Here is a 72,089-nt window from a genome sequence, read left to right as displayed (position 1 = left end):
ATTCCTAATTATTTTAAATATGATATTTTAATATCATATGATTATATATAGTACTTATATTTATTTTTCGTCGCTTATTTGTTATCTCTCCGAATATTTAATCGCGTAATAGCGTTTTCGCGTTTCGGGCTTCGATCGGGCGTTCGGGCCACAAGTAACTTCACATTACATCAAAATGGGCCATGAGAGCCCACCCTTGGGCAAGTTTTGGCCTAAATCCCCTAGTGGGAGGGGTGAACTTGTTATTTTGCAAACCTAATTATCTTAAACCTAACTTCCACATTACTCTTTTCATTTTAGACCAAAAAACACTTTCTCCTTCTTTTTCCTTCCTCCTTGGCCGTCCCATACATCACAAACATCATCATTTTGTTCAACATTTTTGCTTTGAAGATTTGGGGCTTTTGTTGTTTCCGGATTCTACGCTTCGCTCTCTCTACGCGATTACATCTTTTGTCCTTCGATTTGGGTATACCTATGAACCCTAATTTTTTCAATTATTATTCATTTCTACTGATTATGTTGGTATTTGATGTTATTATGATAGTATAGCACTTGTGTATTGTTGTATTGATGATAGTATGCGTAGAATTGCTCGATTATACATGTTTTCGGTTTGATTGAATTGGGACAGCAGCATATTCGTTCATTTCTGGTTATGTAACAGTTATAAAGTGAAATTTAAGTATCTAGATGAGTTCCTCTCATCAAGTAATTAATTTTAGACTCCGGATTCATGTCATTTCGATTCCCGGAGCTCTGGTTATTATTAAAATGGTGTTTTGTTGAAATTGAAAGGTGAAAATGAATTGGTACAGCTATGGTCTGACTTTGTGATCATATTTGGAGTCTTTAGGGTGTACTAGTGTGTTAGGATTGATGATGAGATGAACTTTCATGTTCGGGTCATCGAAATCCGAGCCACGGATCACCCGTTATGACTAAAACACGTTTTTAAGCGGATTAAAGATCCAAACTGATTAGTGGCTGTAAGTCACGACTTTTTTGCTGTTATTGGGGTTTTCTTGAGCACACTAATGTGTCGGGTGGGTTGGTTAGGCGAAAATATATATAAGACTCGCAGAAAACTGATTCCCGGGGCTCAAGTTATGACCCGATGAACTTTTAATTAAAACTTATGGTTATTAATTATAACTTATGATATAAATAATGATTTTCATTATTAATAAATTACTTATGACATAAAAAGTAATTAATTTAATTTAAGACTTATGATATATATTTATTATATCATTTATTAAATTACTTATGATTTAATTAAACATTTAATTAAACTTATGATTAATAATACTTTTATTATTAATGAAAAATACTTATGGTAAGTATTAAACTTATATTATGAGATTATTGTAATAAGACTTATAATAAGGATTAATAAATTCTTTAATTATTATAAGGCTTAGTTATTATTTAATTATAATTTAATTATTAAATACTTATGATTTAATAATTATAATTAGAAACTTATGATATGATTAATAATTCATTATTAATTAATAATACTTATGATATGATTCAAAATCTATTATTAATTAATAATACTTATATTATGACTAATATTTAATTAATTAATTAAATACTTATGTTATATTAATTATGTCATTTAAACTTGTGTTAACTTTAATAATTCAATTTAATTTAATTAAACTTATGTTATGATATAATTATACATTTAACTTTAATTAACATTATAACTTATATTATTATTACAACTTATACTTTTAAAATTAATGTTGACTATGTTTGACTAAGGTTGACTTTTGAGTTAACTTTCGGTTGACTTTGACTTTTAGTTGACTTTTGTTGACTTTCAAAATAAGGAAACTTTCCTAACTTAAAACTTTCTAAAAATAGAAACTTTCCAAAAATAGAAACTTTTCAAAAATAGAAACTTTCCAAAAATAGAAACATTCCAAAAATGGAAACCTACTAAAAATAGAAACTTTCTAAAAATAGAAAGTGTGTGTCCGTACGTTGTTTCGATCAAACCGATGCATGTTGAGTATTGTTCTATGTCTACTTGCAACATGTACAATAGCTATCATACTAAGACTTGACCTAAGTTAGTTATTTATATCGACCTGCTTTATTTATAGGTCGGCGTTGTGATCATTCTTGATCAATTTACTTCGATTGCTGTTCGCTTATTTGTATGGTTACTTCGTTTGCTATTAAGGTGAGTTATAGTCCCATTTTTCTATTTTAAATCTTTTGGGATGAGAATACATGCAATTTATTTTATATTTTTGGACACATGTGGAAGTTGGTTTAAATTATTCATTGTGAGTTGAACAAAAATATTCCCTAGTCTGGTAACTGTAATCACTGGTTTCTACTGGTGAACGCAAATCCTACGGATAGATCTATCGGGTTTGACAACCCCATTTCGAGCTAGTCGCGCTAGCAATTTATAATCGGAATGTTTAGTACTTCGTATTTTGTTGTAGATACACTTGTTCGGTGTATATTATTTATTGTGTTTGGCAAGGGTAAATAAATGGTTAAGTGGTTACTATGTGGTTCACGGAAAATGGAATAATGTTTTTTTATGTTTTCTAGCATATAATTTTGTGGTCCAAAAAGGAGTTTTTATGTTTTCAAACATAAATTTTTATGGTTTTTATTAAATATTGTTTGCAATATTAAACCTATAATTCACCCAACATTTTTGTTGACAGTTACTCGCATGTTATATTCTCAGGTTCATGATTGATTGCTTCCGCTGTGCTTAGAGAGTCTGCATATTTATGATGGCAGCTTTTGCTAAACAATAACATGCATTCTATTTTGATACATTTAATAGTGGATGCTGTTGACTTTGTTTTGGTCAACTTTTGGTTAAGTAATATTGTATAGTTTTTCTAAACTTACATATTTTGATAGGTTTCTTTTATAGGGAATCATTTTTAAATAAAAAATGCAAGGTTATTTATTAAATTCATATAGAGTTATGATCAAGCTGTGGGACCAAGATAACGATGGTCATCAAGTGTACTTTGACGGGTCGTTAAAGTTGGTATCAGAGCGTTGCTTGTAGGGAATTAGGCTGCATTGATGTCGTTACCCGAGTCAATAGGGTGCATTAGTGAGTCTAGTCTACAGCCCGACCCATAATATATTATTATATGTGATTATTTGTATCGTATTGGTATGTATATTGTTATCATACATACATCTCTATTATGTTCTGAATCCGGGAGGAACTCCCATTCCGATTTAAACATATTCTCTGACTCATGCGAGTTCATCTTTTATAAGAACACCTCGGATAGTGAAACCGAGGGATGTCATTCTGGACTTTTGAAATTTCCGACATTTCTATGTCATCTATTATGGTTATGTATATGACGTTTGAGTTATATTACGCAAGATGTCATTCTTGACTTCTAAAGGCTCGACATTTCAATGTCAGCTATTATGTTTAGGTATATAACATTCTTGTTATATTACATGCCTTTGTGCCGTTGTGCCTATGTGCTTTGGTTTTTGAACCGAAAAACGTCATTCTTGACTTTTAGAGATTCTTAGTACTTCGAAGACATTTCTATGTCATCGTTACTGCTATTCATCACCTTGGATGTTTTGTCTCTTGTGCTATCCTTAGCACATTGTTTAAGAAATCGTTTTAGAGAAATTGTGTGAAAATTCAAGGTTGATCGCGTGTTCTGACCTCATGTAGTGCTATTGGAATGGAACTATGAATTAGTGAAATATAATGGCGTCAGGCCAACTTGATTATATTACGTTAATTCATAAAGAAGTCCCAATATTGTGACATGAGGAATAGAAAGCGAGTCAAAGAAAATTTTTACACTACTCATTTAGAAATTCCGATGTATTACATGGGTAGGGAAGATATTCATTATCTTATTTGTTGATATACGAGAAGCTCATTTTAACCAGATTATCTATCTCATGCCCAATCCTCCATAACTCGCTTGTTTGCAACTGCTTCGCTCGGGAACAGTTTTAGCCCAAGGACTTCTGTCCTGATAATAGTCAAAATAACATTTAACTCATTGTTTTTATGACCTCGTAACATTTGTTGGTCAAATGTCGCATGACGATACAAGTCATTTACTCGATCTTTCACGATCTTACTTCAACTTGTAACCTCTGAAATACAGATACTCTGTTTATCATCGGGAGTTTTACACATTTGTTTAATTGGGCGGTTCTCACGGTATTTATGGGTGAATAGAAGTAATGAAATATTTTGTCATGTATACAATTTATAAAAATCATATATGTATATATGGATTCAAATGAATAAATTTACCCTTACCTATTTTGGCTAGTATATACTAAATTATACCTACAAAATATGGGTCCAATGTCTTTGTTTTCAGTAAGCCGAGATGTGGCAGCTAACAAGATGGGTCCAATGTCTTTGTTTCTCGATTATTTAGTTATTTTTTTTTTTAACTTTACTATGAACTATGTTTTCTACTTATTTAGTTTAATGGAGTATTGATTTTAGTACTTTCAACACATTATATATCAATAATGAAAGGTTTTTGACATTGTTATGGTATCATAGAGATGCTCAATATCAATACTAGCGATTTCAAATACTACATTTTATAGCTGTCGTGCATCGCATGAGCTCTAATTCTTGTGATAATGTCTTTATCATATCGTTAATTGATATAACATTTTACGATTCAAGTTTGTTTGTTGAAGAGTACCCGTGCAACACACGAGCTCTTAAATCTAGTATGATATATATGATATTAAGGAATGAAGGATTATAGAAAAATCTAAATACCGCTTTCATTTATTTCCACATCTATTGTGAGTATAGTATACTTCTAAGAGCACAGGGAGTCGTTCGGTGTTAAATCTCAGTGTTAAATTTAACACTGGATTTAACACTGAGGCCAAAACAAGGGAAATGGTTCAGTGTTAAATCTCAGTGTTAATTCATTATTTAATTATTAAATTTTAATTTTAATTATTTATTTTAATGAATATATGTAACAGACTCGTCCCACATCGGTGGGAGAGGAAAACAAAGCACTCCTTATAAGGGTGTGGGTACCTCTTCTGGTATGACGCGTTTTGAGGGTGTTTACCCGAGAAGCAAATCCGTGAGGTAGAAGTGCGATCCGGGGTTGTACTCGAGCGCGGGTAGCCCGTCGGTGATCGGCTTGTGTCCAAAGCGGACAATATCATACTACGGGCCGATGGTGATGTTACTTATGGTATCAGAGCTGGGGCCCGCATCGATGTGCACTGCGGGGACGCAGTGTCCCGAAGGGAGGGAGAGTTGTAACAGACTCGTTCCACATCGGTGGGAGAGGAAAACAAAGCACTCCTTATAAGGGTGTGGATACCTCTTCTGGTATGACGCGTTTTGAGGGTGTTTACCCGAGAAGTAAATCCGTGAGGTAGAAGTGCGATCCGGGGTTGTACACGTGCGCGGGTAGCCCGTCGGTGATCGGCTTGTGTCCAAAGCGGACAATATCATACTACGGGCTGATGGTTATGTTACTTAAGTTGTAACAGACTCGTCCCATGTAACATCCCGCATTTTTCCGTTAAAATATTTTAACGCCCGTCTTTTTATTTTAATAATATCTTCCGTATATAGATTTGTATCCTTCATTAGCTAACGTTCTTAATATTTTCGTTATTTAATTATAACAACTCCCGTTTACTCTTGCATATTTAAAATATTCGTTCGGTTAAATCACATACCCGCTTTTAAACTCGAGGGACTAAAATTGACACGGGGCAAACTAGTTGACTAGGTCAACTAGTCCACCCCAATCACCACCATTCAATCATCTCCATCTCTCTCTCTTTCTCTCTAGCAAGAACACACACACATTTACCAAATTCATTCAATCATCATCTAAATTCGATCTAGGAGGCTTACAACAAAACAAATTACATATTTAGAATCCTCTCTTCATCCTCTACGTTTTGATACTAATTTCATCTCGATTGGGTAACTTTCTAAAAACTCTAAATTTCATAATCTTAGTGTTCTTGAGTTAAAAGTGTGTTAATTAGTGTCTATGGCTCATTGTGATGTCGTATATGTAATTTGTATGCTCGATCTTGTGATTTGACATAACTAGCATGAACTTGAAAAAGTGTTTGTTAAATCTTTGATTTTGGATGATGAAATGTGTTTAGATATTAATGTTTGTATGTTCAAAGTGTTAGTTACTTCATTAGCTTCATTTTGGTATGTTGATTGACATGAAAACCTTACATTAACATGATTATTGGTTTTGAGATTTTGGTTAGGGTTTGATAGGCTTAATATGAACTTTTGATGCATCAAATGCTATGAAATGTTGTTGATAAGTGTTTAGTTACAATGTGTGTTTGATTACCTTCAAAACGGCATATTATATGTGTGAATTGGTTTCCCGAAACTTAAAATGCATTTGATGAACTTGAAACATTGATTTTGAACGTTTAACGATCATTCGACGAGGTTTTTGTTGTCTTAAATGATGAATTTGATTTAGGAAATGTATCTAGTTGTGTTCCTTGTCAAAAGAGCTTTTCGATGATATAAGATACATGTCTTGATTGTTTGCGGATCATAAACTAGGATTGATTGAAGTTTGGTTCGTGCACTTGTGTTTTCTGCAAACGGGGTCTGAGTACCAATTGGGACACCGTCCCAAACCTTGGACACCGTCCAAAACTTAATTTTGGACACCGTCCCAAACCTTGGACACCATCCAAAACTTAATTCTGGACGCCGTCCAGCCATTTTGGACGCCGTCCAGATGGCATATCAGGTGATGTCCAATTTGGTCGTTTTTCGTTTAATTCTAACTATGCTACGCACCTCCGATTGACATGAAACTTGACCAACATGCTCATATATGATTATAAAACTTAGAAAAATTGTTGGGTACCCGACCCGACCCCGTTGACTTTGACTTTGACCAAGTTTGACTTTTAGTCAAACTTAACCAAACGTTTATGCAATCGTTTTAACATGCCTTTATACTTGATTCTTGTATGAAACTTGACAACATGATTCACATGCTACTTAATCGAGTCGTAATGAGCCATAGGACTAATTGAACATCCTTGACCAATCGCGTTTACCATTATTGATACAACTTACTTATTTAGGTCAAGACTAGCATTGTTCTTTGCACACGTTTACTTGTTGAAGTATTTTCACTCGTGCACTCAAGGTGAGATCATAGTCCCACTTTTAGTCTTTTTGAACTTACATTTGGGATGAGAAAACATAAACGTTCTTTTTACTAAGTGAACACAAGTACAGGAAAACAAACATTCTACATACGAGTTTGAACAAAAATCCTCAATTCGATTATCATTAGTTACACTTGCCGGGTGTAAGCGAGAACTTATGTTATATGGCCATATGGGTTTGACAAACCCTCATTCAAACGGTTCGCTACCGTTTTCGAATGGAATATATTTTCGAGAAACAGTGTATGTTCTAACACTATTGTGATGGGGTTCTATGGAAGGAAAGTTAAGCATTGATAATTGGGTGCTCGTGAAACAAAATTTTGGAATGTATTACTATTATATCAATGTTATAAATCTTGTGGTTCACTTGTACTTACTTACTTAAACCTATGATTTCACCAACGTTTTCGTTGACAGATTTCTATGTTTTTCTCAGAGCTTTGAACGATATGTGAAACATGCTTCCGCTCATTAATTGATACTTGCATTGGATGTCGAGTATATATGCATAACTTGGAGCGTCTTTTGACTTTCTTTAAAACTGTGGCTCATAGGTTTCACTTGTACTTATAACTTTGTAACGTAACTTTTGGATGAACAAATCTTGTAAACTTTGAAACAATCTTTACTTTGAAAGGAATGCGACATAACTTGGTCAAACGTTATTTATTTAAAGACCTATGACCACGCAATGGGACCTAAGTAGTCGACGCCGTCAATGACAATTTGTCGGGCTCGCTACAAGTGGTATCAGAGCATTGGTTGTAGAGATTTAGAGTTCATTTGTGTCCACCCCGAGTCATAGGGTACATAGGTGAATCTAGACTACAACCGGCATATAGACTGAAGTAGGAATTACTTGACTATTTGTGCATTTATACTCGAACTCTTCTAACATATCTAACTCGTATTCGATCTTGATCTTACGTTGATAAATTTTGTTGACGCGCCACCTTGACTTTATGAAGTAATGTTAAATGCACATGTGAATCAGGGTAATATAATTTCCGGGATTATATTACGGTGATTCACATGGACGTTCTGACATTATGACATAAAGAATTTAAGGCGAGTCAAGGAAAATTTTCTCCATATCCTTATTCCATATCACGGTTAGTATTGTTGAGAATACTAATCAACGATATTCTTGTGTCATGAAGGAACAATGGCTCACAAAGGTCAACACAATACTCCTTTCGAAACTCTAGAACAAGCTCTTCAACGAATGATAGCAACCGCCATGGGTGTGGCCGTAGCCGATCACTTTTCCAACAACAACAATCATGGAGCCGAAATTCAAGCGAAGGTTGCTCCTACAAAAACTTCATGAAGTACAATCTTCCCACTTTCGATGGAACCGGGGGACCGGTTACTCTCACCCGATGGTTCTAACAAACGGATGCCATTTTTAACATAAGCGGTTGTCAGGACCAAGATAAGGTCAAGTTTTCCACCCTCACCCTTACCGGTAGTGCTCTCTCATGGTGGAACACGTATGTACAATCAGTGGGTATCGATGAAGCCCTTACACTCTCTTGGACTGAATTAAGAGAAATAATGATCATCGAATACTTTCCGTGCGAAGATACTCAAAGGCTTGAACAGGGGCCAAACAATTTAAAAATAGCCCGAAATGACCTCGAGGCTTATAATCAACGGTTTGCCGAACTAACCTCAATTTGTCCAAACCTCAGGGCTCCCGGGCCCCGAGGAGTTGAGTTTTACATGGATGGCCTCCCTAAGAGCATTCCACACGTGGTAATGCCATCAAGACCCGCCGACCTACAAGAAGCTGTGATGATAGCCCGCCGCTTTATAAAAACGGTGGACGAAATTGAAGCGCCGGCACCAATGGCCGAGGACCAACCGAGTAACAACAAAAGAAAATGGGGAGCCTCTCCATCAAGTAACCACAACAATAACAACATCTCCAAGAAGCCTTTCACCCCCAGTGGCAAGAAGGGGTATGCCGGAAACCTACCATATTGTAACAAGTGTCACAAACATCATTTGGGTGAATGTGGCAACCCATTTTGCAGTGAATATGGCAACCCATTTTGCATCAAGTGTCAAAGAAGTGGCTATGTGGCCCATGTTTGTAAGAGTACCGTTACCGTCACCCGAAAGGTGCCCAACGCGCACAGGATGGGTGCTTGTTTCGAATGTGGCCAACTGGGTCATTTTAGGAATGCGTGTCCAACGAAGAAATCAACCCCAACGCACGCGATTGAACTTTCAACATCGACACCTAGGATGCCCGAGACGACGATGGACTAGTCACTGGTACGTTCCTTCACAACAACCCGTATATTTCATACTTATTCGATTCGGTTACCGTTAGACGTTTTATAACCAAGGCTTTGACTCATGCTCTTTGCACTCCACTTTTTCCCCTAGATACTACTTAGGCCATTCAAGTGACCAACGGAATAATATTGTGTACCTATAAATTTTATCGGAGGATGTACGTTAAACTTATTGGGTGGATAATTTGAATTTTGACTTGACACCTATAGAACTAAGGAGCTCAAAACCTATTCGTAAAGGAGAAATGTTTCCCTATCATATTGTATAGATTATTGTGAACTAAATAATTTCCAGTTGAGAACCGATATTCTTTTTCCCCGTATCAATGACCTCTTGATCAAGTACGAGGATCTCATGTGTATACCCAACCAATCTCCATCCTTGTTATCATCAATTGCGGGTTGAGGGAGACGATGTCTCCTAAACCATTTTCCGAACTCGCTACGATAGTTGTAAATCTCTCTTAGTACCGTTCAGTTAATCTGAGGCTCCGTCTGTAATCATAGATCTCCTGAACCGCGTATGCAAACTTATCTAGACAATCCATCATCGTATTTACAAATGATGTCTAAACCTATTCAGATAAAGAAGAAAACGAACAACATCACCATCTTACGCTCGAACTTTTGAGAAAAGAGCAACTCTATACCAAATTCTCCGAGTGAGAGTTTTTGTTGAACGAAGTCCAATTTTCTAGACCATGTTGTTGATGGTCAAGATATTACAATAAAATCTCGCAATCGAAGCCACACATAATCGAGAAACCCTCACGACTCTGACTTGTACTCGTAAAATCTTAGACCTCGCCGGTTATTGCCGAAGATTCATTTTCGACTTTTTCTCGTGATGCTCGTTCTTTAACCTCGTTAACTCATTAAGGGAGAAATTTAAAACCTCTCCGTGTCCGAACTTTGAACGTGATTATTCACACCAACCTCACTAGCTAAATTGGTGTAGCACAAAATGAAACTCAAATACGAAAATATTTCTACTTGAACTCCTGAAAGGCATACCTTCTCAACTCGAAATTCAAGGAAACTGAAATTCGTTATTTTTGCACGAAAAATTTAAATACTTAATCATGGATCCGATCGACCTTCTCGTCATCACGCGCCACGTTACATAACTCAGTTACTTTGCCGTTATTGCTGGAACTTAAGGTAACACACAATCCAAGGATACCCCTTTCTTCCTTGACTTATCGTCCTTATGCTTATGATATACGGCCAGCTACTACACAACTCGGAACTATACAACTACGTGTACTAACTCGTTTCCCACCAAGTCTCAACTTTTGGCCACTAGATGCGCGATATGGCTACCTCAAGGTATAAACTCATCCTATTCTAAGTTCTCATTTCACTCCTATCTTTTCGCTCGCACTTTCGTATAAAACCTTCGTATATTTGCTCAATGGAGAGTGAGACTCTTCACGTATTACTAGTATTCGCCACGAGGGTGACTAGCCCTGATGAACGTTTTTCGGTAGCCGATAAGAAACTTGTACCAACAAACGCTTTCGAGCCCTAACTAACTTGTTCAAGCATATCTTAAGAAATTCTATTCCAACACGGTGTACCATTGTCAATTATCCCGGATCGAAATACTCGTTACACATCTTGTTTACAAGAAGCCTTAGGAACACGTTTAGACATGAGTACCGCGTATCTTCCACAAACAGACGAGCCAAGCAAACGAACGATTTACATCTTGGAAAGACATGTTACAAACTTGTATTGTCATCTTTAGTTGATCCCTCTTACAACAGTAGTTACCACTCGCGTGTTAACGCGCACTTTTCCAAACTTTATATAACCGCAAATGTTGTTCTCCTATTCGTTGGACTGAAGTAGGTGACAAGAAAATCATCAGACCCGAAATCATTCAAGAAATAACCGTTGAGATAGTTCAAGTCCGAGAAGGGCTCAAGACGGCCCGTGGTCGCCAAAGAATTTACACCAATGATAGATGAAAATCTCTCAAATTCAAAGTCAGTAACCGTGTAATATTGAAAAATCTCACCTTGGAAAGGTGTAATCCGTTTCGGGAAATCGAGGAAAGTTATATCCGCAATATTGATCCTTTTGAGATCTTGGGGCGTATTGGAACCGCTTCCTACCGTTTAGGTCTCCTGACTCAATTAAGTTTCCGTTTACCTTACGTTCCATGTAACAAACTTAGAGACGTGTCCTGCGGAACAGGAACGTGCTATTCTTCGAGATAAACTTACTATTGATGATAAACTCCCCTTCATAGGAAAATCGGTTGAAATTGTGGATCGCAAAACCAAGTCTTAATACAACGTAAAATCCCGAATGTTAAAGTTCATGAGAATGCCCAAGGACGTATCTTCACTTATTCATAGCATTGATAACGCAAAGTCTCGAGGGAGAGACATCGACTATTACTTCCAACTAAATTTCGGGACGAAATTTCTTTTAAGGTGTGGGTAATGTAACATCCCGCATTTTTTCGTTAAAATATTTTAACGCCCGTCTTTTTATTTTAATAATATCTTCCGTATATAGATTCGTATCCTTCATTAGCTAACGTTCTTAATATTTTCATTATTTAATTATAACAACTCCCGTTTACTCTTGCATATTTAAAATATTCGTTCGATTAAATCACATACCCGCTTTTAAACTCGAGGGACTAAAATTGACACGGGGCAAACTAGTTGACTAGGTCAACTAGTCCACCCCAATCACCACCATTCAATCATCTCCATCTCTCTCTCTTTCTCTCTAGCAAGAACACACACACATTTACCAAATTCATTCAATCATCATCTAAATTCGATCTAGGAGGCTTACAACAAAACAAATTACATATTTAGAATCCTCTCTTCATCCTCTACGTTTTGATACTAATTTCATCTCGATTGGGTAACTTTCTAAAAACTCTAAATTTCATAATCTTAGTGTTCTTGACTTAAAAGTGTGTTAATTAGTGTCTATGGCTCATTGTGATGTCGTATATGTAATTTGTATGCTCGATCTTGTGATTTGACATAACTAGCATGAACTTGAAAAAGTGTTTGTTAAATCTTTGATTTTGGATGATGAAATGTGTTTAGATATTAATGTTTGTATGTTCAAAGTGTTAGTTACTTCATTAGCTTCGTTTTGGTGTGTTGATTGACATGAAAACCTTACATTAACATGATTATTGGTTTTGAGATTTTGGTTAGGGTTTGATAGGCTTAATATGAACTTTTGATGCATCAAATGCTATGAAATGTTGTTGATAAGTGTTTAGTTGCAATGTGTGTTTGATTACCTTCAAAACGGCATATCATATGTGTGAATTAGTTTCCCGAAACTTAAAATGCATTTGATGAACTTGAAACATTGATTTTGAACGTTTAACGATCATTCGACGAGGTTTTTGTTGTCTTAAATGATGAACTTGATTTAGGAAATGTATCTAGTTGTGTTCCTTGTCAAAAGAGCTTTCCGATGATATAAGATACATGTCTTGATTGTTTGCGGATCATAAACTAGGATTGATTGAAGTTTGGTTCGTGCACTTGTGTTTTCTGCAAACAGGGTCTGAGTACCAATTGGGACACCGTCCCAAACCTTGGACACCGTCCAAAACTTAATTCTGGACACCGTCCCAAACCTTGGACACCGTCCAAAACTTAATTCTGGACGCCGTCCAGCCATTTTGGACGCCGTCCAGATGGCATATCAGGTGCTGTCCAATTTGGTCGTTTTTCGTTTAATTCTAACTATGCTACGCACCTCTGATTGACATGAAACTTGACCAACATGCTCATATATGATTATAAAACTTAGAAAAATTGTCGGGTACCCGACCCGACCCCGTTGACTTTGACTTTGACCAAGTTTGACTTTTAGTCAAACTTAACCAAACGTTTATGCAATCGTTTTAACATGCCTTTATACTTGATTCTTGTATGAAACTTGACAACGTGATTCACATGCTACTTAATCGAGTCGTAACGAGCCATAGGACTAATTGAACATCCTTGACCAATCGCGTTTACCATTATTGATACAACTTACTTGTTTAGGTCAAGACTAGCATTGTTCTTTGCACACGTTTACTTGTTGAAGTATTTTCACTCGTGCACTCAAGGTGAGATCATAGTCCCACTTTTACTCTTTTTGAACTTACATTTGGGATGAGAAAACATAAACGTTCTTTTTACTAAGTGAACACAAGTACAGGAAAACAAACATTCTACATACGAGTTTGAACAAAAATCCTCAATTCGATTATCATTAGTTACACTTGCCGGGTGTAAGCGAGAACTTATGTTATATGGCCATATGGGTTTGACAAACCCTCATTCAAACGGTTCGCTACCGTTTACGAATGGAATATATTTTCGAGAAACAGTGTATGTTCTAACACTATTGTGATGGGGTTCTATGGAAGGAAAGTTAAGCATTGATAATTGGGTGCTCGTGAAACAAACTTTTGGAATGTATTACTATTATATCAATGTTACAAATCTTGTGGTTCACTTGTACTTACTTACTTAAACCTATGATTTCACCAACGTTTTCGTTGACAGATTTCTATGTTTTTCTCAAATCTTTGAACGATATGTGAAACATGCTTCCGCTCATTAATTGATACTTGCATTGGATGTCGAGTATATATGCATAACTTGGAGCGTCTTTTGACTTTCTTTAAAACTGTGTCGCATAGGTTTCACTTGTACTTATAACTTTGTAACGTAACTTTTGGATGAACAAATCTTGTAAACTTTGAAACAATCTTTACTTTGAAAGGAATGCGACATAACTTGGTCAAACGTTATTTATTTAAAGACCTATGACCACGCAATGGGACCTAAGTAGTCGACGCCGTCAATGACGATTTGTCGAGGTCGCTACATCCCACATCGGTGGGAGAGGAAAACAAAGCACTCCTTATAAGGGTGTGGATACCTCTTCTGGTATGACGCGTTTTGAGGGTGTTTACCCGAGAAGCAAATCCGTGAGGTATAAGTGCGATACGGGGTTGTACTCGTGCGCGGGTAGCCCGTCGGTGATCGGCTTGTGTCCAAAGCGGACAATATCATACTACGGGCTGATGGTGATGTTACTTATGGTATCAGAGCTGGGGCCTGCATCGATGTGCACTGCGGGGACGCAGTGTCCCGAAGGGGGGAGAGTTGTAACAGACTCGTCCCACGTCGGTGGGAGAGGAAAACAAAGCACTCCTTATAAGGGTGTGGATACCTCTTCTGGTATGACGCGTTTTGAGGGTGTTTACCCGAGAAGCAAATCCGTGAGGTATAAGTGCGATCCGGGGTTGTACTCGTGCGCGAGTAGCCCCTCGGTGATCGGCTTGTGTCCAAAGCGGACAATATCATACTACGGGCTGATGGTGATGTTACTTATGGTATCAGAGCTGGGGCCCGCATCGATGTGCACTTCGGGGATGCAGTGTCCCGAAAGGGGGGAGAGTTGTAACAGACTCGTCCCACATCGGTGGGAGAGGAAAACAAAGCACTCCTTATAAGGGTGTGGATACCTCTTCTGGTATGACGCGTTTTGAGGGTGTTTACCCGAGAAGCAAATCCGTGAGGTAGAAGTACGATCCGGGATTGTACTCGTGCGCGGGTAGCCCGTCGGTGATCGGCTTGTGTCCAAAGCGGACAATATCATACTACGGGCTGATGGTGATGTTACTATATATATTTTATTTAATATAAAACAAATATTATAAAACCATAAAATAAAAACTAAAATTCATTACATTAATTTAAAAACAATACAATAAAAAACTAAATTGAACTTATTGAAATAAAAAAACAAACAACTAGATTATCCATCGTCTACTCCGATTCGTTGCCTTCGTCGTCATTTGCACCCGGTCCCGATTGTAAATCCCTACGAGCATCGCGTCAAATTTGCTCCCTAAGGTCAGAAATTAGTTCCATGTCGGCTTCAGTTGGAGCAATGTTTAAAATCCTTAAACGCATTTCAAGTTGCTTATCTTGATAATACTTCTTTTTAAGATCGGCCGTTTTTTCAAAATTTTCCTTAACCGATACACATAAAGACTCACGAGAAGATTAGGATGAAGGGTTGGAATCGGACGGCTTTTCCCTCGATTTTCTTGGCTTTCCTTTTGGACGTTTCAATTGATCGGGACCATACATCCCCGCATTCGGATTTTCTTCAACACTTGCACTTGCAACTTCTTCGTTCAAATTAATTACGGGCTCACCAACATCTTCAATAACTACGGGCTCACGTCGTTTGTTTCTCGTACCGATAACAACGGGATTGGGATTTAGCCACTTTGACTTGTCCTTCAAAAAATTCCACGCTTGATAACTAGAAAACTTCTTTCCCATGTTCTCGTCGATATATTGTTGATCACACCGCACACGAAAATCTAGGTCGTTATCTCCGCTTCGCCAATCGTTCTTCAAACGACTAACAATCCCATTATACTTTTGACATTCGCCATTCATTTTCGTCCACTTAGACGACAACGCATCCTTAGATCGAGGAAATGGTGGATTTCGTCCGTTGTATTCGTCCGTAACCAAATACCAAAATGACGCACCTACAAAATATATAACGAATTATAATATAAGTATAATATATATAATTCATTTAGATATTTATAATTAAAAATTTAATAAATATATAAATTTAATATATATATATATATATATATATATATATATATATATATATATATATATATATATATATATATATATATATATATATATATACATATGTTAACGGTATATGTGTATATTTATATATAAAGTATAAATATAATATATATTTATATATACATATTTAACTCAAAAATATATAAAATAAATATATACCGGTTTGGTCGTTTCCTTTGAGTGAATCTTCGGATGTATGAACCCAAGCTTTCGCCAAACGTAACTCATCTACCTCGGACCACGGGTTCATCACGACTCCAGTTCGTCTTGCCCTCGTTTTTTTGGTCGGTTCTTCATCAACCATCTTTTCTTTTCCTTTACCGCGAACACGTTGAGACGTTGGTGTTGTTGTTGGGACCACCTCGTCTTGAACCGATTGCGTGTTCGATTCGCTAAGTTGTTGACTAGACTTCCAAGCCATAAATTGTCCCATGTCTTCGGGACTCATCAAGGGGGTTTGTGGGACTTGAGTTTGTGGAACTTGTGTTTGATGAGCGTAATATTGAAACGTGTTTGGTACGTTGTGAAAGGGTGTAAACGGATTCCATTGACTAGAGTATGGGTTCATGGGATCGTTTAGATTATTTGGATGGTTTGCGGGATAGTTAGGACCACCTCGGTTGAAAAGATTCGGATTAATTTGGTTGGGAAAGTTGGAATTTCCTTGATTGCTAGACATTTTTTAAGATTAAATTTATGAGTGTATAGAATTGTAGAGAAAAAGAGTGATAGATGTGTGAAAAAATGATAAGAATTGGAGAGTATTTATAGAATATAAATTAAATAAATAAATAAATAAAGGAATTCGACCGTTGCCAACGGTCAAACCCCACAACGGCTCAAAAACCCAACGTTGCCCAGCTAACGGTGGCCGACGTTAAGCACCTTTAACGGTGGTTTAACGCCGGCGGGGAGTGGGTGGCACCACCGTCCCCACAGTTAAAATGCTTTAACGCCGAAAAAAATACCGACTCCTAGTGCTCTAATTGTTCACACATATGTATTTGTAGAAAATTTATTCACGGTTGATCCATTTTATTGTTTCCTACGAAGATGAGTAGCTAATTTACGCTTACTGATGATTGGCTTCTACGATTTCACACGGATTGTTTTTACGATTACGATTTTCACAAAATCTGATATTCTCATTCCTCTCATTTATTTTGTTTAATGTGCAGATCAAAGAAGTTTAATTAGTGATCTCCGGCTTCAATTTTGAGATCTTCGATTTCACGATTTTCACAAATATCTTTGTTACCTTTCAAAAATATGTTATTCGGTTAATTAACAATTGAATAAGACATTTATAAAAAGAACATGAAATTCTGAATGTGATGCTTTCTCAGAGGAAGATCAATAGATAAATTGGAGAAGATGAAATTTTAATTCGTAACATAAGAGGATAGTCTTGGAAAATTAGTGTAAAAAACAACTACATGTAGAGGACAATGGTATTTTAACTCTCCAATAATCTCTCGTTGAACCAAAAAGTCCCAAACAAAGAGAATAAATGATTGATCAAACGTAAAACTAACGGAATAAGTTTGAGTGTATATTTTGGGAGAAAAGTGGTTGATAGATTGTTCTAACTCCGGTAATCGTGCAAACCCGATTGAAATTTGAATTCACAAGAACATAAAACAATCAATCTGATTAATCTATTCAATTAGATTGCGCATATTAATATCTTAAGGGGATTGAATTGCGATGATGATCTCAACCGGAATGTAAGTGACCGCAATGTATGTAATGATTTTGACAAAGTAATAGTGTATTGATTGTGTTATGGTAATGAAGAACTCATGGGGTGTATTTATAGGTGCCAAAAGTTTGATATAGGGAATGGTGATGTGACACATGTCTTTTTCATGGTTGTAACAAACTATCGTAACAAACTTTCCTGAATATACGGGCTGATGTGGCATAGACGCTCCACTCATATGTGGCCCAGATATTTTGGTGTCCGTGTGCAGGCTACCGAGTAGCCTACACACCTGACCAAATAGAAGGGCTTACGTGTAAACATAGCCTCAGAATCATTAAGTGTTTACTAAACCTTAATGACAGAATAAGGTTTCTAGGACAAACAGCCCATTAAGGCTTTAGTAAGAATAGACATACATAGTGATCTATACATTTAACTTGCTTGCTTTCACTTACCCTTTCTAACCCTAAAATTTCAAAACCGAATATTTTCAAATTAGTTCACTTATTAATTACGAGCTTCATTTTTCACAAGTCTTGTTTAATTTTGAAGACTAGACAATATACATGGTATAGTGTTAAAGAGTATATTAAGGGGTTTCGTCTTCTGGAACACAGTATGCAAGTTGTGTGTTTGTTTATTACAGAGTATTATTTTTTTAAACGACAACTATTTTTATTTTTATAAAAAAAAACCACTACTAAATAACCCAGTGGTTGAGGTCCTGAGTTCCTTGCAAGAGGCCTTAGGTTCGAGTCCAATTTAGAACGAATATTTAGTGATGGTCAGTAATGAGTGGAAAACTGGGAAACAGCTAGAGAGTAATATTGTTGGGCTGTGTACATTAGAATATTGATTGAATTACTCGCTTTCTCGAATAGCCGGAACAAGAATAGGAACATGAAATAACTTCTACCTTCCTTTTAAACTATGTGTGTTCATATGTGTTTGTGTATGTGTTTCTGTATCGGTAATAATAGAGAGAGTTGAGTCTCAGTTAATTTTTCATTTTCATTCTTAATGTTAAATGTTAATGTGATAACAATATTTAATAACTAAGAGGTTTAATCATGTCAATTAATATTCGAAATGCAAATCATATGATGCCTTTTGTAGACACCTTTCTTTTTCGTTGTTGACATATGTAAAAAAAGATTCACTTCATTGCAAATGATGCCATTTTTTTAATAATATTCAATGTTATCACTAATCACTAAGAAATATAAATGAAAAATATATCTAAAAGTAAACGAATATGGTGGTCCCACAATCTTACCGTCCAGAACATCTCAACGTCCAATTTGAAAAGAATTAATTAATCTCAACCGTTGATTTACTAGTAATAATCAATCATCTCTCAGGTGGGTTCCACTTACCTTCTCATCACTTTCCCAATCAAATTCCACCACGTGTACGTCAACCACGTCGGCTGTTGACCGGTTCGAAATAAACAACGGGTCGGCTCGGGATCCATACCTCAGGTACGGACCCCTGTTTCTATTTTGACCTATAAATACACGTATATCTGTGCATACCTTGGCACTTTATCTGATCACCCGAGCCAAAAGCTCCGAACCTTCAATTTGCTTTTTAGATATTTTTTCACTCAATTGATCACCATCGTAGGTATAATTCACTTCAATTTTGCTTAACTGTATATACTCGATCTTTAGTTTTAAGTTTATATGTTTCGATTGATATGTTTATCATCCGATTTCATGTTCGTTGTTTATGCTTTGAGATACCGTTGACTAATTGACTTTGATGATCTTTAAAATTACGTGAGCTTTCTAATAATTTATGCCTGATTTTGAGCTGAGTTAATGATTAATTTTGATCTGATTTGTTACCTGTCATGCAATTTTAATTAAGTTACGTATGTATATGTATTTATATAAGCTGAATCATGATATATTAATGAAACGTGTGATCGATTTTCTGATTTTCGATTATATATTGTTCATAAAAAATAAAGATAATGATTTTGAATTGAGTGGCATGACAAGTGTTGATCTAAGAAATTTGAAACCATTGTACAACTTGTGATGATAATACTTGTTGGAAATGGTTGTTCTACACTTAAACTAATGATGATTTTGTTCATGTTATGTAGTTTTGATTTACTGCACAGAAAGATGACATTAGTTTCTGCACAGAGGCCTTCTACGCTTAATCCAAACGCCCCATTGTTTGTACCTGCTGCTGTGCGCCAAGTTGAAGATTTTTCCCCACAATGGTGGGACCTGGTCACAAAATCCACTTGGTTTCATGACTACTGGCTTAGCCAACAACAAGGTGCAGGCGGTTTCTTTGAAAACGCAGAAGACGAATTCGATTTCACCGATGTTGCTGATCTGCTTCCTGATTCTATTGATGCTGATGAAGAAACCTTAGTTATGGAATCACAGTATGAACAGTTCCTCCTTTCGTCTGAATTGGAAAGGCGAAACGCTCATACTCCAAATGCTTTCAAGCAAGTTCGCAAATTTGGTATGTTAGTAAGTTAGTAATCATTTGTAGTAAACATTGTTTTACATTTGTTCTGACTTGAATTTTGTATGTGTTATGATTAGGTTTGGAATTGGATGTGAAACCAATGAGGGAAAGGGGGCCAAAGTCACCATTGGAGATTGCTAGGTATTGGGAGAAACCTGCAAAACCAGTTAGCCCAAAGTCACGCACACAACGCATTCAGCAACCTCGTTAAGTGCTGTTGGTTTATACAGTAATGATTTCTCTGGTCTAAATCAGCTTTCAGTTTAGTAAAATCCAGTGTTGAACAACACGAGTAGTATCTATTGTTTGTTGTAAGTTTATGTATAGAGCAAGGTCTCAGCTTTCGTCGTTGTATTTAGCCTTGTTCGTTTTCTGACACCGTTCATTTCGACTAGCCAGGGAAATGTAAAGATAATTGTAAAAAAAAAAAAAAAAAATAGAAATTTAAAAAGCACGTTGGTCTGTTTATGTGACTTTTTCCGTGTTCTGCGATTTTTCACATAATTCAACTGCAACCAAACACCATTTCAATATCTTTATATTATATTATACACTATAAAATTAGGACTGGAATTTCAGTTATTGGCAAAATTTATGTATATTCACTCCGGTGCATTTAGGTGTTTTACCATTTCAATATCATGTTGTAAGGTGTTATGATGGTTAATGAAATAAAGTTAGTTAACTGATTTTATAAATGTGCTCACATGTAACCAATTTTAATTACATTTATGTAGATGTTTCGTTACTATCACTAACAGTATGTATATATATGTGATGTGAGACCATCACAGTATCAGTAATGTATATGTATGTGATATGAGCATCATACTTTGTAACATTTAACCTATTTTTCACAGATTTGTTCCAACGCTTTGAATAATACCGATTTGCGAAAAAGGTTGCACAAGCTAATCTGGAATTTGTATATTGAGCCAACTGAATTTGAACTTAATGGAAGTCTCTGATCACTGATTTCAACCTCCAAGGCTATAAGACAATAGATAGCTGTGGAGAAGCAGAGATATACATAGCGATAGCGATTTCTTGAACCACGAGACGACAACTACTACAAATTTCATAACTCAAATTAGTCTCGAGGCTCATGTGTCTAATGTTTACACACATTCAATATGTTTAAAGGTTCAAAAAATAGTCGCAATTGTATGTGTCTTCAGACGATGGTAATGAAGTTTCAACTATCAATCAAATCAAACATACATATAAAGGGAGGTCTATTATGATTGATGAATTTCAGGTACGTTAGAAGCCAACATCCTTTTTATATTCATAGGGCCGGTTTTGAAGATACTACCAAAGTTCCAATCGGTAAAAGAATTCCAACACCAAGGGCCATGGTACTTGATCTCTTTCCCATTTCGGGTCCAACCAAATTCTAGGCTAATTTTTCTTCTATGTGGAGGTATGTGACAAAGTTGGATGCTTAAAAGACATATAAGAAGTATATGTCATAAGCCAGAATTTTAGAATCAATTCTCACGGGGCCACATTTTAAGATACAAAAAGGATTGACTAATTGGCTACTGGTTGGCTAAGACAAGCTTAACAGAAACATCAAAAACAACATAGAGGTTCAAACTCATATAAAACAACATACTTCTAATGAAATTCACTTGTCTAAAATGCCGAAAACGTCATCCATACTTATAACCATAACGACAAAAAAAAGACCACTTCAGTACCTACAAGGTGTGTAAATAACATATAAAATAAAAGATAAGAATCATAGCAACAAAAAAAGTACAACGTATATGTTTGTTTCGTTGGACTCTTGACATATCACTCATCTCATAAGTACCAACAAAAAGTTTAAGCAAGAGAGTCAAGTAAGCTCAAGTGACTTTTTTAAGCCCCATAAGCACATATCATCATTTGAATACTCAACAATTATTTCTATCGATCCTGACGCACATGGGGAGTTTAGCAGAAGTCTTGATAACTCTGACACATCATCATACTCAAGCGTATATATGCTTACCTTCTTCAGCATGGGAGACTTGGCTAATATTAGTTGCACAAACTCCAAATGATGCCTGATGTTACAGTGTCCATATATTTTCAATTCACTCAGGTTTTTCAACCAAATATTTGAGCAGTTCGTGAGTGTAATCGGTGTTTCAGGAACAAGAAAATCACAAATCTACCACAAATAAAAGTATTTCATTCGTCAATATATTTTGGCATGAATTTGAAAACATAGGATAAAAGATGGACTTTAGTGACTTACATGTAGACTGAGTGTCTCCAGATTCGGGGAGCTTCGGATCAAATGGAAAAGCATAGGTATCTCGATGGGATAAAAGGAATACATGTCATCTATATGCATGTACTTCAGGTGGACTAAAGAGTTTAGATGCTCTTGTGGAAGCAAGTGAAAGGAAAAACACTGTAACCATTAGCCAAAACAATCAGTAATTAGGCAGTCTTTATTTAACAAGTACATCAACTATATATATATATATATATATATATATATATATATATATATATACATGGGCAGGATCAATGGGGAAGTAACAAATCGGGGGAAATGGGGGAAGCAAAAAAAAAAAAATTCGTTTTTTTGGAATTTTTTTTTCCGACATCAAGATCACACGAAAATATGAACATTTGATGAATGTTATTATTTAGGCGGGAAAACGATCGACAAAAATAACATTCAAGATAATATTGTTCGTGAAGAATGTGAACGTTTTTTTTCTTCATGTTTTGTGAATTAAAATTTAGCCCGATTTAGAGTTTAGGGTTTAGGGTTTAGGGTTTGGTGTTTTGGGTTTATTCCATAAACCCAAAACACAAAACCCTAAACCCTAAACTCTAAACCGTTCGTGTTAAAAACTCAATCTAAATCCTAAATCTAAACCCTAAATCTAAACCCTAAACCCCAAATTTCTAAACCCTAATATCTAAACCCTCTAAACCCTAATATCTAAACCCTAATAGCTAAAACCTCAACATACGCTCGAAAAACACGATAATTGTTATATATTACTTCTTCGAGCGTTTTCCCGCCAAAATAAAAACATTTATCACAAAGTGTCTTTATTAAATGTTCATATTTTCATCCGATCTATAATGTTCGTGAACAAAGTTTTTTCAAAAAATGAAAGAAAAAAAAATTGCTTCCCCCGCTTCCCCCCGATTGGTTAATTCCCTCTTGATCCTACCACTTCATGAGAATGACTTAACTTACATTAGAAAGCCCGGTTTGAGTAATCAGACGTTCAATAATAGGCAAGCACTCAATTAGGTCACAAATGGAGGATTCAACATTGCCGAGAAGATCATCTATAAACTCAGTAACTTACATTATTTAGATAAGTCGTGAGCTTCATTAATTAAAATGTATATTATAATCATAACTAATTTACTTACCAGAGTGAAGCTCTTGAGTAATGGACAAGACGATACAAGATGTAAAAGAGTCTTTGTGGAAATCCTCACATCGTGCAGATACAAGCTTGTCAGGTTACTAAATCCTTTAATTTTCGGATGATGGTGTGCGCAACAATTATGAAGACTTAGCTTCGTTAATTGATGCATTGAAAAAATGGATAACGGTAACATATACTCATTCATCACATCAATACTAAATATTTGAAGTGTATTCAACCTTGAAAGATAATTAAGAAGTTGGTCAAGTTCAACAGTCCCTTCATCTACCAAAAGGGAGAACTCGAGAAGTGGGCCCTGATGCAATAGCATGCATTGCTTTATAGCATCAATATCTTTACGCCTATGTATCATGCTTATTGCGCCAGAAGGTAACTTAGACCACTCCCTATGGTCAATTACCCGTTAGTTACCCGCTAGTTACCCGTCATTACCCATAATGAACCATAGGCACGGAGTAGTTACCCGCTTTAGTTATCCGTCTTCTCCATAGATTTGGCGAATGCTATAAAGTAAAAGTGGGTCCCATTGCTGAAAAGTGCATGTTTTAATTAGGCCATCCCCTATCGTAACTAAACTATTCATCCTCTTAACCTTCCACATTAGCGTCACATCAACACCAATATCCTATAACTAACTCAAATTTCCATGGGTTTTTATGTGTTTGTTTGGATGTTAGTGTTTGTATGTTTGTATTTAAGTTTATACGCAGGCTTATGTTTGTTTGTTTGTATGTACGCTTGTTTTGCATTTCTGCTTGCCTATGATTGTATTTATGTATATATGTATGTTTGTATGTCTATATGTATGTATAGTTATATGTATGGTTGTATGTATTTTCGTATGTCTGTTTGTTTTCTATCTATGTATGCGTATGTAGGTTTTCCCGTATGTATGCATGTAGGTGGATATCTATGAATGTACGTTTGTATGTTTATGTAGGTTTTGGTAGATACGGTTTTATGTATGTTTGTAGGGTTTTTTCTTTTAGACTGGCTTGCTATGATGTGATTTTATCTGTTTGTGGACATATATGTTTATTGCTCATTTAGTGCAGCTTTACTTTATACGTCCTATGCTCCGCAGAACACTCTTAGGTACGTTTTTTTTTGTTTTTTTTATTTTTATTTTTAATACGGCTCTGTTTCGGGAGCCATCAGCAAGCGTCTACTTATTGGCGACTTGACTGTCGCTTAGAGCCTTATTTGAATCCCAGGCAACATTTTAAAACCCATGGAAATTTGCTCCACCATTTTCATGGCGATGGCTTTTACTTTTTACGCTTTTTTTTTTTGGCCGGAGGTCCGTTGCAAGCAATCTCTTTATCCGTCGAACATAGAGAGGGAGGACTTTCTCTACTCTTGTGAGTGTTTCACTCGGGGTGGGGAAATGATTTCTCTTTGTCCTAGGGTAGAGGAAGAATTGTCTACGTCTCACCTCCCCCATACCCTACAAGTGTGGGATTGGGTATTGTTGTTGTTGTTGTTGTTGTTGTTGTTGTTGTTGTTGTTGTTGTTGTTGTTGTTGTTGTGTAACTCATAACTAAACACTCCCTATCATGGCTAAAACAATACTCCTCTTAATATACAACGTACAATCAATAAAGCATCAAGTCCAACAATAAAAAGCACTGGGACCCGCAATTCCTATAACTCTTCCGTTAAATATATGGTGAAAGCGGGTAACTAACGCGGGTAACTATGTGATGCCTATGGTTAGTTACGGGTAATGAGTGGGTAATGGGCGGGTAACTAACCATAGGGGGTGGTCTTACAGATACTTCTTGCTCGAATCAATTTCCAAATGGCTATATGCCAAATACAGTACTCGAACCAATTTCCAAAGTGTATGTTTTATTAATATTTTTATGTCATTTAGAATTTAAAATAAATATAAAAAGAAATAAATTAATGACGTGGCAGTTAAGAGGAAGATGTTTTAGTTATGATAGACGGTGTTCGGTTATAAGATTTTATGGGTTAGTTATAGGATTTGAGTGCTGATGTGGCGCTGATGTGGCATGTTAAGAGGATGAATAGTTTAGTTACGATAGGGAGTGACCTTATACGTTCGCTCTAGAATGGATAGTACATCTGTGCCAGTTTCTGATTCATTATTAAGCTCATCGTAGCGAAAACAGAGTACAGGAATGTTGGTTCAATTGTACCTCCATTCACTCGAGAGGATACTTGTCCTAACCGCTTCTTTGATTGGTAAAAGACATAAGATAGCGTCAATTATGGGTGGAGGAAGTGTGCTAATTCGATCCAATGATGAAGGAATTCATTGTATCTTGCATACAACAATTCAAGATAAACTGAGTTTCAAAGATAGATAATAAACAACTTTTTAGATGTAACAGTATTCATTCTTTTCCAAACATTTTTATCTCTCCAACCAACTTTCATCATTTGAGGCATTATTATCTTAACCTTTTTTATACATCAAAATGAAGATGTGTAGTATAATAATCAGCTGGAATTATAGAGAAAATATTTATTGCCAAACAACAATACTTAAACCTAAAATACAATAATATTGAGTATTATATATTAAACATAATGTATTTTAGTTTAACCGTATACCAAGGGTAGGCCAATTGAAAACATAAAATAATGAACCCTAAATTAATGTAAAATCATTTTTAGTACGATTGATGAATATAAACTGTATAAATAATGACTAATCAAAGAACCTTTAACTGAATTTAAATCGTTTCATTGACGACTAATCGAAAAACTGTAGTATTTGATAAATATACCTAATCGAAGTACCTTTAATTGGATTCAAATAGTTCCATTAATCCCTATACTACTAAAAAGGCATGGCCTTATGTGTAGTCTGAATGAATCCAATACCTGAACAAAATCACCCCCAAACGACAATGGGCAAAAAAAACCAAAACACCCCCTAAACTTCAACAAAAATTAAAATCCACCCCTCAAACCAGGGGTTCTAAACGTAAACTCATTAATTAATTAAAAACCTAATAAAAACTCCACTCAAATTTTTAGCGCTCGCCTCCCGTTAAATTCTTCCGACATCACCGTTCAACTCGAAATAATTTTACGAACACAACGCAACTAACTATACGTGAGATGGATGATTTTTTTAAAAAAAGAACTAAATATTTCGGCCTATGTTTCATACATATTACATATACACGTATAATAAAGAACCCAAACTAATTACATCATATCGATGGTTCCGTTTCCCCGTTTTACACCATCTTCCTGACGTTAAAAACGCGCAGACCATTAGGTATACTAGACACTAACCACGTGTATTCAAACACACCCGCAACAACGCGTTTTTAATTCTGCAGATATATAACGTTACGTTAAATAAGAATATTCAACCTGGAAGGTCCTGCCGCATCCCGCGGGCCGATCCGGATCTAGTTATGGACTAAACAAAAGTACAATTGAAGAATATAAATGTTGTAATTGTAGTGTAATCAGATTAATTGATTAGTTTTAATTTAGATGTTATATAATAGTGATAGATGCTAATTTAAATGTTATGAGGGGATTTTTATAGAAGAAATGGTGAAGACTAGTTTTTAGGAAGGGATTCTTTATTGCTATTGAATTGTTTTTGTGTTTGTGTGTACATGTCATTTTACAACATCACAAGCCTATTTATAGGCCTCATGATGTAGGTTGATCCTTCTAGTATTTTTTGATATTTTTAACTAGTTAAGTATTCTACAAACTTCTAGTTCATACTTGATAAATATCTACTACTAGTAAATATCTAATACTAGTAAGTATTAGTTAATTCTAGATTAATCTAGAAAAACATTAATATTTCAACACTCCTCCTTAATGTTTTTAGGTATTACTCCCAGCATGTTGCGTAAAAGCTCGAACTTGGGTCTTGGCAACGCTTTTGTGAAAATATCTGCAATCTGCTCCTCAGTTTTGCAGTATTTTAATTCAATATCTTTTTTGGCACAGCTTTCTCGCAGAAAGTGATATTTGATGTCAATATGTTTTGTTCTGCCATGAAACACGGGATTCTTAGCCATTGCAATTGCAGACTTGTTGTCGCAGAATATTTGAGTGGCTTCATTTTGTTTTTCGCCCATGTCTTCTAGAATTCTTCTTAGCCATATAGCTTGATTAGCTGAGTTTGCAGCTGCTACGTACTCGACTTCGGCTGATGATTGTGCCACCGTTTCTTGTTTCTTTGATGTCCATGAGAATACACCAGATCCAAGTGTGAATGCGTATCCGGAAGTACTTCTCATGTCATCCACCGATCCGGCCCAATCACTATCAGTGTATCCATGAAGCTTCGAGTCTATAGTGGGATTATACCATATTCCATAGTCCATGGTACCTTGCAAGTATCTTAATATTCTTTTAGAAGCTCCGTAATGTATTTGAGTAGGGTTTTGCATGTACCTGGATAGCAGACTTGTTGCGTACATGATGTCTGGTCTTGTTGCTGTTAGATATAGTAGACTTCCAATGAGACTTCTGAATCTTGAAGCGTCTGCTTTCTCCGATCCATCTTCTTGTCTCATCTTCTCATTGGCAACTAGTGGCGTGGCTACGGTTTTGCAACCGTATAGTTTAAATTTTTTCAGGAGATTTTCTGTGTATTTCTTTTGACAAATGAAGATGCCTTCATTTTCTTGACTAATTTCGATGCCAAGAAAATAGCGCATCAAACCAAGGTCGTTCATCTCGAACGTTTTCATCATGTCTTCTTTAAATTCTTGTATCATTCTCTCATTGTTTCCCATATATATAAGATCATCGACGTACAAGGAAATAATGAGAGTGTCAGAGTTACCTTGGGTTTTGATGTAGAGTGTAGGCTCACTTTGACTCCTCCTGAATCCTGAACTTGTGAAGTAGCTATCAATGCGGCTATACCAAGCACGCGGTGCTTGTTTAAGTCCATATAAGGCTTTCTTGAGCTTTAGGACTTTTTCTTCTTTTCCTTTTTGAATGAACCCTTGTGGTTGCTCTACATATATTTCTTCTTCTAGAAACCCATTTAGAAAGGCTGATTTCACATCTAGTTGGTGAATCTTCCATCTTCGTTGAGCTGCTAGCACCACAAGAGCTCTTATAGTATCCAGTCGTGCTACGGGTGCGAAAGTTTCGTTGTAGTCGACTCCAGGCTGTTGTGAATAGCCTTTAGCTACTAGCCTTGCTTTATGTTTTTGTATAGAACCATCAGGATTGAGCTTTTTTTTGTAAACCCACTTTACTCCAATGATTTCTTTATTTTCTGGAGGATCAACTAACTCCCATGTGTTGTTTTTCTCGATCATTCTTATTTCTTCGTTCATAGCAGTTACCCATTTTTCATATTTGACTGCAACTTCATAGCTTTCAGGTTCTATAGTTGTAAAGTTGCAAGTCTCGTATATCTCTGCTAACGCTTTGACTCTTCCAGGTGTTGACTCTGGACTTGACTCGTCTTGCGCCAAAGGTAATCTTGTTGATGGAGAAGTTGGTGTAGCAGGGCTTGTTTTGTAGTGACCCGAACTTTTCCATGTTTATATATATTAATTGAGATTGATATTTACATGATTAAATGTTTCCAACTTGTTAAGCAATCAAACTTGTTAAGACTTGATTAATTGAAATATGTTTCATATAGACAATTGACCACCCAAGTTGACCGGTGATTCACGAACGTTAAAACTTGTAAAAACTATATGATGACATATATATGGATATATATATAGTTAACATGATATTATGATAAGTAAACATATCATTAAGTATATTAACAAAGAACTACATATGTAAAAACAAGACTACTAACTTAATGATTTTTAAACGAGACATATATGTAACGATTATCGTTGTAAAGACATTTAATGTATATATATCATATTAAGAGATATTCATACATGATAATATCATGATAATATAATAATTTAAAATCTCATTTGATATTATAAACATTGGGTTAACAACATTTAACAAGATCGTTAACCTAAAGGTTTCAAAACAACACTTGCATGTAACGACTAACGATGACTTAACGACTCAGTTAAAATGTATATACATGTAGTGTTTTAATATGTATTTATACACTTTTGAAAGACTTCAATACAATTATCAAAATACTTCTACTTAACAAAAATGCTTACAATTACATCCTCGTTCAGTTTCATCAACAATTCTACTCGTATGCACCCGTATTCGTACTCGTACAATACACAGCTTTTAGATGTATGTACTATTGGTATATACACTCCAATGATCAGCTCTTAGCAGCCCATGTGAGTCACCTAACACATGTGGGAACCATCATTTGGCAACTAGCATGAAATATCTCATAAAATTACAAAAATATGAGTAATCATTCATGACTTATTTACATGAAAATAAAATTACATATCCTTTATATCTAATTCATACACCAACGACCAAAAACACCTACAAACACTTTCATTCTTCAATTTTATTCATCTAATTAATCTCTCTCAAGTTCTATCTTCAAGTTCTAAGTGTTCTTCATAAATTCTACAAGTTCTAGTTACATAAAATCAAGAATACTTTCAAGTTTGCTAGCTCACTTCCAATCTTGTAAGGTGATCATCCAACCTCAAGAAATCTTTGTTTCTTACAGTAGGTTATCATTCTAATACAAGGTAATAATCATATTCAAACTTTGGTTCAATTTATATAACTATAACAATCTTATTTCAAGTGATGATCTTACTTGAACTTGTTTTCGTGTCATGATTCTGCTTCAAGAACTTCGAGCCATCCAAGGATCCGTTGAAGCTAGATCCACTTTTCTCTTTTCCAGTAGGTTTATCCAAGGAACTTAAGGTAGTAATGATGTTCATAACATCATTCCATTCATACATATAAAGCTATCTTATTCGAAGGTTTAAACTTGTAATCACTAGAACATAGTTTAGTTAATTCTAAACTTGTTCGCAAATAAAAGTTAATCCTTCTAAATTGACTTTTAAAATCAACTAAACACATGTTCTATATCTATATGATATGCTAACTTAATGATTTAAAACCTGGAAACACGAAAAACACCGTAAAACCGGATTTACGCCGTCGTAGTAACACCGCGGGCTGTTTTGGGTTAGTTAATTAAAAACTATGATAAACTTTGATTTAAAAGTTGTTATTCTGAGAAAATGATTTTTATTATGAACATGAAACTATATCCAAAAATTATGGTTAAACTCAAAGTGGAAGTATGTTTTCTAAAATGGTCATCTAGACGTCGTTCTTTCGACTGAAATGAATACCTTTACAAAAACGACTTGTAACTTATTTTTCTGACTATAAACCTATACTTTTTATGTTTAGATTCATAAAATAGAGTTCAATATAAAACCATAGCAATTTGATTCACTCAAAACGAATTTAAAATGAAGAAGTTATGGGTAAAACAAGATTGGATAATTTTTCTCATTTTAGCTACGTGAAAATTGGTAACAAATCTATTCCAACCATAACTTAATCAACTTGTATTGTATATTATGTAATCTTGAGATACCATAGACACGTATACAATGTTTCGACCTATCATGTCGACACATCTATATATATTTTGGAACAACCATAGACACTCTATATGTGAATGTTGGAGTTAGCTATACAGGGTTGAGGTTGATTCCAAAATATATATAGTTTGAGTTGTGATCAATACTGAGATACGTATACACTGGGTCGTGGATTGATTCAAGATAATATTTATCGATTTATTTCTGTACATCTAACTGTGGACAACTAGTTGTAGGTTACTAACGTGGACAGCTGACTTAATAAACTTAAAACATCAAAATATATTAAAAGTGTTGTAAATATATTTTGAACATACTTTGATATATATGTATATATTGTTATAGGTTCGTGAATCAACCAGTGGCCAAGTCTTACTTCCCGACGAAGTAAAAATCTGTGAAAGTGAGTTATAGTCCCACTTTTAAAATCTAATATTTTTGGGATGAGAATACATGCAGGTTTTATAAATGATTTACAAAATAGACACAAGTACGTGAAACTACATTCTATGGTTGAATTATCGAAATCGAATATGCCCCTTTTTATTAAGTCTGGTAATCTAAGAATTAGGGAACAGACACCCTAATTGACGCGAATCCTAAAGATAGATCTATTGGGCCTAACTAACCCCATCCAAAGTACCGGATGCTTTAGTACTTCGAAATTTATATCATATCCGAAGGGTGTCCCGGAATGATGGGGATATTCTTATATATGCATTTTGTTAATGTCGGTTACCAGGTGTTCACCATATGAATGATTTTTATCTCTATGTATGGGATGTGTATTGAAATATGAAATCTTGTGGTCTATTATTATGATTTGATATATATAGGTTAAACCTATAACTCACCAACATTTTTGTGGACGTTTTAAGCATGTTTATTCTCAGGTGATTATTAAGAGCTTCCGCTGTCGCATACTTAAATAAGGACGAGATTTGGAGTCCATGCTTGTATGATATTGTGTAAAAACTGCATTCAATAAACTTATTTTGTTGTAACATATTTGTATTGTAAACCATTATGTAATGGTCGTGTGTAAACAGGATATTTTAGATTATCATTATTTGATAATCTACGTAAAGCTTTTTAAACCTCTATTGATGAAATAAAGGTTATGGTTTGTTTTAAAATGAATGCAGTCTTTGAAAAACGTCTCATATAGAGGTCAAAACCTCGCAACGAAATCAATTAATATGGAACGTTTTTAATCAATAAGAACGGGACATTTCAGTTGGTATCCGAACGTTGGTCTTAGAGAACCAGAATTTTGCATTAGTGTGTCTTATCAAGTTTGTTAGGATGCATTAGTGAGTCTGGACTTCGACCGTGTTTACTTGAAAAATGATTGCTTAACAAATTTTGTTGGAAACTATATATTTTTAACATGTGAATATTATGTGATATATTAATCTCTTAACGCGTTTGATATTATGTGATAGATGTCTACCTCTAGAACAAGTCCCATTGACTCACCTAATAATAATGAAGAGTCAAATGTAAATTGGAATGATTCGTGGACTGATTCACAAGTTCCCGAAGAGGAACCGGAAGAAGAGTCGGAACCGGAAGAAGAATCGGAACCGGATGAAGAAATAGAACCGGTGGGGGAAATAATAAAATGGTTAAGTAAAAGAAAATCCTCAACCAACCGACCAAGGTTAATTATGGTCAATGGTGTTTCCGCCAAGGAAGCAAAATATTGGGAGGATTACCAATTCTCCGATGAATTGGATTCCGACGAGAATTCCGATGATGTTATAGAAATTACCCCAACTGAATTTAAAAAAGCAAAAGAAAATAATAAGAGAAAGGGCATAAAAATAGAGAAATCTAATTCCAACCCCGATGAACTTTATATGTATCGTCAACCCCCGAAGTCCTTAAGTTGTAACAATGACCCGGGAACCTCTAAACCACCAGGTTTTTCTAAACCAATGTGGAAAACGACGGCTCGTATTAGGGGAACATCATATATCCCTAGAAACTTGGCAAAACGAACCAAAACCGAAGAAAAAAAAACAAGCGAGTCGGAATAAGATAGTTGTATTCGTGTGGTTTAATATATGTAATATAGTGTGATTATGCTTTATGATATATGTAAAAATTGCTTGTATTAATAAGTATTTTTTTTTATGAATCTAACTCTTGTCTATTTTACAGTATAAAAACAAAAAATGGATAGACAACCCAATATTTTAAGAGACCTGCCCGGAGACATGATTGATGAAATCTTGTCTAGAGTCGGTCAGAATTCTTCGGCACAACTATTTAAGGCGAGATCAGTTTGTAAGACATTCGAAGAACGTTCCAAGAATGCCTTGGTTTATAAAAGGCTTTCGTTCAAAAGATGGGGGATATCACATTGGGAAATCCATAAGTTACGATGTGTTTACTTTGACGCATATATTGTGGGGAACCCAAATGCTATTTTACGCAATGGGTTAAGAAATTATTTTGACTCAATATATCCGAATATTGGACTTCGTGATTTAAAAAAAGCGGCTAACATGCAACATAAAGAAGCATGTTATGCTTACGGATTAGTAATGTTCGCTTCTCACCAAAGTGAGAACAAGAACATCGGGCTACAACTATTAAACAAAACGTTCCCACAAGTGACGGAGTCGGTAATTGGGGTAAGAAATGAGGTTTTTAGATTGTTATGGGACTGTTGGACATTACGTAACCCTCGTCCCTTTGACGACGTTACAACACGCTGTCTTATCAACGGCCATAACGGTTATGTTCCACAAGACCAAGGATGGGAAGTAATCCTAGTAAAACCAGAATGCATGACTTGTTTCTGGACGTATGAATTACGTGTCTTTATTGCCTTTGCTGAACGACTTTGTACTAGCTAGAATTATCTTCACAACCATCTTGTATCAAATTTATTGTGTGCTATATTTCATGCTATATGTAAAATAAGCGGTATTGTAAGTTTGTAAAATATTGTATAAAAGTTTGAACACGAAATATTATTATAATCAGTTTTTCATATAGAATTGTAGTAGTTGAATTGTATATTAGCTACTAAGTATGAACTTAACGGGTAGGTACTACCCGAATTTAAACTTATAAAACGCTAATATGAAGCAAAAGCTTTTATAAATGAGTTCATATTATGCTACGAAATACTATTAACTACTCTTAATATTCTGTATGATTAACTTATTCCATTTGACTATTTTGAAGGAAATGGCACCGACTACTCGACACACCGTGAATATGAATGAAGAGGAATTCCGTACTTTTCTAGCTTCAAACATAGCCGCAGTACAGGCTGCGCTACATACCAACAATAACCTTGGATCTAGCAGTACAGGAAATCGTGTAGGATGCACCTACAAAGAATTCACTGCCTGCAAACCATTGGAATTTGATGGAACCGAAGGACCGATCGGATTGAAACGGTGGACCGAGAAGGTCGAATCGGTGTTTGCCATAAGTAAGTGTACTGAAGAGGACAAAGTGAAGTACGCTACGCATACCTTCACAGGTTCTGCGTTAACATGGTGGAATACCTATCTAGAGCAAGTGGGACAAGACGATGCGTACGCACTACCGTGGTCAGCATTCAAGCACTTGATGAACGAGAAGTACCGTCCCAGAACCGAGGTCAATAAGCTCAAGACAGAACTTAGAGGGTTACGAACCCAAGGATTTGATATTACCACGTACGAAAGACGATTCACAGAATTGTGCCTATTGTGTCCGGGAGCATTCGAAGATGAGGAAGAGAAGATCGACGCGTTTGTGAAAGGATTACCAGAAAGAATCCAAGAAGATATAAGTTCACACGATCCCGCCTCCATACAACAGGCATGTAGAATGGCTCACAAACTAGTGAACCAGATTGAAGAAAGAATTAAAGAACAGACTGCTGAAGAGGCCAATGTGAAGCAAGTCAAAAGAAAGTGGGAGGAAAACGGTGATAAGAATCACCAATACAACAACAACAGCAATTACAACAATAATCGCAACAATTATCCCAACAATCGCAACATCAATCGCAACTACAACAAACGGTCCAACAACAACAACAACAACAGCAACTACAACAATCATCCCAACAATAATAATAACCGCAACAATAACAACAATCAGAACCAGCTATGCCAAAGGTGTGAAAAGTATCACTCGGGGTTCTGCACCAAATTTTGCAACAAGTGTAAAAGAAATGGTCATAGCGCGGCGAAGTGTGAGGTCTACGGACCAGGGGTTAATAGAACTAAAGGAACAAATGGTGTCGGAACGAGTAATGGCGGAGCAAGTAGTGTCGGAGCAAGTTATGCCAATGTAGTTTGTTATAAATGTGGAAAACCGGGCCACATTATTAGAAATTGCCCGAACCAGGAGAACACGAATGGACAAGGCCGCGGAAGAGTTTTCAATATTAATGCGGCAGAGGCACAGGAAGACCCGGAGCTTGTTACGGGTACGTTTCTTATTGACAATAAATCTGCTTACGTTTTATTTGATTCGGGTGCGGATAGAAGCTATATGAGTAGAGATTTTTGTGCTAAATTAAGTTGTCCATTGACGCCTTTGGATAGTAAATTTTTACTCGAATTAGCAAATGGTAAATTAATTTCAGCAGATAATATATGTCGGAATCGAGAAATTAAACTGGTTAGCGAAACATTTAAGATTGATTTGATACCAGTAGAGTTAGGGAGTTTTGATGTGATAATCTGTATGGACTGGTTGAAAGAAGTGAAAGCAGAGATCGTTTGTTACAAAAATGCAATTCGCATTATACGAGAAAAAGGAAAACCCTTAATGGTGTACGGAGAAAAGGGCAACACGAAGCTACATCTTATTAGTAATTTGAAGGCACAAAAACTAATAAGAAAAGGTTGCTATGCTGTTCTAGCACACGTCGAGAAAGTACAAACTGAAGAAAAGAGCATCAATGATGTTCCCATTGCAAAAGAATTTCCCGATGTATTTCCGAAAGAATTACCGGGATTACCCCCACATCGATCCGTTGAATTTCAAATAGATCTTGTACCAGGAGCTGCACCAATAGCTCGTGCTCCTTACAGACTCGCACCCAGTGAGATGAAAGAACTGCAAAGCCAATTACAAGAACTTTTAGAGCGTGGTTTCATTCGACCAAGCACATCACCGTGGGGAGCTCCTGTTTTGTTTGTCAAGAAGAAAGATGGTACATTCAGGTTGTGTATCGACTACCGAGAGTTGAACAAACTTACCATCAAGAACCGCTACCCACTACCGAGAATCGAAGACTTATTTGATCAACTACAAGGCTCGTCTGTTTATTCAAAGATTGACTTACGTTCCGGGTATCATCAAATGCGGGTGAAAGAAGATGATATTCCAAAGACTGCTTTTAGAACACGTTACGGTCATTACGAGTTTATGGTCATGCCGTTTGGTTTAACTAATGCACCAGCTGTGTTCATGGACCTTATGAACCGAGTGTGTGGACCATACCTTGACAAGTTTGTCATTGTTTTCATTGATGACATACTTATTTACTCAAAGAATGACCAAGAACACGGTGAACATTTGAGAAAGGTGTTAGAAGTATTGAGGAAGGAAGAATTGTACGCTAAGTTTTCAAAGTGTGCATTTTGGTTGGAAGAAGTTCAATTCCTCGGTCACATAGTGAACAAAAAAGGTATTAAGGTGGATCCGGCAAAGATAGAAACTGTTGAAAAGTGGGAAACCCCGAAAACTCTGAAACACATACGCCAGTTTTTAGGACTAGCTGGTTACTACAGAAGGTTCATCCAAGACTTTTCCAGAATAGCAAAACCCTTGACTGCATTAACGCATAAAGGGAAGAAATTTGAATGGAATGATGAACAAGAGAAAGCGTTTCAGTTATTGAAGAAAAAGCTAACTACGGCACCTATATTGTCATTGCCTGAAGGGAATGATGATTTTGTGATTTATTGTGACGCATCAAAGCAAGGTCTCGGTTGTGTATTAATGCAACGAACGAAGGTGATTGCTTATGCGTCTAGACAATTGAAGATTCACGAACAAAATTATACGACGCATGATTTGGAATTAGGCGCGGTTGTTTTTGCATTAAAGACTTGGAGGCACTACTTATATGGGGTCAAAAGTATTATATATACCGACCACAAAAGTCTTCAACACATATTTAATCAGAAACAACTGAATATGAGGCAGCGTAGGTGGATTGAATTATTGAATGATTACGACTTTGAGATTCGTTACCACCCGGGGAAGGCAAATGTGGTAGCCGATGCCTTGAGCAGGAAGGACAGAGAACCCATTCGAGTAAAATCTATGAATATAATGATTCATAATAACCTTACTACTCAAATAAAGGAGGCGCAACAAGGAGTTTTAAAAGAGGGAAATTTAAAGGATGAAATACCCAAAGGATCGGAGAAGCATCTTAATATTCGGGAAGACGGAACCCGGTATAGGACTGAAAGGATTTGGGTACCAAAATTTGGAGATATGAGAGAAATGGTACTTAGAGAAGCTCATAAAACCAGATACTCAATACATCCTGGAACGGGGAAGATGTACAAGGATCTCAAGAAACATTTTTGGTGGCCGGGTATGAAAGCCGATGTTGCTAAATACGTAGGAGAATGTTTGACGTGTTCTAAGGTCAAAGCTGAGCATCAGAAACCATCAGGTCTACTTCAAAAACCCGAATTCCCAGAATGGAAATGGGAAAACATTACCATGGATTTCATCACTAAATTGCCAAGGACTGCAAGTGGTTTTGATACTATTTGGGTAATAGTTGATCGTCTCACCAAATCAGCACACTTCCTGCCAATAAGAGAAGATGACAAGATGGAGAAGTTAGCACGACTGTATTTGAAGGAAGTCGTCTCCAGACATGGAATACCAATCTCTATTATCTCTGATAGGGATGGCAGATTTATTTCAAGATTCTGGCAGACATTACAGCAAGCATTAGGAACTCGTCTAGACATGAGTACTGCCTATCATCTACAAACTGATGGGCAGAGTGAAAGGACGATACAAACACTTGAAGACATGCTACGAGCATGTGTTATTGATTTCGGAAACAGTTGGGATCGACATCTACCGTTAGCAGAATTTTCCTACAACAACAGCTACCATTCAAGCATTGAGATGACGCCGTTTGAAGCACTTTATGGTAGAAAGTGCAGGTCTCCGATTTGTTGGAGTGAAGTGGGGGATAGACAGATTACGGGTCCGGAGATTATACAAGAAACTACCGAGAAGAACATCCAAATTCAACAACGGTTGAAAACCGCCCAAAGTCGACAAAAGAGCTACGCTGACATTAAAAGAAAAGATATAGAATTTGAAATTGGAGAGATGGTCATGCTTAAAGTTGCACCTTGGAAAAGCGTTGTTCGATTTGGTAAACGAGGGAAATTAAATCCAAGGTATATTGGACCATTCAAGATTATTGATCGTGTCGGACCAGTAGCTTACCGACTTGAGTTACCTCAACAACTCGCTGCTGTACATAACACTTTCCACGTCTCGAATTTGAAGAAATGTTTTGCTAAAGAAGATCTCACTATTCCGTTAGATGAAATCCAAATCAACGAAAAACTTCAATTCATCGAAGAACCCGTCAAAATAATGGATCGTGAGGTTAAAAGACTTAAGCAAAACAAGATACCAATTGTTAAGGTTTGATGGAATGCTCGTAGAGGACCCGAGTTCACCTGAGAGCGTGAAGATCAGATGAAGAAGAAATACCCGCATCTATTTCCAGAAGATTCGTCAACACCTTCAACAGCTTAAAATTTCGGGACAAAATTTATTTAACGGGTAGGTACTGTAGTGACCCGAACTTTTCCATGTTTATATATATTAATTGAGATTGATATTTACATGATTAAATTTTTCCAACATGTTAAGCAATCAAACTTGTTAAGACTTGATTAATTGAAATATGTTTCATATAGACAATTGACCACCCAAGTTGACCGGTGATTCACGAACGTTAAAACTTGTAAAAACTATATGATGACATATATATGGATATATATATATATAGTTAACATGATACTATGATAAGTAAACATATCATTAAATATATTAACAATGAACTACATATGTAAAAACAAGACTACTAACTTAATGATTTTTAAACGAGACATATATGTAACGATTATCGTTGTAAAGACATTTAATGTATATATATCATATTAAGAGATATTCATACATGATAATATCATGATAATATAATAATTTAAAATCTCATTTGATATTATAAACATTGGGTTAACAACATTTAACAAGATCGTTAACCTAAAGGTTTCAAAACAACACTTGCATGTAACGACTAACGATGACTTAACGACTCAGTTAAAATGTATATACATGTAGTGTTTTAATATGTATTTATACACTTTTGAAAGACTTCAATACAATTATCAAAATACTTCTACTTAACAAAAATGCTTACAATTACATCCTCGTTCAGTTTCATCAACAATTCTACTCGTATGCACCCGTATTCGTACTCGTACAATACACAGCTTTTAGATGTATGTACTATTGGTATATACACTCCAATGATCAGCTCTTAGCAGCCCATGTGAGTCACCTAACACATGTGGGAACCATCATTTGGCAACTAGCATGAAATATCTCATAAAATTACAAAAATATGAGTAATCATTCATGACTTATTTACATGAAAATAAAATTACATATCCTTTATATCTAATCCATACACCAACGACCAAAAACACCTACAAACACTTTAATTCTTCAATTTTCTTCATCTAATTAATCTCTTTCAAGTTCTATCTTCAAGTTCTAAGTGTTCTTCATAAATTCTACAAGTTCTAGTTACATAAAATCAAGAATACTTTCAAGTTTGCTAGCTCACTTCCAATCTTGTAAGGTGATCATCCAACCTCAAGAAATTTTTGTTTCTTACAGTAGTTTATCATTCTAATACAAGGTAATAATCATATTCAAACTTTGGTTCAATTTCTATAACTATAACAATCTTATTTCAAGTGATGATCTTACTTGAACTTGTTTTCGTGTCATGATTCTGCTTCAAGAACTTCGAGCCATCCAAGGATCCGTTGAAGCTAGATCCACTTTTCTCTTTTCCAGTAGGTTTATCCAAGGAACTTAAGGTAGTAATGATGTCCATAACATCATTCAATTCATACATATAAAGCTATCTTATTCGAAGGTTTAAACTTGTAATCACTAGAACATAGTTTAGTTAATTCTAAACTTGTTCGCAAATAAAAGTTAATCCTTCTAACTTGACTTTTAAAATCAACTAAACACATGTTCTATATCTATATTATATGCTAACTTAATGATTTAAAACCTGGAAACACGAAAAACACCGTAAAACCGGATTTACGCCGTCGTAGTAACACCGCGGGCTGTTTTGGGTTAGTTAATTAAAAACTATGATAAACTTTGATTTAAAAGTTGTTATTCTGAGAAAATGATTTTTATTATGAACATGAAACTATATCCAAAAATTATGGTTAAACTCAAAATGGAAGTATGTTTTCTAAAATGGTCATCTAGACGTCGTTCTTTCGACTAAAATGAATACCTTTACAAAAACGACTTGTAACTTATTTTTCTGACTATAAACCTATACTTTTTATGTTTAGATTCATAAAATAGAGTTCAATATGAAACCATAGCAATTTGATTCACTCAAAACGGATTTAAAATGAAGAAGTTATGGGTAAAACAAGATTGGATAATTTTTCTCATTTTAGCTACGTGAAAATTGGTAACAAATCTATTCCAACCATAACTTAATCAACTTGTATTGTATATTATGTAATATTGGGATACCATAGACACGTATACAATGTTTCGACCTATCATGTCGACACATCTATATATATTTTGGAACAACCATAGACACTCTATATGTGAATGTTGGAGTTAGCTATACAGGGTTGAGGTTGATTCCAAAATATATATAGTTTGAGTTGTGATCAATACTGAGATACGTATACACTGGGTCGTGGATTGATTCAAGATAATATTTATCGATTTATTTCTGTACATCTAACTGTGGACAACTAGTTGTAGGTTACTAACGTGGACAACTGACTTAATAAACTTAAAACATCAAAATATATTAAAAATGTTGTAAATATATTTTGAACATACTTTGATATATATGTATATATTGTTATAGGTTCGTGAATCAACCTGTGGCCAAGTCTTACTTCCCGACGAAGTAAAAATCTGTGAAAGTGAGTTATAGTCCCACTTTTAAAATCTAATATTTTTGGGATGAGAATACATGCAGGTTTTATAAATGATTTACAAAATAAACACAAGTACGTGAAACTACATTCTATGGTTGAATTATCGAAATCGAATATGCCCCTTTTTATTAAGTCTGGTAATCTAAGAATTAGGGAACAGACACCCTAATTGACGCGAATCCTAAAGATAGATCTATTGGGCCTAACAAACCCCATCCAAAGTACCGGATACTTTAGTACTTCGAAATTTATATCATATCCGAAGGGTGTCCCGGAATGATGGGGATATTCTTATATATGCATCTTGTTAATGTCGGTTACCAGGTGTTCACCATATGAATGATTTTTATCTCTATGTATGGGATGTGTATTGAAATATGAAATCTTGTGGTCTATTATTATGATTTGATATATATAGGTTAAACCTATAACTCACCAACATTTTTGTGGACGTTTTAAGCATGTTTATTCTCAGGTGATTATTAAGAGCTTCCGCTGTCGCATACTTAAATAAGGACGAGATTTGGAGTCCATGCTTGTATGATATTGTGTAAAAACTGCATTCAAGAAACTTATTTTGTTGTAACATATTTGTATTGTAAACCATTATGTAATGGTCGTGTGTAAACAGGATATTTTAGATTATCATTATTTGATAATCTACGTAAAGCTTTTTAAACCTTTATTGATGAAATAAAGGTTATGGTTTGTTTTAAAATGAATGCAGTCTTTGAAAAACGTCTCATATAGAGGTCAAAACCTCGCAACGAAATCAATTAATATGGAACGTTTTTAATCAATAAGAACGGGACATTTCATGTTTCACTGGTACTTTCATGTTGTTCAGAATGCTCAAGTTGTAGTGGTTGTTGGGCCAGAGTTTCCATAGATATCCGAGGCAGATATGTTTGTTTTTCAACTTTGTCCTTTTCCCAGTTCCAAGAAGCGTCTTCATCAAACTCCACGTCTCGGCTGATCACGATGTTATTAGTCTTCAGGTTATAGACTCGGTAGCCTTTAGACTGTGTGTTGTAGCCCAAGAATATTCCTTTTTCTGATTTTTCTTGGAGCTTGTGACGTTTCTCCTTAGAAACGTGGATGTAGCAAATACTTCCAAATACTCGCAGATGTTTCGCTGATGGTTTCTTCCCACTCCATGACTCTATTGGAGTCTTGTTTTCTACGGCTTTCGTGGGACATCGATTTAGTATATAGACAGCTGTGTATACAGCTTCAGCCCAGAAACTGTTTGGAAGGCCTTTTTCATGTATCATTGTTTTGGCCATTTCCAAAACAGTTCTATTTTTGCGTTCAGAGACGCCATTTTGCGTTCAGAGACGCCATTTTGCCCATCACACAGCTTTCACACGTGTCGGTGATCTCTTTTATGTTAGGCAAGTCTCTCATCATATTCTTCTGTTGGAGGATTTTTAGTGCGTGAAAGCTAAAGTGGCCAAATCTTCGATGCCATAGCCATGATTCTTCAACTTGAACTTTCATGGCTGTGTCTTGGATATACTGCCAACGAATCGGAAAGTTGCGGTTCTCCATTGGCACTTCGGCTATTAATTTATAGTTATTTTTCTTGTCACGAATAACGCATGATTTGTCTTCAAAGAGTAAAGAGTATCCGTGCTCCATCATTTGTCCAACACTTAGCAAGTTACTTGCTAAGCTTGGTACTAGAAGAACGTCATTAACAGATCGAGTGGCGTTATTAGTTTGAACAGTAATTGTACCTTTGCCTTTAGTGTCAACAAGCGCTCCATTCCCTAGTTTGATGCGGGACTTTACGGACGTGTTGATACTATCAAATACCCACTGTCGATCAACCAAGTATCGTCCCTCTGTTTATTTGCGACATGGCAGGCATAGAATAGCTTATTTTTGTTCTCTGGTATATCTTCACTTTCTTCCGTGAAGTTAGCTCGATGATTTTGTTTTAAACGGCAATCTTTTTCAAGATGCCCAAATCTTTTGCAATTATTGCATTGTGGCCTCCCTTTGTGGAAACAATCTTTCTCCAAGTGGTTTGTCTTTTTGCAGATACCACATGGAGGGTAGCTTTTTCTTCTCTGATCGAACCCGGTTCTGGGTTTTTCTCCTCCTCTCGAATTTTCTTCAAGATTTCTTTTCCCCCCCATTATTAGATTTTTGAGACCTTAATTTGAGTTTAGACTGAAAGGCACTTTCGAGTGAGTTTTCACTACGCCGACTCAATCTAGCCTCATATGCTTCAAGAGAGCCAATTAATTCCGTTACTGACAGAGTCTCAATGTCTTTTGACTCTTCAATAGCGGTAATTAAATGATCGTATTTCTTGGTCATACTGATAAGTATCTTTTCTACGATCCTCTTATCAGTTATAGAATCTCCATAGGCTCTCATTTGATTTACTATTTCCTTAATTCTAGAATAGTAATCTTTTACGGTCTCAGTGTCTTTCATATTTAAATTTTCTAAATCTCTTCTGAGAGTTAGAAGTTTGACGGATCTCACCTTGACATTTCCTTGAAATTCTTTCTGAAGGATCTTCCACGCCTCCTTGGCTGTCGTGGCTCCCATGATTCGTGGAAAGATAGACGGTGTCAAGGCTTGTTGAATATATCCTAGAGCGGCAGCATTTCTTACAACATTTTTGTTGTATTTTTCTTGTTCTTCCGCGGACAGAGTTTCGACGTCTTTTAGAGTTGTAAACCCGACTTCGACAATATCCCACAAGCTTTGTGCTTGAAAATATGTCTTCATTCGGATACTCCAAAAATCATAGTTGTCACCATCAAAGATGGGGACGGGAATATTGTACGCACCAACGGTAGTCATGGTGTACTCGAACAAACGCCCAAACTAGCTCTTGATACCACTTGTTGTAATTGTAGTGTAATTAGATTAATTGATTAGTTTTAATTTAGATGTTATATAATAGTGATGGATGTTAATTTAAATGTTATGAGGGGATTTTTATAGAAGAAATGGTGAAGACTAGTTTTTAAGAAGAAATTCTTTATTGCTATTGAATTGTTTTTGTGTTTGTGTGTACATCTCATTTCACAACATCACAAGCCTATTTATAGGCCTCATGATGTAGGTTGATGCTTCTAGTATTTTTTGATATTTTTAACTAGCTAAGTATTCTACAAACTTCTAGTTCATACTTGGTAAATATCTACTACTAGTAAATATTTAATACTAGTAAGTATTAGTTAATTCTAGATTAATCTAAAAAAACATTAATATTTCAACAATAAACTGTATGATACTCCGTAAATGAATATAAAGTGTATAATAAATGAAGAACAAAATTTGTACTATGGCAAATACAGTGTAAAATGTCAAAAAATACAATTGATGAAGACTATATATTATTCTTAGGATTAAATAACTTATAACAGAAGATATATAACAATAAGGTAGCTTGAGTCTAGAAGTTTAACGATGACGGTTACCTTTGCGTACGGCTTCTAATGCATCTTAAACTTGAAATAGATGGCCGTTCGGTGAGAAAATCGTTTTAGCTCTATCGTTTCTAGCAATGTATAGTCAAATTACTGTGATTTTTAGGTTACGTTTTTGAACTTTTGATGATCAAGAGACAAAAAAAAAAAAAAAAAAAAAAAAAAAAAAATCTTCCTTAAATATGGAAATATGTACATCCAAATTGACCAAGGAGGGTTTTTTTTCCGGATCTATTCAGGATTCAAACCCGGTATGTTTGTCCCACGAGATGGTTAAAGTATTGGGTTCCTGTAATGCGATTCGGGTTTCCTCCCGAACGCGCGTGTGTATGCAAATAATAAGTGTCGTTAAAATAAATGATACATTGATGCAAAGATATATTCTAAATTAGTGACCACTTTTTGGTATATTATCTAAATTAGTGACCACTTTTTGGTCACTAACTTCATATTTTAGTGACAACTATTTCTTAGGTCACTAATATTATATAGTGACCAAGATTCAATGACCACTTTTATTATGATAACTAAATAGCGTTATTAGTGATCAAATAAAAAGTTGTCACTTAAATATGGTATAATCATTTTTCTTTGTAGTGATTATTAGTTTAAAATAATATTTGAATATCCAACTAAATAGATGTATTTGGATTTTTTGTTGTTGACCATTTTAGACACCTAAAGTCAAAGGAAGAAAAGTAAAGCGAAACATATTATGTGGATATGCTAAGTAGATGCTTTTGGAACACCCACATTTAGTGATTCTATACTTTTTAAGTGTTGTGTGTGGGAGGGGGGGAGGGGAGGGGGGGGGGGGGGGGGGGGGGGGGGGGGGGGGCATATTATTTAGGGAATCAACATAAACTATCAAAAATATTTGATAGTATTATGTAGTTTGTAGTAATACTGAATTAATGTGAAATATAACAATTTTAAGGATCTAATAACATTTTATACTTTTTATTTCTCGAAGCTAATAAATAAATAAACAGAAAGTATATATATTTTAGTCTCCTCAATAAATATATCTTCACTTTGTTCTTGAATTTTATAGAACTAAGTGTTAAACTTTGTACTCGTTGACACACCATTATAAGATAACCAAATTACTATTTGGGATTAGTGGAAATCAACCAAAACTTTAATAAGAAGTGCTAATTTGAACTTGCTTTATTGTCATACACAAGAATGAATCTTGAACATGCTAACATTGAGTAGCTATAGCTATGATTCGACTTTCTTGTGCAACATTAACATAGAAATAGAAATGAAACTAACAACAATCACAGATAACAAAATTCATGTTACTACAAGTACTTGTATAACATGTATATGTACATAATCAAGGTAGATTTGTGCTTGATCATGTTTGTTTACTAATTATAGAAAGCTTGAGAAACTTGATTGGCTTCTTGACACCGTTAATAGACTTCATCTTGTTTAAATCTTCGAGTGAAACATCAGGTTTTTGAGTGATCAGCGAAAGAGTTTGAGGAAGGACAACGTCTCTTTTAATCGTTGTGGTTTGAGGATATAAGAAATCAGTCGGAAAAAAGTTGTATTGAAGACCGGCCATTAATGATTTTGCAATAAAGATCGTATGTAAGAAGTGAAATAATAATGAAAGAAAGAAGAGCAAGTTGATGTGTTTTGAGTCTGAAAGACTAAAAGAAGTGTTATTTATAGAGCTACAAAGTTAGTTAACTATTGTCCAATAAGGCGTTCAAATGGAATAGTAATCTTTTATTATGTTTATATTCAATTAAAATAATAGCAACAAAAAACGGTTGGCTTGCGATTTAGGCAATTGAATAAAATATTAGTGAAGAACCTCTAAAACGGACCCAAAAGGTGAAACTATTATAAGCAATGCCATGTAATGAATAATTAATTATTATGTTATTATTATTAAGTTTAGGATAGGATTGGGATTGGGCTTAGGATTAAGATAAGATTATGATTAGGATTATTAGTTGACACATGACCACATGTCATGACCATTTTTTTCACGTTTATAATACTCTAACATATTAGCTGGGATTTTCTTGTGGGTCCACAATTTTTGGATGATCAATTAGTTATGGATCGGTACAGGTTAAAGAAGCAATGATTGCTAGTTTTATAAAAGGCGTATGATACGTTTGCTGCGATTTTCTTGACCATATGTTAGGAATTTTGAGTTTTGGGAATACCTTGCGATAATGGGTTTAAATGTGCTTAAATTCAGTCCGCACTACTATTCTCATTGACGGTAGTCCTACGGGAGAATATAAAGTTCAACGGGGTCTTAGACAAGAAGACCCGATGAGTCCTCTTTTGTTCTTGATTAATACGTTCATCTACTTCTTCAAGAAAAATGTCTTGTTGTGCCTGAGTCGTGGCACTAAGGTCGGGCTTGATTCGGTCATAGTGTCGCACTTAATTTACATGGACGATGTGGTGGTTGTTTCTTAATAGAGTAAAGGAAGTCTTGTGAACATCTTGACATGTTTAATGACTTTTATAGTTTTTCGGGTTTGAAAAACAATATTAGTAAATCATATATGTATGGCCTAGGTGTTCTCGAAGCCTAGCTCGATGCTTTCTCTAGTGACACCGGATGCATGTGTAGTAATTTCCCTTTTACTTACTTAGGTTTGCCGGTGGCGGTTAATATGGGCTGTATTTTCATTTGGAAACCTCTTGGAGATCGATTTAAAAAGCGTTTATCGAAATGGAACTAGAACATGTTCTTGATAAGTGGTAAACGAGCTAGAGACCATCCGTGATAATTTCTTCTCAGAAATATCGAGGGGAACAAGAAGATGCATTTGATCAGATGTGATGTGACCAAGCTTTATCTTCTCTTGGTAATGGAGGGTTGGGCATTGATAATTTACGTGCATCTAGTCATGCTCTTCTCTTTAAATGGATTTGGCAATTGGTTTCTTACCCGGATTCAAAATGGGCCAAAGTGATTCATGTCGTGCGTGGGCCGAGCCTATTGGTTAGGGTAGCTCTCGTAGAGGATCTAGCACTTGGTCTAACATTGTGTTGCTATTTCAGAAGGCAAAGGAAAAAGGTTTGATTCCGGAATATGTTCTTCGCAAGAAAATTGGGAATAGTAGAAAACATAGTTTTGGAAAGATAATTGGAGAGGTGATGAAAAACTTTAAAACAAGTTACAACACGCTATGTCACCTTGACTCTAGCGAAGATTGCTTAGTTGCGAATCGTTTTGTGAATGGGGAATGGAAATGGGATTGGAAGCACCCGATCGATGGTGTTAGATACTCATCGGTGCTCGAGAACTTGGTCCATGACATTGGTCAGGTTCACCTTCCTATCCTCTGCTTTGGATACGCGATCTTGGTCATTATCAGAGGATGAGATTTATAAGGTTAGTTCTACTCGTACACATATAGATAATATCATATTACCTTGTGTGACACCGCTGATTTTTTTTTTAAATACGTGGCGGAAGCATTTATATTAATTGAACCATTATAATAACATAAACATATAATATTTACATATCCAAAACATTTGACAGCTAGCATTAAACTAATACATCTGGTGTCACGTGACATTACAACAAAATTTAGTTTTAACAGAAAAGACACATTAGAGTTTCTTCATTGTCAAACACAACATCGCATGCCCGTCTTCTCCCCAAAAGCATAATCTACAAAAGCTAATAACCTGCAGGGAGGAGATGGAGGGGAATTAGCACGAAGCTAAGTGAGTACGACTAACTACAGGCCATAGCATACATAAGTGTTATACTAATCATGTCACATAGTCTAACACACAAACATCACCCAGTAGTGCAGTCTACAGAGACTCCGGCGGTTCGGCCAAACCATTAACCTCCAGTTGATCGGGCTGGGGTTTACCGGAAGTTCCTCCTACATACCGTGCTGCATAAATCATCCACACGCGACGTACGCGTCATTCAAACATATACTACACGGATGCAAATAGGCTACCACATGAGGAACCCAACCCGCAGGTTGATCTCTCCTATCGAATTAGGCTACCACAAGATAGGGACGCACTGGGCTCCAGCAGACAAGCATCAACTAACATGCAGTCATCACAAGGTACTAACTAATCACAACAATAAGTATATCTAGCAAGCATGGCAATCATAATATAACATGCTACAATATACTATATTCTCCAGTTAGTCCCACTCACCAAATACCAGCAAATGAGAAGGTATTCAGCTATCTAATCACTAAACCTTCTCTTTCTCCTTTTCTCCTGAGAAAACATATACACAAGTTAGTTTCTGTCCGTTAACACCAAATAACACAATATAAAAATTTTTGTCAGAAAAACTGTCCGCTAAAATTTTTCTCCTTAACACTTATGCACTTTCAAAATTTACATCAAAATCATCAAAATACAAACGGGCAGCATAACGGCTAAAACTCAACACTTTGATAAAATATTCTGCCCTGGACACTCAGTCGGTCGACTGACACTGACAGTCGGTCGACTGTCTACACAATCGGTCGACTGACCTTCTCAGTCGGTCGACTCACTTGGTATTACATCAATCGGCCGAATGTAATTCTCAGTCGGTCGGTTGTCTTCGTTAATCGGTCGGTTCACCCTCGGTCGGTCGATTGTCGACCGACAGTCGGCCGACTGTGTTCATCTTCTTCAGAAGCTGGACACAAGTTACGGACTTCAAGCTAAAATCGCCAAAACTCGATCTAGAGCTCATTTTCGACACCAAAACTTACCACAACTCAATCACTACATGTTATAGACTATAAACCCACAAAGTTTTGACCATAACAACATCAAACCCATGGATTTTGACACAAAATCAAGCTTTTTACAAAACTTACACAAAACTATGAATTTAACCATGAATTGAACACAAAAACACATGTTTCTTACCTTGTTAGAATCAGTAGACAACAAGGAACAAGATTCCAAGATCAATTTGAGCTCAAGAACAAGTTTTGATGATTAGGGTTTCAAAGGAGAAAGAATTAGGTACGGGGTATTATTTTGGGAAGGATCTGGAAAGTGCAAGAAATGCACTACACAAGTCATCAAAAGTGGGTTAAAATCCCACACTGTGTGACACACGGGTATTTATCAGTTATCTGATATCTTTCGTACGTCATTTGGCAACCCAAACGAAGTCCAAATTAAATAAACAAACCTGTTCTATGACCCTTGTCACAAACTGGTCCTAACCACATTATTATTTAATAGTAAACATTAAATAAAAATAAAAGCATATAATAACACAATACTAACTTAAGGGCAATCTAGTAATCTTACATCTAGGCCCGATTGAGGATGTTACACCTTGACTAGATCCTAACACTCTTTGGTCAAGATTACTCTCATGTAAGATTAATATTTTCGTGTGAGGTTAACCTTGAATAGACTTCACATAAAGAGTTGCTCGCTTCTATCGGCTTAGTGAAGTTTCGATACAAGTCTAAACACAAGTACACACCCACGATTGGAGTTTAACCATGTCTTATAACTAGCATTCGGACTCGAGTTTTCATTTTCAGAGTCAAACTCAGAGCGCGATCAATTAAAATCTAGCGCGATCAATTAAAATCTGAAGCTTGACTCAACAATTTATCGCTAGTTAACTCATTTATCCCTCGACAACTCGACATTGCTAATGCATGTAGTAGATCAGTTATCTACATAGACACATAAAAGTTCGAGTTGACTTCATATATTTTTCGACACATCATATTATATTTCAAGCCACGTATTGGATCATATACAGATACAGAATGGAACCACTGTTGTCATGTACTAAGTTTAACTACTCTAGAAAACAGGATAAAAGAACAAGATTATAATGGTATATGGGATTTGTACAAGTGAAAGATTTTACACAAAAAATGCTAAAAGAATATGTTCTGCAATCAACCAAACCATTCATACTTCAAGAATTTATAATGATATTATTCATCAAGTGTACTTGTTTGTTGTTTATGATCACTAACAAACAAACGGTGAGATCATCATGTACCTGTGTATTGAAAAAAAAAACAATGAGCTAAAGTGTACACATATATGCGGAAGTGGTTAAATGGGCGGGTCAAACAAGTTGAGAAATGGTTGACAAAAAAATAAATCATAGGTGTGACTTGAAAGTTGAACTGCACCAAGTCATGTTTAGTTGCATCAACCCAATTACATGTAAACAAGTCAAACAATGCCACCACATATATAGATAGGTCCGATCCTATAGTCAGTCGTACTAGTATCTTCATTAACAAGGTGAGTCCATTTTGTCCTTCCACTTCGACCAAAGTGCTTGACTTGCATAACCTTGGGTCTAAGAATAATATCATCATCCTGATAGAAAGCACCCTTATGATAATACTTCTGCATAAACCTCCGTTTCCGTTTAGGTGCACCGGCAGGCTTCGAATTATTCCTCTCCCACTCTTCAGCACTCATAGTATTCCTCCTAACTCTCTCATTCTCCTCTCGTTTATTCCTCGCCTTCTCACGAGCCTTCCACGCGTTTTCCTCTTCCGCTTTATTCAACTCATCATCTGTTTCCACGTCAGCAACAATATTAATATTAGCTCCTCCTGCTTCTTCAATATTTTTTTGAATCTCCTCAATAAGCATCTTCTTCGTTTCCACCTTCCGTTTCTCCACTTTTCCCTTCAACTCCTCCTCAATCGCAGATCGAATCTTCTCCCGTTCAGGAATCGTATCCCATTCCGTATTCGGTACATAAACCGACTTCACCATCGCTGCTATCCCCATCATCTCTTCTTCTTCCGAATCATCATCCGTTTCATATTTAGATGATGATTCATCTTCCTCTTCATCCTCTCCTTCCAGTATCATCTTTTTTGCTTCATCTCGCTCTCTCTGCAGACACGTTTCCTTAATTCTCTTCCTCCTTTCATCATCATCATCATTGTCATCAATACAATCCAACAACTTTTCTTCTTCTTCTTCAGTCGAATTAAAAATCTCCATCGCCTGCCTAAATCTTCGATGATCAGCAGCAGCTCTTACCTCCTCTCCCTTATCATCATCATCATCATCATCATCATCATCATCATCATCATCATCATCATCATCATCATCATCATCCAACTTATACTTTGTTAACCTCCGCAACCTAGGATCATCATCTCCTTTCACAATATTACTAGGAAACGCTTTTTCTAAAGAAGCTGATGATCTCGACATTCGTATATTATCATCGCCTTCTTCATCACCGCCATTATTGGCCCACTCAGAAGCTTTACCAGGCCAATGTCTTTTGACTTTCGTTTGCCCTATTTTACCTCTATTATGTTTATCCCTAATTATCATAGTAACAGTATCGCTAATTACCGACATCGTAACAGAAACAGATTAACCACTAACAAACCCTAGCTTTTGAAACGAAATCAACTGAATTAATTAGATATACTACTTTTGAATCCAGGTATAGATTTGCTTACCACCGAAAAACGGTCATAATTGCGTGGATGGAGTCGAGATGATATATAACTGATCGTCGGTAGTGTTCGTATTCCTACTCCGGTCGAATTTGCGTCGGAATCAATGGCGGTTAATCCGATCGAATTTAACCTTCCGGCTTTTGATTCTGTTGATGAATTGGAGAACGAATGATATAATAAGAATTGTCAATTGTTGCATTCCATTCATTGAATCCCTCTATTTATAGAGGTGTTTACATAGACCTAACATTAATCTAATTTATAAAACACAGTCCTTCTCTAATTACAATTACTTGCATCACAATCCTACTTGCATCACAAGTATTATTACTCTAATTACAATTACTAAATAAAACTATCGGCTATTAATGAATTTGATGATACTGAGCGAGGTTTGGAATCGAATGTTATTTTGGCCCACTAGATGCATGGCCCATTAACATTGATGGGTCCAGTAAAGTTTCTCCTGATGGAACAAAGCTTAAACACGCTAATGGCCCGATTTGTTTTGAGTCCGTGGCGTCCAAATTCGACAAATAAAGGAATTTAATGAGTGATCAAACCCCATTCGTTACATCTTTAATTTGTCTAGTGCACTGCTATGGTCTTTATAAGCTTATATGTTCTAGCTCACTAGCCGAATTATATATTTTACATTTTTACCTATGCTACAATACTTATCATGTATGTATGTATTATGGTATGTTATGTTTACATTTTTTTTTTGTATCTATTAATTCTTACATATTTCTCTTATATGAATATGCTTTTGATAATATTTTACACAAATATATGTAACGAGTCACGCACCTTCAACGCAGTCATTTATTGGTCGGATTTGCTGATTAGCCATTGATTATGATGCTGATGCTAGGGTGTTCAGTTCTTAGTTATTAACAGTTTGCAGCCATTGTTGTAACCATTTCACATTCGGAATGTACAATAGCTTTGTGTAAACATAAATATGATCTACCGCAGCAACGCACGGCTGGTCAAACGCTTGTTCTTGCTCATTGGACATTTATAATCATAATCATAATCCTAATGGTTATCGTTGAGGTTACCATATTTAACATTTTTTAATTACATTACATATTATCAATATTTCATTTATATATTAACCTTCTTATTTAAATTTGGGAATCATATTATTTAAAGCAGGGGGTGAGTTATAATTTTGAAATAAAGATAAATATGACAATCTTTACCATAACCCGTTATCATTTTTCTTAATTTAATTCATTCGCTATTCGTTATATCATTATAGTACAGATCTTCAAAATGAAGCTGGATGGGTTACAGGTGGTAATATATACCACTAGCAAATTACAAATTTAATGGAAAATTTGCATCATTGTAAAACTTTAGTGATTTATCAATAATTTGATAGTTTGAATATATAATTAGACTTAAATAATTTGATAGTTTGAATATATAATTAGACTTAAATGTAACTCCGTATATAATTTTGATGGTGGATATATATAGTTTGCTTTTATCGTTTTAGTGACGTAGTCTTAACACAAGTACACAACGACAATTGGAGTTTAACTCCCTCCTATAACTAGAGTTTGGACTCGAGTTTACATTTTCAGGGTCAAACTCGAGCCCGAACAATTAAAAATCTGAAGCGTGGCTCAACAATTTAACTCAGAGTCAACTCAGTCATCACTCCACTCGGCTGGCTAACGTACGATTAGTTATCTACATAGACACATAAAAGGTCGAGTTGACTTCATATATTATCGGCACATCAGATTACGTTTTATGCCTCGTATTTTTTATCATATCCAGATGGAGAATCAAACCACATAAAACAGAATAAAAGAATAAGATGATAGCTATATTTCACACACAACACCAAACTACACAATATTATGGTATGTGAGATTTGTACAAGTGAAATATTGTACAAAAAAATGCTAAAGAATATGTTCTGCAATCAACCAAACCATTCTATACTTCACGAATATATAAATATCATCATAATTCGATATCTATATACAGATATACCTTGTGTTCTTGTTTGTTGTTTATGATCACTAACAACGAACGGTGATATCATCTTGTACCTGTGTATTGAAGAAACAGAAATCAATGAGCTAAAGTGTACACATATATGTAGAGGTGGTAAACTGGGTGGGTCGAACAACTTGAGAAATAGGTTACAACAAAATAATTGAAAGTTGAAATGCACCCAGACATGTTGGGTTCCCGAAACAGCTTTGTCCAATCAAAATTCTTTTTTTTTTTTTTTTTTTTTTTTTTTTTTATAAATAGGTATGCACTAAACTTGATTTCGAAAGTTATACTGTTAAAATAGTTGCCAAAAATTTATATACATCAATTTAGACACTTTCGAATTATTCCAAGATAGACCGGTGGTTGGGGCCCTGAACTCTTTGCAAGAGGTCGCGGGTTCAAATCTAGGAGTGGCCAGGGAAGGTTTGGGAAACGGCCACAGACTATTCTGTATGGGCCGCGTGCAATCGAGTTAGAAAAGTTACCCCCCCTGATAACCCTAACAGGGATAAACCTCGTAAAAAAAGGATAAAACTCGTAAAAAAAATTACACTCTTTGGAAGACACATTCTAACAATTTTACGTGTTCGGAAAACTTGATTTGTTAAAAAATCGAACATAACTCGCATCAACCCGAGTTACCCGATCACATGTAAATAAGTCGAGGATGCCAATTCTATATATACTCACAGGTTGCAACTAACTCAATGATCATATGTTTACCTCTATCTCGAACTCGATAAATGTTTGAGCAAGGATTTGTAGATTCAAATTTCTGGGAACGGGACAACTGCTTCGAAAGCTTCAACGAGCATGGAAACTCTCTTCTTACGAGCGGGTGTTAACTTCATAACAATATGTTGAACCGCATAATCAATCATCCATTGTTCCGCTTTCTTCCTTTCATCCATCATTTGTCGCCTTAAATCAACCTTTTCATCTTCATGTTCACTTTTCACAATTTCCGGTTGCGGGGTCCGCGTTTTAAGTTTCCTAAAACCTTCTAACGCCTTAATTGATCGTTTAAGCAATATCAGTTTCTTCAGTTTACTCCAATTCTTCGATTTCTGTTGTTGTAATCTTGAAACCGCTGAGTCGGTAAAGAAATCCTTTTCTATCTTTTCGTGTTCATTTTCATCGCCTTGATTGGATGCCACGTCACTTGCAACCGATTGAGAATCTTGTGATGACGTGTCAGAAGCTTCCGGAAGAAGGATTTCGTTAACAGATTCACGAACAATTTTAACAGCATCACTTTGCGTGAATTGAAGTCGGTAATTTCGATCATTTTGACCCTCGACTTCTTGTAAATCTTTCTCTTCATCGTTTGTTGATTCTTTGTCATCAAGTAAATCAGATCCAAGTTTCGTAACAATATCTGTAGCCACATGTTGATATATCATATGCCACATTTTTAAATGTTTTTCCTTCTCCAAATCGGGATTCGATACAACTTTAGAAGTTGTTTTTACCGAATCCACATCATCTTCATATTTACTTTTAGTTTCCGAACCGACCCTACGAATATCAACGTTTGATGTTGATTCTTGTGGATCATCTTGAGTGGGGGCCACGGTTTCGAAAGCCTTTATAAGCAAAGAAACTTTCCGTTTTTGAGTTGGCGCAAGCTCACCAACAACCTTTTGAAGAGCATAATCAAGCATCCATTCATCGGAACTTTTCTTGTCTCCGGACGTCTGTCGCCGGAGCGAAACCGTTTCCGGTTCCGGCTCCGGCAATAACGGAAGGTGTTTTGGCTTTCTCGGGTTAAACCTCTTCACCTTTTCTAGTTCCTTAACGAACTTTGTCAAAAGAATAACTTTCTTTAAGTAACTCCACCTTTTTGGAGCTTGTTTCTTGGTTTCCTTTTCGAGGGGCTCCTCTGGGGCCCGCGATTTCTCTTTTCTTTCGTTCGTAAATTCATCTTCGAGTCGAATGTTTTCAGTTAAATCTTGTTCGGATATAACTTCACTCGTAGTTGACTGATCATCTTGAACTTCTGGTAACAAAATCTTCTCGATAGCATCTCGTACCAGTTTGATTGCAAACATTCTTCGTATTTCAGTTTCTTGGCTCGCAGCATCATCAATATCTGAATAATTATAGTTAAATTAATAACCTTTTTACATACCCAATTTAAAAAACTAAAATTTGCATATAGAAACAAAATTAAAAAATAAATCATAAAAAAATAGAGTTACATCAAGGACCTTTTTACATACCCAACTCAAAAACTACAACTTGCATATAGAAATAGAATTATATTGAAAAAAATAATCATAAATTAAAAACCTGTTTTATTTGGTGTCTTCTCCTCATCTAATTTTGAAATTATTGTGTCACCATTTTCTGCTTCAAGACCAGATACCATATGTTGATGGATCATATGCCACATGCTCAGATGGTTTGTTTTCTTTGAAGATTTCGTCTTTTCAATAACACTCTTCGACCCATCTGAATTTTCAGCATGCTTGTTGTTTACATAACTCGAATCTTGATCACCTGAAACATGTACCTCGTGCTTTGTCTCTTGTAAGTTGTTGACTCCAAATAGAAGATCAGCCAGCTCAGCATCATCATGACCATAGCTCGAAACAGGTTCTGATCTTGATTTAGCATAAAATTCTATAGAATCATCATTAACATCATCAGGCGCCATTTTTGTTACTTTGACTTCTCTTTTCTTGATAGAACTTTTATTCAAAGGTTGACTTTTGGGCTTCACGGTTTTTTGGTTATTTGTAGTGCGTCGTTTAAGATAATCAAATCGCTTTTTTGGAGGATCATGATTATGATGATGATGACCATGCAATGAACAGTGTTGATATGGGCATATTTTAGCTACAGGAAGTACTTCTTCGGGTTCAAACGGGTCGGGTTGATGTTTAAGTTCTGCGGGGAACTTCGAATCTTTGAGAATCGATGAAAAAGTGGCTCGTTCCAAATTCGATTCTTCAGAAATTTCTGATTTTTTGTTGATTGAAGATTTTTTGGATTTGAGAGTTGACTTGTTCTTACTTTTGCTCCTGAGGATCTTGACAGACCTCAAACTACCTGTCCTTGTGAATTTTGGCATAGGTTTCTGCATAGAAAGAGTCAATATATATAATATGCCTAACTTTTGACTAGTTGATAAATGTCTTAAATACCCTTTGATAATGACATTGTAATTAATAATTTTGGACCTAAATTGATATCATCAACTTGAATGATAACGATAATTCACCACTTGGAATGCATCAGTGTTGTAAACGGATAGTCGGTTTGGTGACTAGCCCACCCGTTTCGCCCAATAGTGTCTAAGTAGTCGGTTAACGCTAATTAATCAGGTCAAAGTCAATCAAGGTCGGCCAAGTCTATGTTGGTCAAAGTCAGGTCAAAATTTTAATATGTTGATGTCATAAATGGTTGTTGTTTTTTTGTGTGTGGACAGATGGCTAACCTGAACATAATTAGATGATTCATCGGTTACTTCAATGGAAGAAGATTGTGAGACGTTGGCCAAACTATCATCGGATATGTTGACTGAAGATTGACTGAGCTTCGATTGTGCACGTCTTCTTGATGATATGAAGCTCCCAAAAGTTGCAAATCTCTTTGAAATTGATTTTTTCAGTTTTTCACTTTGATGATTTACTCCATTATTAACATTAGTGCTATTTTGATCAAGTGAGGATGTTGCACTTGATATTGAGCTTTGCATTGATGAAGAAACCGAATTGGATTCCGAATCACTATCACCCTATCAAATACACAACAATATAGAATTAACTAATTGCTTGTTTTCTATCATTTTGAGGCAAATTTGATGGGCCAAAACGTTTACTAAGGTTTAAAAAATGGGAATATGACAAATGAAAGTGACAAAAGACTTATTTCAACCATACATTACTTTAGATTTTGGGAGGGGTTATCCTAATTTAAACATTTTTGCATATTTTGTTTTGCTTTGATTTTTTTTTTTTTTTTTTAATTTATTATCACTTATGCATAATCTTCCATCACTCACTTGAATATAATTGATCTTGTGAACTTCAATTAATTTTCCATGTTCTTTTTGTTTTCAGAATTAATGGATTATATAAAGCTCAATTATAACACAAACTAAGAATAAATCTAGGCATGTTCAACATGGACAATATATACAGGCTCTACAGAAAGCAAATGTAATTCAATGCACAACTAACAACATGATAAAAAAAAAGTCAACAAGAGCAACTTGACTCCAATTCAATGCTAGGATCTCTTTCCATATAAAAATTGATGATAATTATACTAAATTTGATATCAAAATAACAACTTTAGATGATTTATTTAGGCTATGCAATCAAAAAAGAAAGAAAACACACACACACACACACACACACACACACACACACACACTTACCTGAGTCAGAGATGATTCAGGGGAAAGGTAATCCAATTGCAGTTTCTTTTTTCCCCAAATTTCTTGAGTCAAAGATGATTCAATCGCCATTTTTAGGTCACTGATCCTTTGAATCTTCAACACCCAGATGAAAAGTTTCAATCTTTTTGGAAGGAAAAAAAAAAAAAAACTGAATTAAAATACTGAATCACTTAATGAGATCATGAATTCGGTGAGAAATATGAAAAGGGGTTTGAAGTAAGCAAGATGTAGGTGATATTTGGCGTGTTTTTCTTCCGACAAAAAGTGTGATTTGTAGCTGGTAAAATGATTTGGCGGTGGTGTGATAGCTGGTGAATTTGGATTATAGATTGAAGATTGATGAATTGGGGACTTTTGCATGTGGAAGACTTGGAATTGAATGATTAGAACAATTGGGTGGTGGTCGTTTGACTTGGCCGTCTTTGACTTTCACAAAGAAAGTTGATTGAATTTTCACAAAATGAAGTAATGGTGAAATATTATAATACTTCCGTTTCAAATATAGTGTCCCATTTTAACTTTGAGTTTTTTTTTTGTTTTTTTTTTTTTTTAGCTTTAACTTTAAATATTTTTATTTTTATTATATATTATTCGATAAATTATTATAATTATAATTATAATTATATTATATTATATTATATTATATTATATTATAATTATATTATATTATATTATAATACATATACTAATTATAGACAATCTTGGTCGTTCGCTTAGAGCTAAAACGACAACAGTACCCGCTTTTCACACATGATTTTCATTTCCCCCCTCAACTGTAAACACCTTACAAAAACTACCCCAAAACCCGGGGGGTAAACCATCAATTTTGTAGATTAAAATAAAAACTTCACCCAAACACTTCGACAGCCCGTATCTTCCTCATCGACCCGAGTTAAATTTCACCGACCATCCCGTTAAACTCGAAATATTTTTATGAACAAAACGAAACTAACTACGTTGGAAACGGACACTTTTTAAAAAACGCTAAACGCAACGACAGCCCGTATCTTCCCGCTCGGCGCGAGTTAAATTTTTTCGACAGCGTCGTCATACTCGAGATAATTTTATGAAAAAAACGATACTAACTACGTTCGAAATGGACACTTTTTAAAAACGCTAAACGCAACGACAGACTGTATCTTCCCGCTCGGCGCGAGTTAAATTATTCCGACAGCGCCGTCATACTTGAGATAATTTTATGAACAAAACGATACTAACTACGTTTGAGACGGACACTATTTAAAAAACGCTAAACACAACGACAGCCCGTATCTTCCTGCTCGCCGCTAGTTAAATTTTTTCGTCAGCAACGTTAGGCTCGAAATAATTTTATCAACAAAACGAAACTAATTACGTTCGAACTGGAACAAGAGCCACTGCCGCATCGCGCGGGCCGGACCCGGACTAGTTATATATTAATGAATTGATTTTTAAAACATAATTTTAACGGTACAACGTTCATTACGTATTATATAACAAAAAAATAATAATTTAAGTTCAAAGTTGGAAAGAACATACCTCTAAAGTCAAAACAGGACAATAGATTTAAGATGTTGTGAGTATTCAGTATTCAACGTATTTTTTTAACTATGGATGATATATGAATATGAATGATTTAATATTTAGCGTGGAATCATTCAGAGATTAAATATTCTCTTAACCATTAATCACCTAAATATCCATTATATTCATTTTCAAATAATATCCAAAACACTAAATACACACCCTTTGGAGATTTCCAATCTTCCAGGCATGAAATATTCCACCTGCTACGGTTAGATAACCTTTTAGATGTGAAATAATCTTTCTGCTCATAAGAATGCCATCCTTTAAAATCAGTTTTCGCGAATCGATGGGTTATGAACTAATTCATTTCACCAATGCCATATTTGACATAATAACACGTATCTATGAAAATTTGTCGCTGGCGGTTTATAGGTATCGAATTCCACCATAAATCAACAAAGACTGAGACAAGCCGGAGTTAATCATCATCAAAACAGACCTTTTCAGCATCACGTTCATCTTCAATTCCTACTGACAAAAGACCGAAGTTTCTTTTCTAAATTCCAATTACGGTGATCGAATTTTGATCCGCGTCAAAAATGATAGGTCGTCAACTCCCGGTACGCCGACGTTGCCTATTGAAATAGTGGTTGAGAAATCTGGCAGATATGAGTTGCAAGAAAAGAATGTTAGATATATCCGTTGTATAAAAAAGATTAGAACGCTTCTGATGAACGTGAACCGTTAGTTTCGCCTATGTAGATATTGTAACGACCCGACTTTTTCGACTTTTTATTATATTTTATACTTTCACGAAACTGTGTATCTGTGCGTACTGAATTAGATTATATTCTGGGATCATTATTTATGTTAATTACTTTCGTAATGCCTTACAACGCATTATTAAGTACTTAGTTACTTAACTTGATCCTCGAATGCATTTATGACCGTTAGTGTCACTTATCGTTTAAAACGAGCTACGTACTTGGTACACGTTAAACTTTTGTCATAATTGGAGCGTTATGACTACTTAAACATAATTGTTATTTATTAATGATAATTACTTGGCTTGATGGTTTATTAATTACGCTTAGTGTTTACTAATGCACACTAGTTATTCTTAATGGACTTTTACCTTAATGGACTTCCATGGCCCAACCTACTCAAGTAATTGACTAGTTTAGTGGGCTAATTAATGGACTAGTTAGTCCATTTAATTAGTGACTAACCCATGTAAGAAATAAGACAAGGTTAGTGCATGCTTATGTACTACTACTTACACTTTTTTACATGTCACCCAACATATCAACATCACCTTGTACCACCACCATGGACCACACCATCCCACCACCACATGAGGCCAAATGGTCCCCCCCACCAACACCCTTGGCCGTCGGCCATTTAACACCACCACCACCATTTCATTTTTTTTCAAATTTCACTTCTTTTTCTCAAAACACACACACTTTTCTCTCTAGTTGCTTCTCACTCTAACTTCTCTCTAAAACTTTGAAGAACTTGTAAGTGTTCTTGATTTTCTTTTCTTCTTTTTCTTTCCTTATTCATGAAATCATCATCATCATGATCAAAGATTCAAGTTTTGTGACTTGAATCTTCATACATCTTGTAGATTCAAACTTTGATTTGAAAGTCTTCAAGAACATGAGGATTCAAGCTTTTTAGCTTTGAATCTTCATTATATTGTTAGATCTAAGTTTTATAACTTAAGATCTCTTTATTTATGTTAAAGGATCAAGACTTGTGTTTATGATCTTCATGTAACTTGAAGATCTAGCTTTTTTCTTTAAGGATCTTCAAGAACATTAGAGATCCAAGCTTTCTAGCTTGAGGTTTCTACAAAAAGTTGTTAAAAGATCAAGTTTATCAACTTATGATCTTCTTTGATTTGTTTGCTTTTAATTTTTGTAACTTGTGTTTACTTTAAACAAAGATACAAGCTTACTAGCTTGAAATCTCATAAGTATTGTTAAGAGATCCAAGCTTTCTAGCTTAGGGTTTAATTATTGTGTTTGATCTAAGTTATGTAACTTATGGTCATCTAACTTGTTTAAATAAAGGCTCATTAGCTTATGTTCATCCTACTTTGCAAAATCTAAGTTTCATAACTTAGGGTTTTGTAAAAGTTGAAAGTCTAAGTTCTTTGACTTAGGGTTTCACCAAGAACACAAGATCTAGACTTTCTAGTCTAAGTTCTTTAATATTTAGCTAAGATCTAAGTTCTATAACTTAAGGTCTTGCTTATTTAGTTTGAATCCAAGTTTGTGGCTTAATAGAACTTGTACTTGTGTCGAAACTAAGAACTTGATGTAACCTTGGTTCATCATCTTGCTCAAACTCTCAAATGAGTTGTATTTCATTTCTTAGTCTTGAATTTGTATGTTGATAGTTAAACCTTAGTGAAAGTGATGCTAAAACATCAAGAGTTGTACACTTGAGGCTTATACGCATCAAGGATGAGAACCGTAATGAGCATCAAACACCAAGAAACCCACCGAAGCACTTGTTTTTTGTTTTTCAGGGTCTGATCAGACTCCTGGGACTTCTGCAAAGTTTATTTCCAGATATTTCAGTTCGAGTAGATGACTTTTCATTTAAGACTTGCCTAAATCCGATATACGGTTTAGGATATATAGCCTTCCGAAAATCACTACGCCTTTGTGACGACGTGCTGAAATTTCTGACCTACTCACGCTTGAACCGTCGCCACGATCAAACGACATCTAGTTAGGGTCTGAAAATTGGAAAACGGTAAGAGGACTCACAAACGGAGCCTTGGCCACTGGCCGCGCGTCATTTCAGTTTGTATAGAGGTCGTAGCCGCTGATCAAAGTCAGCCATTTGTTTCGATCTCTATTCTTGTTTAAAATTTACTTTATCTTTTACGTATGATGACGATGATGATGATACTTAAGACTTAACTTATTTACTTTTAAACTTTTAGGGACGATTTACTGACTTAGTAACCTTTGACTTAGGTTGAGGACCTTTCGGACCGACTTACTACCTGCTTACTTATTCGTATCGATTTTACCGCACTTTCACTGTGAGTTATAGCTCCCTTTTTTACTTTAACTATTTTTAGGACTGAGAATACATGCGTTTTTTTATGTTTTACATACTAGACACGAGTACTTTAACTTTATATATGTGTGGGTGACATAACGGCACAAATTTTCCCCTTAGCTCGGTAACGTTTAGTCCTTGGTTTATGAACCGGTGATCGCGAATCTTAGATATGGATCCATAGGGTTTGACATCCCCATTTAGGCTAGTCGTGCTAGCATTTAACGGGTATTTAATACTTCATAAACATACGCACTCGTCAAGTGTACTTTTAGGGGGTGATATATTATTTTACGTTAAGTTAGTTACCAAGTGCCCACTGTTAAGCATATACTTTTCATACTGTTTTGAATACGAAATCTCGTGGTCTACATTACATTGTTGTTTACAATAAAACTATAGCTCACCAACATTCATTTTGACCTTTTAAAGCATATTATTTCTCAGGTGCTTAGACGTTTGTTGCTTCCGCTGTCATAGACTCGCTGTGTTAGACTTCAGCTGCTTTGTTTAGAGATGTCTCAATCATGGAACTTTTACTTTGCATTCAACTAATGTTACATTTGAACAATGGTTTTGTAATGACCTTTGTGTCACGTACTTATGTTAATGCTTTCTATTCGTAGAAGCACGTTACCTTTTGTAAAACATTCGACATTGGTAAAAACGTTATCTTTTATGAATGCAAAACTCGTTTTAAAACAGCATATAGTTTTGTAACCGTGTAATGGACCTGTTTTTGATGATCCGTACACATTGATTTTCTACGGGGCATCACATTTGGTATTAGAGCAATGGTTGTAGGGAATTAGGTTGCATTAGTGTGTCGTGACCGAGTCGAGTAGGATTCACTAATATGACTAATCTACAACTTGCTTGCTTACTTGTTTCTGCAAAACTGCTGCATGCTACTGCTTACTATTACTGCTATATGTTATTGACGTATGCTACTGTTTATTCTCACTACTACATGCTACTATCTGTTTTCGATTGCATGCTACTTCTGTATGATACTGTTATTATTGTCATGCTATGTACTGCTGTAGACGATCTAGGCTGTTGTAGTTATTATGCCTGATTACGTGCTTGCTATATGTCTTACTAACATGAAAAAAGTTATTTTTTCTTGTTCAGATGTCGGACATACCGCCCATTATCACTGACTTGGAGAGTGATTCAGATTCATCTGCTACCTCGCATACTGTTGTTGCTGACTCACCGATCCCGTCACCGCTACCCTCCGACGACTCTGGTGATTCGTCTTCTGGGAATAGTAGTCACGCACCTGACCTGATGGTCATCTCTGACAGTGACGAGGATCCCGATGAGATCCCAGCTCTACCCATCCCTAGTCTCCCGGGGCCACAACATCATTCCGATGGTGTCGTGATTCCTGGGGGAAACTGGGGCAGTCCCTTTCGTAACGAACGGGGACACTGGGTCAGACGCACCGCTGACAGACGAGTTGTGCCGATTCCACCTGGAAGATATCGGATGATGACCACCGGCCAGACACTTTCTCCCATACGTGATGCACCTGCACCACCTTTAGATGACTCAGACGGTTCGTCATCAGATGAGACTAGCGAGGAGGATCCCGAGGAGGATTCTGAGGAGGACTCCGAGGAGGAGCATGTACCGCCACCTTCTACCCCGTCGAAGAAGCGTTACCACTACGATGGTACCGTCATTCCAGGGGTTAATGGAGGCAATCCATTTGTGAACGCACATGGATAGTTGGTTAGGGTCACCGCCCGTAAGCGGGTTGTGCCGTATCCTACTGATCCATTAGTGCGTAAGGTCGCTCGTTATGCGCCATCTACTTCTGGTGCTACATCTGCACCACCGGCGCCACCTGCACCATCTGCACCACCTGCGCCACCTGCCCCACCGGCATCTCCCACCATTGAGGAGCTGATGAGGGAAGTGCGTGCCCTGCGTGCCCGGGTGACTGAGCTCAAGGACCAGGTGTCCCACATGATGGACATCATTTATCCACCATCATCGTAGGACTGTTGTATTAGATTTAATTATGTATTTCCGTTAGTTGTTTCATGATTTCATTCGTATATTGTACGAACACTTATGAAGTTGTATGCAAATTTTCTTATTATGAATGGAACTTAATGTTGTTTGAATTATTGTACGACATTTTACTTAAGTTATTGTATGTTGGTTTTGTGATATCTGTAACTAGTTTGCCATACTCAATTAACATGTATTGTGTTGTTTCCTTATTGATTACCATATACTATGACATTATGAATTATTGATTAATGGATTTTGACTTAAGTCGAAATTTTTGTTTGAAAGATCGATGACGAGAGGAACACCCACTGCGGCACAAATTGAGGAAATGATAGCAGCTCGAGTAGCCGCAGCTATGGCAGTTGCCAAACCATAAGCTCCACCGGCTAACCAAAACGTTCAGAATGGGTGCACTTACAAAGAATTTCAGAGTTGCAAGCCACAAAATTTCAGCGGAACGGAAGGGCCAGTTGGGTTAACTAGATGGTTTGAAAAGTTGGAATCGGTGTTCCTTGTGAGTAACTGCTCCGAAGTGAACAAGACTAAGTACGCCTCCTGCACGCTGTCGGATGGCGCTTTGACATGGTGGAACACACTCGCCCAAGCTCAGGGAATTTACGAAGCTTATGCAACACTATGGGAGGAGTTTAAGAGGGCTATGATTGAAGAATACTGCCCCAGAACTGAAATTCAGAAGATGAAAGCGGAGTTTTGGGAACTGAAAGTCGTAGGAACTGACCTCGATGGCTATAACCGGAGGTACTTGGAGTTAGCTTTGATGTGCCCCACAATGGTTACTCGTGAGTTCAAACGATTGGAGAGGTATCTATGGGGACTCCCCAAAGACATCCAGGGAAATGTCACTTCTTCGAAACCAGCGAATGTCCCGGAAGCTATGCGCATGGCACACACCCTGATGAATCAAAATACCCGTCAAGAGCCAAAGAAGGTGAAATCAGAATCGGGAGCTAGTAATGAGAAACGCAAGTGGGATGGAAACAAAGTAAAGGTTTCGATCAGAATCCAGCCAAGAGGCATGAGAACTTTAAGGGAAACAATGACTGGAGGAACCCTAACCCAAACTACAAAGGTAGCCTTCCTCAGTGCAAGAGATGCTATAAGCATCATAATGGGAACTGCAACATGGTGTGTGATAAGTGTAAAAGGACGGGACACATCGGCAAGGATTGTAAGATTAACACTTTAGCTGTGAGAACGAATCCGAATGGGCCAAGGAAGTGCTTTGAGTGCGGCCAACGGGGTCACTTTAAGAATGAATGTCCTAACAAGAAGAAGGATGGTGGGCCAGCACATGGAAGAGTCTTCAACATGAACACCAGAGATGCCCGCGAGGAACCTGACTTGGTTACAGGTACATTCACTATCAATAAACTATTAGATTCTGTCTTGTTTAATACCGGTGCCGATAGGAGTTATGTATGTAGACATTTTTGCTCTAAGATAGATTGGTCATTAGTTCCCTTGGATGAGAGTATTCTTGTCGAAGTGGCCAATGGGAAACTTGAGAAAGTTGACTAAATTGGCTGAGGAGGTATAATAAACTTAGCTGGTGTGGATTTTGAGATTGATTTGATACCCATTAAGTTGGAAAGCTTTGATGTGATAGTCGGCATGGACTGGCTGTCCAAAGTAAAAATAGAAGTTATCTGTGGAGAGAAGATTATTCGAATACCTCGTGAAGATGGTGTGCCATTGATTGTCTACGAAGAGAGATGTAGCCCAAAGCCGAACCTTATTAGTTGCATGAAGGCACAAAAGTTCGTGAGAAAAGGGCGTTTTACTATTTTGGCACATGTGAAGAAGTTGGAAACTGAGGAGAAAAGCATGAAGGATGTACCGATTGTAAGCGAATACCCCAAAGTTTTTCTAGAAGAATTTCCAGGATTACCCCCACCGCGATCAGTGGAGTTTCAGATCGACCTAGTACCCGGAGCTGAACCTGTAGCTCGCGCACCTTATCGACTTGCACTAACCGAAATGAAAGAGTTGCAGAGTCAACTACAAGAATTGCTAGACCGTGGATTTATTCGACCAAGTTCTTCGCCTTGAGGCGCTCCCGTTTTGTTCGTAAAGAAGAAGGATGGATCTTTCCGTATGTGTATCGATTACCGTGAACTCAACAAGTTGACAATCAAGAACCGGTATCCCCTTCCCAGGATTGATGATCTATTTGATCAACTGCAAGGATCAAGCATCTACTCCAAGACTGATTTGCGATCAGGTTATCACCAGTTGAAGGTGAAGGAGAGCGATGTACTTAAAACTGCGTTCCGAACTCGTTATGGTCATTATGAGTTTCTTGTGATGCCATTTGGTTTAACTAATGCACCTGCTGTGTTTATGGATCTTATGAACAGGGTGTGCAAGCCGTATCTGGACAAATTCGTTATCGTGTTCATAGATGTTATCTTAATCTATTCCAAAAGCGAAGCAGAACACGAACAACACCTCCGATGTGACGACCCGGAAATTTCTGACCAAATTTAAACTTAATCTTTATATGATTTCGACACGATAAGCAAAATCTGTAAATGTGAGTCTCAAAATTTGTGAACTGTTTTCATACATCCATTTATCTTCGACTGCTCTCGACGACTCACGAACAACTATTTGTAAATAGATATATATATATTTTAATTTGAAATATAATTTGAAATGAAATACGATTTAACTGCTATAAATAAATATGTAAAAATTTAGGAATTTTCTGACAATTTTTATCCGCCATTGATTAACAACGGAGAACAAAATTTAGTCCATGAAAGATAACGACAATTATATTCACACGTTTTTATTTAGTAACTATATTATAATTATTATATTATTATTATTATTAATTTAATGATACTATTTTTTGGTTTTTGTTATCCCACCATTCTACTATCTCACTATCTATATTATTTTTGCATATATATGAAGTACGTACATAAGAGATTGAGAACCACACTCGAACACACCTTCAATCATCAATCAACTTTATTATCACTATTGATAATTGATCCTTTGAATTCTACCGTTTTTGTTTTCTTCATATATCTCAATCTAAATATTATATGTATATATCACTTTCCCACTAGCTACCACTTTCACTAGAATATTTATTCTATATATGTACATCGATATACATATAGATAGAAGAGAGATATCAACCAAAAAGCCAAAACACTTTCTATTTCTTTTCATTCCACTAGACTATATATATATATATATATATATATATATATATATATATATATATATATATATATATATATTAAGCAAACACATATATTAATTAAAACTTTGATTGAAGTATTGGTCACTGTGGTTTCATTTCAACTCTATTAAAATTATATATATATATATATATATATATATATATATATATATATATATATATATATATAATCCTATTTCTTCTAATAACCTCACAACCACACATAACTATTTTTTTCTTCATTGCTATACTTGATCTTTATTACTATTAGGTTGCTCCAACACCAATCAACCACATTTTACTACTAAATAACCTAAAGTGTTTGTTGTTACTGTTTTTGCTTCTTATTTTACTTCATAAAATCACACAACAAGACCCACTTCATCAAACTACTACAATTTCTAGATATTGAATTACTTATTAATTATTTATTATATTTATGTTACTAGTCGACTGCATACATATTGATTGAAGTTACAATTATTTAACACCTACTTTTTCCATGCTTTTGTCCCAACTGAAAACTACCTTTTTCTTTTTTTTCTTTCTCGTGAACAACCATCAAAACAATCACCATCCTTTTTTTTCTTCTTTTTGAGTAGTACACCACCTTCATCATAATTACACTATCATTATTGTAAATGATTGAGTGTATCATATATAGCTGGTATGTGTAGCTGGCATATGGATATCACATAATATCCTCTAGTTTGTTAGGGGATTAGACACATCAATTCTTGTATATATACATCGTATATTGCATCAATGAAAGACACAGAACCATTTACATCTTATAATCATCACCCATATTACCATCATAGTTCTCCATCATCTATTATCACCTTCGTTCATCACCTCTTTAACCTACAATCACCAATAGATCAACGGGAACCATCACTTTCATCATCAACTACCACCAAACCGCCACCACTTTTCTTCATTTTCTTTTTCTCTATTTTCCATCATGAACTTATCACCACCACCATCTTTAATCTCCAACATCCTCGATACATCACCGAACTTGTTCCCTATTTTATGTTTTGAGATCACCGTCATTCAATCACTGCAACCTTCTACTTGCTTTTGATCTTGCAGCCCACACCCGCCACCACAACCACCGGTTACCATCACCAAATAATTACCACCATCATCAAACAAAAACTATGAAAACCGTCATCCATTCCTACCACCTTACATCTTCAAAACCACTAAACTACACTGATATTCTCCACTGTTTTATGTCGCTGCTACAGCGGCTTCTGCTGTACATTATTTTTCTTTCTTGCAATCGAACCAAAAATCATTTGAACCACCTTCTTCACCACAAACAACCGTGAACACCGTACTTTCATCTCGTCCCTCTCTCTCAACTATCTATCTATCTGTGTTCTTTTCTTTTTCGCACTATGAGCTGGTCCATTTCAATTATATTATTTCTGTTTCACTAAACCGCCACCCACAATTTGTAGTGACCCGAACTTTTCCATGTTTATATATATTAATTGAGATTGATATTTACATGATTAAATGTTTCCAACGTGTTAAGCAATCAAATTTGTTAAGACTTGATTAAATGAAATAAGTTTCATATAGACAATTGATCACCCATGTTGACAGGCGATTCACGAACGTTACAAAATTGTAAAAACTACATGTTGTGGTATATATAGACATATATATATGGTTGACATAAGATTATGATGAGTAATTATCTCACTAAGTATATTAACAATGTGTGATATACATAAGAAATGAGATTACTAAGTTAAGAAACTCGAAATGATATATATAATGATTATCGTTATGATAACGTCTACTAAATACATATGTATCATATTAAGATATTGATACACTATATTTAACATGATAAAATGATATTTAAATATATTATTAAGTGTGTTAACAATGAACTACATATGTAAAAACAAGACTACTAACTCAAGAATTACGAAACGAGACTTATATGTAACGATTATCGTTGTAACGATATTTTAATGTATATATCATATTAAGAGATATTCATACATCATAATATCATGATAATATAATAATTTAACATCTCATTTGATATAATAAACACTGGGTTAACAACATTAATTGAGATCGTTAACTTAAAGGTTTCAAAACAACACTTACATGTAACGACTAATGAAGACTTAACGACTCCATTAGAATGTATATACATTTTGTGTTTTGATATGTATTCTTAAACTTTTGAAAAACTTCAAGACACATATCAAAGTACTTCTACTTAATAAAAATGCTTAAAATTACACCCTCGTTCAGTTTCATCAACAAATCTACTCGTATGCACCCGTATTCGTACTCGTACAATACACAGCTTTTAGATGTATGTACTATTGGTATATACACTCCAATGATCAGCTCTTAGCAGACCATGTGAGTCACCTAACACATGTGGGAACCATCATTTGGCAACTAGCATGAAATATCTCATAAAATTACAAAAATATTAGTAATCATTCATGACTTATTTACATGAAAACAAAATTACATATCCTTTATATCTAATCCATATACCAACGACGAAAAACACCTACAAACACTTTCATTTTTCAATTTTCTTCATCTAATTGATCTCTCTCAAGTTCCATCTTCAAGTTCTAAGTGTTCTTCATAAATTCCATAAGTATAGTTTCATAAAAATTAAGAATACTTCCAAGTTTGCAAGTCTACTTTCAAGCTTTCTAATCCATTCCAAGTAATCATCTAAGATCAAGTAACCTTTGTTATTTACAGTAGGTTATCTTTCTAATTCATGGTAATATTCATATTCAAACTTTGATTCAATTTCTACAACTATAACAATCTTATTTCGAGTGAAAATCTTACTTGAACTATGTTCGTGTCATGATTCTGTTTCAAGAACTTTCAAGCCATCCAAGGATCCTTTGAAGCTAGATTCATTTTTCTCATTTCCAGTAGTTTTATCCAGAAAACTTGAGGTAGTAATGATGTTCATAACATCATTCTATTCATACATATAAAGCTATCTTATTCGAAGGTTTAAACTTGTAATCACTAGAACATAGTTTAGTTAATTCTAAACTTGTTCGCAAACAAAAGTTAATCCTTCTAACTTGACTTTTAAAATCAACTAAACACATGTTATATATCTATATGATATGCTAACTTAATGATTTAAAACCTGAAAACACGATGAACACCATAAAATCAGATATACGCCGTCGTAGTGAAACCGGGGGCTGTTTTGGTTTGGATAATTAAAAACTATGATAAACTTTGATTTAAAAGTTGTTCTTCTTGGAAAATGATTTTTCATATGAACATGAAACTATATCCAAAAATCTTGGTTAAACTCAAAGTGAA

General features: G+C 35.7%; 3 protein-coding genes across 4 annotated transcripts; 1 reads left to right on the top strand and 2 right to left on the bottom strand.

Moving 5' to 3' along the window:
- Positions 1–19,420: 19,420 nt before the first annotated feature.
- LOC139876795 (protein EARLY RESPONSIVE TO DEHYDRATION 15-like) lies at positions 19,421–20,868 on the top strand. Of its 2 annotated transcripts, none has more exons than XM_071864168.1 (3): positions 19,421–19,535; positions 20,023–20,399; positions 20,483–20,868. In XM_071864168.1, exons 2-3 carry the CDS (start codon positions 20,045–20,047, stop codon positions 20,614–20,616), a joined length of 489 nt encoding a protein of 162 aa, XP_071720269.1. In that variant the 5' UTR covers positions 19,421–19,535; positions 20,023–20,044; the 3' UTR covers positions 20,617–20,868. The 2 variants fall into 2 exon arrangements, with proteins under 2 accessions (XP_071720269.1, XP_071720268.1); XM_071864167.1 differs by lacking the exon at positions 19,421–19,535 and adding an exon at positions 19,557–19,690.
- Positions 20,869–27,630: 6,762 nt separating this feature from the next.
- On the bottom strand, positions 27,631–53,494 carry LOC139874283 (uncharacterized). The gene is made up of 4 exons (XM_071861732.1): positions 53,372–53,494; positions 51,215–52,384; positions 50,979–51,029; positions 27,631–28,008 (listed from the first exon to the last, which is right to left on the bottom strand). Exons 1-4 carry the CDS (start codon positions 53,492–53,494, stop codon positions 27,631–27,633), a joined length of 1,722 nt encoding a protein of 573 aa, XP_071717833.1.
- Positions 53,495–54,295: 801 nt separating this feature from the next.
- Positions 54,296–59,352, bottom strand: LOC139874227 (calmodulin binding protein PICBP-like). The gene is made up of 5 exons (XM_071861680.1): positions 58,883–59,352; positions 57,938–58,237; positions 56,788–57,577; positions 55,219–56,587; positions 54,296–54,545 (listed from the first exon to the last, which is right to left on the bottom strand). Exons 1-4 carry the CDS (start codon positions 58,970–58,972, stop codon positions 55,263–55,265), a joined length of 2,505 nt encoding a protein of 834 aa, XP_071717781.1. The 5' UTR covers positions 58,973–59,352; the 3' UTR covers positions 54,296–54,545; positions 55,219–55,262.
- Positions 59,353–72,089: the final 12,737 nt, after the last annotated feature.

This window comes from Rutidosis leptorrhynchoides, chromosome 11 (genome assembly GCF_046630445.1).
Source record: "Rutidosis leptorrhynchoides isolate AG116_Rl617_1_P2 chromosome 11, CSIRO_AGI_Rlap_v1, whole genome shotgun sequence".
Classification (NCBI taxonomy): domain Eukaryota; kingdom Viridiplantae; phylum Streptophyta; class Magnoliopsida; order Asterales; family Asteraceae; genus Rutidosis; species Rutidosis leptorrhynchoides.
This window is presented reverse-complemented; position numbering and strand designations above follow the sequence as displayed.

What these genes read in the sequence shown, in the direction of transcription:
- LOC139874227 (XM_071861680.1), bottom strand. Translation starts at nt 58,972, where the DNA reads ATGGCGATTGAATCATCTTTGACTCAAGAAATTTGGGGAAAAAAGAAA. An exon ending in AATCATCTAATTATGTTCAG is followed by an intron (nt 57,578 to 57,937) that starts GTTAGCCATCTG and finishes CTTTCTATGCAG; the next exon opens with AAACCTATGCCAAAATTCAC. An exon ending in GAAGACACCAAATAAAACAG is followed by an intron (nt 56,588 to 56,787) that starts GTTTTTAATTTA and finishes ATAATTATTCAG; the next exon opens with ATATTGATGATGCTGCGAGC.
- LOC139876795 (XM_071864167.1), top strand. An exon ending in CAAGCAAGTTCGCAAATTTG is followed by an intron (nt 20,400 to 20,482) that starts GTATGTTAGTAA and finishes TGTTATGATTAG; the next exon opens with GTTTGGAATTGGATGTGAAA.
- LOC139874283 (XM_071861732.1), bottom strand. Translation starts at nt 53,494, where the DNA reads ATGTCCAATGAGCAAGAACAAGCGTTTGACCAGCCGTGCGTTGCTGCG. An exon ending in TCTATATATGTGGTGGCATT is followed by an intron (nt 51,030 to 51,214) that starts GTTTGACTTGTT and finishes TTCAATACACAG; the next exon opens with GTACATGATGATCTCACCGT. An exon ending in TGATCATAAACAACAAACAA is followed by an intron (nt 28,009 to 50,978) that starts GTACACTTGATG and finishes TGGACATCAAAG; the next exon opens with AAACAAGAAACGGTGGCACA.